Genomic DNA, 72089 nt, shown 5'->3' with positions numbered 1-72089 from the left:
TACTTCAAAAACAAGCAGAAGTATTCTTAGTGAACAGTGAAGAAATATTGCTAAGGTATTCGCTTGTAGGTTTTCACTTGTATTGCACATTAGTTTCTTAGCCAATTTCTTCTATCTTCAGCCTTTAAATACTCCAAGGTTTAGAGTTTGTATCCGTTGAAAGAATCCATCCGTTGGAGGAAAATTCTGGATTTTCCAGAACCTGTTGTGGTTGAACGTCGTAGGTAAGGCAGTCAGAATAGTACACTTGCTTTTGTACGAATGACAATGATATTGCCTTAGCCTAGTTGACTCTTGATCTTTGGCGACGCTTCATATTGGAACTTGTGAAGCTATGTGATCAGAGTCAGAAGGAAGCTTGGATCCTCTGACCTTCAGAACTTCTGCTTTTGGACCGTTCACCTGAACTTCTGGTCTTCAGAACATGAAGTACTTTTGGTCTTGTGAGTCAGCTTACTCTTGGGCTTCAGAGTCTTCAAGTCTTCAGCTTCTGGACCGTTCCTCAGAACATCTGGTCTTCAGAGCTTCAGCGCTTGAGTCTTTCAGAGTCCACATCATAGCTTTAATCTTCAGAACATCTTAAGCGTTTGCTACCGTTCAGAAGAACGTAGTGATTGCAGAAGTGTTACGTTGGTTACTCTTGGGTCTTCAACTTCTGATATATATATATATATATATATATATATATATATATATATATATATATGGTCTTTGAATCAGAGTCAGAGCTTGTTTGTCACAACTTAAAAGACAAACGTTAGAGTACCATAATTGTTCATACTGTTGGTACATGTTGCCTAGCATTTTGTCAAAATAACCGATTGTCGAAGCAGATGTCGTGGCATCTAATTCTATGAAGCTAGGGCATCAGTCCTTAGTTTGAGTTTCTATTGTGGGCCCTCTAAAGATTATCTGAAGATATGTTTTCGAATTACTTGAGGTGCAAGTTGCTATTCCACAAGGGTTTTAATTATGGGATGTTATTTGTTGAAACAATTTTTGTTAAAAGATTGGATTCTATCTTTACTTGTGCTATAAGCAAACCAAATCTATCAAGATTGCGTTTTGAATTGCTGTTGCTGCAATCTGTTACTTCAGCCCATGCTAACCCTAGAGCTCATGCTACCGCTGCTGAAGTCTATAAAAGGATGAAGACCTAAAACATGAAGACCGCCGAAGCTAAGAGAGAGAGAGATAAAGTGTTTTAGGGTTTGTGATTGTGCTTTGTCCTTTGTTAGTTGTGAATCCTCTTTGCTACTGATTCTATAAAGCAAAGAAGGGTTCTGTGTGTTTGATTGCTTTCAAACTCTGATTGTTTATTGTGTTCACCAATCACTGTGGCAGTGATTGAGAGAAAGTGAGAGGGGCTCTCATACTTAGGTTGAGATTCTAAGTAGAAATAGACTTGGTAGATTAGGAAGTGAACTATGAACTGTTGTGCTCATGAGTGTCTGTAATTCCTGAATCTTGAGATAGTGGATTTCCTTTCTTTGGGTTCAAACCCTCCAGACGTAGGTGAAAGTCTTTCACTGAGTTGGGTTAACAATTCTTGTGTTTTGTTGTTTCTGGTTTAAGTTCTGTTTTACTGTTAAGCGATTGTCGAACCTATTGTCCTAGCATCGTGCAAGACATTCATACTACAGGGAACCTGAATTACGATTGGCATCAGAGCAGACACCCTGTTCTGGTTGGGTGAGCTCCAGGGAGTTTGATTCAAGTTCTCATGGATAACAATGAGGGAGGATCAGTCATTAGGCCACCCATTTTGGATGGTACTAACTATGACTACTGGAAGGTTCGCATGACAGCCTTTCTCAAGTCAATTGACAACAAGACTTGGAACGCTATTGTCAAGGGTTGGAAGCACCCCACTAAGCATGAGGTTGAAGGCACCTCTACTACTGTTGTGGAGAAACCTGAAGAGGAATGGACCAGTGTTGAAGATGAAGCTGCTCTTGGAAACTCAAAGGCTCTAAATGCTATCTTCAATGGAGTTGACAAGAATATGTTTAGGCTGATCAATATGTGTACTGTGGCAGAGGATGCTTGGGAAATTCTGAAAACTACACATGAAGGAACTACTCGAATAAGGATGTCAAGGCTTCAGATGCTTACTACTCAATTTGAAAATCTGATGATGACTGAAGAAGAGACTATCTCTGAATTCCACATGCGTGTTCGTGACTTGTCTAATGCTTCATTTGCTTTGGGAGAACCTATGTCAGATGAGAAGCTTGTAAGGAAGATCTTGAGATCTCTTCCTCAGAAATTTGCTATGAAAGTCACTGCGATTGAGGAGGCTCAAGACATTGAGAACATGAAGGTTGATGAACTTATTGGCTCTTTGCGGACATTTGAGTTGAAATTGAGTGGAAAGTCTGAAAAGAAGAACAAGAGTATTGCTTTTGTGTCTAACACTGATGAAGGTGATGATGAAGACTGTGAGGGTGAAAACCTTTCTGAGGCTCTGGCTATGCTAGCAAAAAAATTCAACAGAGCATTGAGAAAGATTGACAAAAGAACCAGGCCTAATGTCCAGGACATGAAGTTCAACAACAAACCCAAGTTTTCTAATTCACAGAGGAAGACTAAGGGAGAAGAAAGATCTGGTCAGAATAAAGGAGTGCACTGTCATGAATGTGAAGGATATGGTCATATCAGGTCTGAATGTGCCACTTATCTAAAGAAGCAGAAGAAAGGTATGATGGTAACTTGGTCAGATGAAGACACTGAAGATGAGGAGGAGATATCTGCAAACAAAGTCAATGCTTTCTCTGAAACCATCTATGAGTCTGATACAAGTGATGAGGACATTTCAGATGAGGAACTGGATGAGACTTACAAGCTTCTACATATCAAGTGGGAAGAAGCATGTAAACTTGTGAGAGAAAAGAAAAGTGAGATAGAACAACTTGTCTCTCAGAATGAAAGGCTGAAAGAGCTCAGCACAAAGCTTAAGGAAGATCTGGAGGAATGTCAAAGTATGTTTAATAATGTTGATGTTATGGAAAAGACTAATCCAATGTTGATTAATGCAGGACTTCAAGAGGAAGTGGCAACTCTGACAAGAAAGCTTGAAGCTACTCACAAATCGGTTAGAATGTTGAACAGTGACTCTGATATGCTTGATGAAATTCTGAAAGAAACCAGCAAGTAAGGAGGGAGTTTGAAGGGAATTGGCTTTGACTACAGTACAACTATCAAAGAAGATCAGAAAGGATCAAAGAAATTTGTTTCTGCTACAAAACAAACTGAATTCAAGAAGCCCAGAAATTATCAGTTTTCAGACCCATTGCCACGACATGTGCCTCAGCATGTGAACCCTCAACTTAAGTTTGGCAAAACCGTGCCTTGGAAATGTCACTACTGTGGTAGGAATGGTCACATAAAGCCCTACTGCTTCAAGTTATATGGCTATCCTCAGATGCACAGTAATATCAAGTCTACAAAGTCTATTCAAATGAGGAAGCAATGGAAGCCCAAGGGTGAAATCAAATGTCAGGTAGCCTACACATATTTCAGAGCAGCATCAAAGGAAGACTGGTATTTTGATAGTGGCTGCTCAAAGCACATGATAGTGAACAAGAGCTTTTTACAAGACATCAGAAGTCACTCAACCAACTATGTTACTTTTGGAGATGGAGCTAAAGGAAAAATCAAGGGAGTAGGAAAGCTTGTTAGCACAGAATCTCCTAACTTGAATAATGTGTTACTTGTCAATGGTTTAACTGCCAACCGGATCAGCATAAGCCAACTGTGTGATCAAGGGTATGATGTGAAGTTCAATAAGTTAGAATGTGTTGTGACCACTGATGATGACAAAGTTGTGATGAGAGGGGTCAGATCAAAAGACAACTGTTATATGTGGACATCAGAAGAAAAAGCTCATGTTTCTAGATGTTTGTTAACCAAAGAAGATGAGGTAAATGTATGGCATCAAAGACTAGGACATCTCAACTACAGGAGCATGCAAAAGGTTATTTCTGATGAAGCATTAAGAGGCCTGCCCAATTTAAGCTTGGGAGAAGGAAAGCTTTGTGGAGAATGTCAGATTAGTAAACAAACCAAAGTGTCACACAAGATGCTCCAGCATCAGACCACGACAAAGGTTCTGGAATTGCTTCACATGGATCTCATGGGTCCCATGCAAGTTGAAAGCTTGGGAGGAAAAAGGTATGTGTTTGTCTGTGTAGATGACTTTTCAAGGTATACATGGGTTGATTTCATGAGAGAAAAATCAGAGATGTTTGAAATATTCAAAAACCTATGTTTGAGACTTCAGAATGAGAAGGACTGTGTGATTGTGAGAATCAGAAGTGATCATGGAAGGGAGTTTGAGAATTCTAAGTTCTTGGAGTTATGTGGAACAGAAGGTATTAGTCACGAGTTTTCTGCCCCCATCACTCCACAACATAATGAAATTGTTGAAAGAAAAAATAGAACTCTCCAGGAATCAGCTAGAGTAATGTTACATGCTAAGAAGATTCCACACCAGTTCTGGGCTGAAGCTATGAGTACTGCCTGTTATATTCACAATAGAGTCACCATCAGGGCAGGGACATCCTCTACTCAGTATGAGCTATGGAAAGGAAGAAAGCCTTCTGTAAAATACTTTCACATATTTGGAAGTAAATGCTATATTCTTGCAGATCGTGATCCCAGGAGGAAGCTTGATCCAAGAAGTGATGAAGGGATTTTCATGGGGTATTCTATGAACAGCAAAGCTTATAGAGTTTTTAATTCTCGCACAAAGACCATGATGGAATCTGTGAATGTGACTGTGGATGATGAACCAAGCAAGAAGGAAGAAGCAAATTTGAATGAAGATGGTGATGGTGCAGATGTTCCAGCCGATGCTCCAACAACCATCCTCGACAATGATTCAGAGACAAGTGCTGATGAAAAAGAGGACAAAGATATCCCATCAAATAAAGTTCCATCAATTAGGGTTTAGAAGAATCACCCTCAAGAAAACATCATTGGTAATCTTCAAGAAGGGGTGACTACTAGATCCAGAAGTCTTATTGCTCTTGGTTGTTTCATCTCTAAGATAGAACCCAAGAATGTCAATGAAGCTCTCACTGATGAATACTGGATAAATGCCATGCAAGAGGAGCTAGAGCAGTTCAGGAGAAGTGAAGTGTGGGAATTAGTGCCTAGACCAGAAGAAGTAAACATCATTGGCACTAAGTGGATCTTCAAGAACAAATCAGGTGAAACTGGAACAGTCACAAGGAATAAAGCAAGGCTAGTTGCTCAAGGATATACTCAGATAGAAGGGGTTGATTTTGATGAGACCTTTGCTCCAGTAGCTAGGCTGGAATCTATAAGACTCTTGTTAGGTGTTGCTTGTCTTTTGAAGTTCAGACTCTATCAGATGGATGTGAAGAGTGCTTTTCTGAATGGCTATTTGAGTGAAAAGGTTTATGTTGAGCAACCTAAAGGATTTATAGATCCACATCATCCAGATCATGTGTACAAACTGAGGAAAGCCTTGTATGGTTTGAAGCAAGCACCTAGGGCTTGATATGAAAGGTTAACTGAGTTTCTTGTTAGCAATGGTTACTGTAAGGGAGGAATTGATAAAACTCTGTTTGTGAAGAATGACAAAGGAAAGCTCATGATAGCACAGATTTATGTGGATGACATTGTTTTTGGAGGAATGTCGAACTCGATGGTGGAGCCATTCGTCCGACAAATGAAATCTGAATTTGAGATGAGCTTAGTAGGTGAATTGAATTATTTCCTAGGGCTACAAGTCAAACAAATGGAGGATTCTATGTTCATATCACAAAGTAAGTATGTTAAAGGATTAGTCAAGAAGTTTAGTCTTGAAAATGCTAGTCACAAGAGAACTCCTATTGCTACACATATCAAACTGTCCAAGGATGAGCAAGGAGAAGATATTGATCAAAGTCTCTATAGAAGCATGATTGGAAGCTTGTTGTATCTTACTACTAGCAGACCAGACATCACCTTTGCTGTTGGTGTATGTGCTAGATATCAAGCAGCTCCTAAGTTGGATTCTGTGATGCAGATTGGGCAGGTAGTGCAGATGATAGAAAGAGCACATCTGGTGGATGTTTCTTCCTAGGGAATAATTTGATTTCATGGTTTAGCAAGAAGCAAAATTGTGTCTCATTGTCTACAGCTGAAGCAGAGTATATTGCAGCAGGAAGTAGTTGTACTCAACTCATGTGGATGAAGCAAATGCTGAAGGAGTATGATGTTGAACAGGATGTCATGACATTATACTGCAACAATCTTGGTGCAATCAACATTTCCAAGAATCCCATACAGCATAGCAGGACCAAGCATATTGATATTAGACATCATTTTATTAGAGACTTGGTGGAGGATAAAATTGTCAATTTGGAGCATGTTACAACTGACAAGCAGTTAGCTGATATTTTCACAAAACCCCTTTGTAAGACCCAAAATTTTAGAATTAAATAAATAAATGATTTCCAGCTCACGCATAAGATTCTGGGTAAGCCTGGAGAGGAACTTGACTTGTGTTTAATGTTTGGATTAATATTAAGAAGAGGAAAGTTCAGGAAATGACTAAGAATAGTAACATAGTCGTTATAGGCTACGGCACGAGTTTCATTCATTTCTGCCTTAGGGCAAAACCGTTAGTAAACGACTAATTTGCACTTAAAGACACGATGGGAAACTAATTCCAAAAATCTTCAGAGAAATGTTAGAACTTCTCTTAATCCTTCCATAATAAGCGTTTCGATACGAAACCCTGGAATTTACGAACACTCATTTCCGATACCGGGAGGTTTGCCGAAACTGAATCCCTGGTTTTTCTAGAGCTATTAAATTAACCTACGATGAAGACTTTTTCTATTCGGAGCTTCAAACAAAGATTCCACACGCGTAAACCCACTCTAATCGACGTTCCAAATCTTTCTTCAGAAGGAAGTTTCTGCATCCGAGGTCAAAATCAAAAAGTGCATAAAGTGCATTTTAAGCCGGTAAACATTAAAAAAGAAGCCTCGAAAACCAAAAATCATACTGATATTTCTTTGAAGAATTAGAAGATTCAGCGGGAAGAATATCGTGTCTAAAATACGTTGGAATCAGTAGGAAAAATCGGAATCGCGAAATAATCATTTTCTCACGTTTTCAATTTCCTATAAATAGGACTTCAAAAAATGAAAAAAATCAAAAAAAAAAAATCACACAACACACACACACGGCCGTGAGCTTTTGGAGGAAAGGAAGAGATTTGATTTTTTTCCGGTTCTTGCCTGATCGTCGTTCTGTTCGTTGCTACGCGTAGGCCTCAAGGTACTGATGTTATTTCTTTCTTCTGATCTTAAATTTTGTCGCTTTTCTCTATGTCTTTCTGTGCTCAAAGTTTTGAGCTTTTTGTAAAACTGTCCAAATAACTTGATTTTAGTGTCTAAACTTATTCCCTGCGTGCCCCTGAGCATGTTTAGCGGATTACATTTTGCCGAATGTCGCCGAAAGGCCGCCGAGTTTCAATTCTGCTTGAAAAACCCATTTATGGCTAAAGTTTCGTCCTTTGGACTTAAAACTCGCGACTGAGCTTAGCCTCAGTAGGATTAGTTGTTCTAAATAATTTTAGGAACGTACCCATCTAATTTATTTTCAGAAATTCCAATTTTGAGTTTCCGAGTTAAAAATATTGACCAAAATACCCCTGCGACAGTTTTCGATCCGATAATTTTTCTGAGAGTTTCCCTGGCCTAGATATCGCCTAAGAATACCTAGGAATTGATTTAAATCGAAGAAAAAGTTCGGAAACCCTATTTTCCATAGTGGCCGAAACCTATTTGTTAGGGTACCATGTCCAAAAATAATTTTTGAGTCTCTATGACTTATGCCATTGCGTAGCTCTTCCAATTGTCGAAATTTTGGCGCCGGTTTCGTGTCATTCCGAGTTCTGTAGCTCGAGTTATGCTCGTTTTAGCGAACGAAGTTCCGTTGTCAATTCGTGCCTTAAGAGGAACTCTGAAGCTTTAAAAGCTTTCTTTCCGGTTTCGATTAGCGTTATTAGATAGTGTTACTTCTAGTAGGGCTTGTGTTGATGATTGTGTTTCCTTGTTCTAGGTTCACAACTTCCATGCCCAACTTCTACTCACGAAGGTAAGGGTAACTCGGGTTTAGAGTGTCTTTGAGTCTTGCATGCTTTTATTGCACTACCTGCGTTTGAGATGAAGATTTTTATATTGATTGGCAGATGATTATGATTAGTATGCTTGCTTATGTTGACGGTTCTGAGGCTTGTGCCAAATGTTTTCTGAAGGCTTCGGCCGAGTAAACTTATTGAGACGTGTGTCTCCGTTTTCTGAGAGGCTTCGGCCGTTTACTGGTTTCTGTCATTAAACTGAGTTGGTATGCAATTGAATTGAGTTATGTTCGTTGATAATAGGAATAACATGTGGTTACTCCGAATTAATCATTGGATTGGGGATTGTTGTTGACTGACTTGGCATATAGGCTTTGGTCCTTAAGTGGCGATGAGGTGGGTGTGGTCCCACGTGATTGTCCCGTCTTTCGAGACGTTATAAAGTGGCAATGAGGTGGGTGTGGTCCCGCGGGATTGTCCCATCTTTCGAGATGTTCTAAAGTGGCGATGAGGTGGGTGTGGTCCCACGCGATTGTCCCGTCCGGAGTGGCGTTAAGTGGCAATGAGGTGGGTGTGGTCCCGCGTGATTGTCCCGTCTTGAGAGACGTTGCTGATCGATCCATTTTGGTAGAAGCATATAGTTGCATTATAGGGAACTAACACCTGATCCTATGTTGTTGGATTTTATTTATTGGTTTATTAATATCTGATTTGATGTCGTATATGTTAGGTTGTCGATATTTGAATTGATGTTATATGTTAGGTTGTTGATATCCGAATTGATGTTATATGATTAGGTTGTTGATATATGAGTTTAGTTATGTTGCTGGTTTATTTACCATGATAGGTAGTTAAATTTGAATAACATGATTTTCTCTTTCATACATGGTAATTGTATGGAGTTAACCCTTTTCTATTTGCAACTTGTTGTTTGGGCGCTTAACGCTATTAGGCGATGGAGAGCCTTCCGCTGAAGCTTAACTGTTCGAGTTGGAGATCGTGACCGTGGGCGGTCGAGTAGAGGTGGATGAAGCAGTTGCTTCTCCCTTTTTGGTGGACTATGTTTGAGTTTCTTTTTCCTTATGAAAACTCTGTTGTTTAAACCTTATTTCGCCACTGTTAAAGTGTGCGTACTTATTTTGGAAACTTGTTCATGATGACGTAAGACACTATTATTATTATGTCGGGAACGGGTTGTTGAATAAAGTCTATGTTATATATTCAATTATGTTCAGCTGTTTCGAAAAGGAAAAAAATATATTGTGTTTTCTTAGGATTACGAAATAGTCCTTAGATTTTGTTAGGTAACTAATGTGACTCCTCAGTTGAGAAACCGGGGTGTTACACCCTTGATGCAATTACCTTTGAAAAATTAAGAGGAAATCTAGGGATTTGTTTTTTTTTTATGCATAGCAATTAGCGTGCCCTAATGTGTCAACGGCTAGTTTATTTTTGGTCATCATTAACTGTCGTTGTGGCATCAGCAGAGAGAAGGTTGCTTTATGGCTCACTTGCCCTATAACTACCTCCAACGGGCAAATTATGTTCTCTCAACCGCTTGTTCATCTATTTTCTTCAAGACTCATTATCTCTCATTTTCTATTCTTCTTCATCGTTCTGTGCTCTGTTTGTGTTTGCTCCCATTTCATCATGTCTCAAAGTTCAGGAAATAATGACTCTGTCAAGGCAAAGATTGAAAGAACTGCTAAAGGAGTTAAATGCATGGGTTTGAAGAGTGGTTCTTCCCAACCATCTTCTGTGACAAAGAAAGCTCATGGGAAGACGAAGACAAGATACCCAGCAAGAAAGACCTACATGTCCAAGGTTCAGAACAAAGAACCCACCAATGTCCCTCTATGTGAGGATGTTACTGATGAAGAGGAAATCAATGCTGAAGACTATCCTGTGAAATCGCCTCCTGACGTTGTGCCCGACGTTGAGACATATGTGTCTCAGGAAATTTCTGATCGAGAAAATTCTGGAAAGGAGTCCACTTCTCTTGAAGATTCAGGCAAGGCTACCAAGCCTGATGTCTCTGTATCGTCTTCTTCGAAGGATGCTGATCCAAAGAATGACAATTCTAAGGATACCAATTCTGCAGAGCCAACCCAGGCTCCAGCCCCTGTTCAGGACATCTCTGATGATGTGCCCCTGGTTGAGTCCATTCCTGATAGCGTTGCTGCCAGGATGAAAAGAAAAAGAAGGGTCTCTACACCAGAAGTCACTCCTCTCCACCAAAGAGATCCAAGTCATCTTCTATAACCTACAAATCTAGACAAGGAAGTGTGAAGGATAAGGGAAAGCAAAAGGCTGTCAAGACTCTAAGTGAGAAGAAGAAAAGGAAGATTCCAGTTGATGTTGAAGACTGAGTCAGATGCTGAAGCCGATGTCCAGGACATTCGACCCTCTGAGAAAAAAAAGTTTTCTGGTAAGCGTGTTCCTTAAAATGTTCCTGTTGTTCCTATTGATAGAGTGTCTTTTCACTTGGAAGAGAATGTTCAGAAGTGGAAGTTTGTTTGTAAGAGAAGAATGGCCAAGGAAAGGGAAGTTGGTCCTGATGTTCTTGAGTGTAAGGATGTTATTGCTCTTATTGAGAAGGCCGGTCTAATGAAGACAATTCAGAATGTTGGAAGGTGCTATGAGAAGCTTGTGAGAGAATTCTTGGTGAATCTCTCTGTTAATGTTGGACTTCCTGATAGTGATGAATTCAGGAAAGTGTTTGTGAGGGCTGAATGTGTGGTGTTCTCACCTGCTGATCAATCAAGCACTTGGAAGAAGTGCTATTGAATTTGCTGATGAAGAAGTGTCCATGGATGATGTTGCCAAGGAACTTACTGCTGGTCATGTGAAGAAGTGTGAAGAAGTGGCCCAGCAAGAAATTGTTGTCCATTGAAAATCTCAGTGTGAAGTATGCAATCCTTAACAGGATTGGTGCTGTGAATTGGGTTCCTACTCAGCATACCTCTGGTGTTTCTGCAACCCTTGCCAAGTTGATCTATATGATTGGCAAGTCTATTGCATTTGATTTTGGTGCTTTTGTCTTTGAGCAGACATTGAAGCATGCTGATACTTGTGCTGTGAAGCTGCGTGTTTCTTTTCCCTCACTTCTTACTGAGATCATTATCAAGCAACATCCTCAGATTCTCAGGGCTGATGAAGTGGCTATGTCTCGTGGAGTTCCAATCACCTTGGATCAACGTTTGTTTATGGAGCCACATGTCCTTGACATTGCCATGCCAACCAGTAGGACATCTGCCCCTCCTGTGACTGAATCTGGCACTCAGGCCATCATTGCTGAATTACAGGAAGTCTCCAAGGCTTTGCAGGAGACAATTAGGGTGAGCACTGCCATGAAGCTTAAGGTTGATGCATTGCTTCTCAAGCTGCAAGATGAAGAACGCCAAGAAGGTGAGCAAAGTGCTGGTGCTACTGCTGCTCAGGATGGGAGCAATGAAGAGGAGGAAGGGTCTGATGAGAGTGCAGAGGAAAGTGCATAAGAGTCTGGAGAGGACTCTAGTTCTGAAGACTAGAGTGTTATGTTCTTTTGCTATTTTCTTTTGTTTTTGGATGTATTTGTGCCTCTTTGCCAAATTTGTGCTAAAAGGGGGAGTAGTTTGCAGTTTGAAGACTTATGTTGCTACTGAGAAGACCTATGTTGCTACTGAGAAGACTATGTGTTTTGCTAGTGTTAGCTTTGGTCTGTTTCATTTGAAGACAAGTTCAAGACGATAGCTATGTTTTGTTTCAAGTTGCATCTTCTGGTTTTATGTGGATAGTTTGTGGTCATGTAGCTTCAGATAGTATTTCTGATATGTTGATGTTCAAGCTGATCTATTGTGAAGTCATCATATGCTAAGGCCTGATTGTGCTATTGTGAAGTTATCATATGCTAAGGCCTGATTGTACTTCTGTTTGTGTGTTTTTGCTGCTAAGTGTTTTGTTCCAACTATGCCTTTTGGAGTATGATAGTTGTTAGTGTGGATGCATCATTTGAGGGAGCTCTGACTAAGGGGGAGAATTGATTCTCTAATTATCTATTTTTATCCTCTCTGGTTTATGTGTTGTTTTAGACAAAATTTGACAAAGGGGGAGGTTGTTGCTACATGTTGCCTTGCATTTTGTCAAAACAACCGATTGTCGAAGCAGATGTCGTGGCATCTGATTCTGTGAAGCTTGGACATCATTCCTTCGTTTGAGTTTCTGTTGTGGGCCCTCTAAAGATTATCTGAAGATATGTTTTCGAGTTACTTGAGGTGCAAGTAGCTATTCCAGAAGGGTTTTAATTATGGGATGTTATTTGTTGAAACAATCTTTGATAAAAGATTGGATTCTATCTTTACTTGTGCTATAAGTAAACCAAATCTATCAAGATTGCGTTTTGAATTGATGTTGCTGCAATCTGTTACTTCACCCCATGCTAACCCTAGAGCTCATGCTACCACTGCTGAAGTCTATAAAAAGATGAAGACCTAAAACATGAAGACCACCGAAGCTAAGAGAGAGAGATCAAGTGTTTTAGGGTTTGTGATTGTGCTTTGTCCTTTGTTAGTTGTGAATCCTCTTTGCTCACTGATTCTATAAAGCAAAGAAGGGTTCTGTGTGTTTGATTGCTTTCAAACTCTGATTGTTTATTGTGTTCACCAATCACTGTGGCAGTGATTGAGAGAAAGTGAGAGGGGCTCTCATACTTAGGTTGAGATTCTAAGTAGAAATACACTGGGTAGATTAGGAAGTGAACTATGAACTGTTGTGTTCATGAGTGTTTGTAATTCCTGAATTTTGAGATAGTGGATTTCCTTTTTTGGGTGCAAACCCTCCAGACGTAGGTGAAAGTCTTTCACTGAACTGAGTTAACAATTCTTGTGTTTTGTTGTTTCTGGTTTAAGTTCTGTTTTACTGTTAAGCAATTGTCGAACCTATTGTCCTAGCATCGTGCAGGACATTCGTACTACAGGGAACCTGAATTACACATACATAATAATAAACTTGTAATTATCAAAACATAGAGTTGTACCACCTGACCAAATCTTGGTCTTACAATCTCCCCATTTTTTATGATGACAAAACCAAGTATTTTGATGAACAATTCTTAAACAATAAACTGAATATACTCAGAATTTAAGGTATCAGAGTTAAACTTTTCTTGATGTATATAGTTTATATAGCTCCTTCTGAATCCAAGTAATGAGCTTGATTTTGAGCTAAGCTCCCCCTGAATCCATGACTTAATAAAAATGTTAGAATAGTCTAGATTCTGAGCTAAAATAGGTAAAATGATCAGAGTAATGTATCAATCAGAGTCAGGCATATTAATGATTTAACATAACATATAAGCGTTAGTGTATCAGAGCAATTAAAGGAATCAGAACATATGGTCACTTTAGAGGAAGTAAAATGTTTCCTTGCTAGTGCCTCATGAAAGATCTATAGTCATAACGATTGATCACTTGAAATTCTCCAAAAGGAAAAAAAATAACACATCAAAAACTGGGCGTACTCCCCCTTTTTGTCATAAGCAAAAAGGACACAGAGTGTGAAAAACTTAGCTTTGAAGTACAAGGTACTCCCCTTGAGAAAAGGACTAAGTTCACAAAACCAAAAGAGAAGATAGTTACTAATAAAACACAAATTTTCAGTAGCAAACAAATATATGAATGCAGAAGAAATGAATTAAAAGAAGTTTGAGGAACACCGACCAAGTGAATTTAGACATAAGTACTGGCGTTTACCACCGGCCAAGTGAATTGAAGACTTTGAACAGTAACATCTTGGGAAAGGTTTCATGCAATAACTCCTGGAAGCCGTTCCTCGAGTATAAATAGCAGTTGTTCCTTTTCATGCTTGACACTCACATCTTCTCTAAAGAAATCAACAACTCACAGATATTCCTAAATGGCTTCTGTAGAGATTTATCTTCAAGAGTTGAGGTCTAGTGCGTTTGGTCAGAACCTCTATGCAGCGCTCCTGGCCAAAGTCACAACTGTCAGCAGTATGCGGCAGTTGATTAGTCAGCTACAGGATATGAGGCTGAACCCCATTCTTAATTCTACTTTGCGACTCTTTCTAGAGTTCGTGGAAGAGATGGGTGATCTCTTTCATCAACATGTTGATCTTTGCTTGTGAAACAGAGCTGGAGTTTCGAGCAGAGGAGACGGAGGAGCAGAAAGAAGAATTCAGGCGGGAGCTGGCACAGCTTGAGACACATATGCAACTTCTTGATAGGCAGTTGGCAGTAGTACTCCGACGATATAATGTAATGATGGAAAATCCTCCATTTTGAATGTAACATGAATGATTAATAAATAAAATGATGTTATGATTTTAAAACGGTTTGTATGTGTGTGATGTGATCTTAAAATAATGTAGAAACAATCAGAAGATAAATAACTAATAACAAGCAAATACGTGAACATGATCAGAAAAAGAATAACTGAAAAACTGTAAAATTATAAAAGAAAATAAAACGAAACAAATAAGGCATAAAAGAAGAAACTAATCAAAATGTCAGAAAGAAAAAGAAACAGAAGGAAATCCTAGGAGACTAGGGTTGGGGATCTGGAAGTTTTGACAGAATGAGGTCCATCATCTTTTTCATACTCAGATTGAAAGCAGTCTGTTCTTCAATATGTCTCTGAAAATTATTGATTGTCATGGCAGTGCTTACAACCATGGCAGAAGTTGAAATCAGAGCAGAGGCGGAATCAGAAGCAGAAGTTTTTCTGATATCTTCATCTTTTACACTTTGTGTTCTTGAAACCGAGAAGATTTGTTAAAATCTTAGAGTGAAAGTTTTTATACTTAAAACCCTATTCAACCCCCCCCCCCCCTTCTAGTGTTTTTCATACCTTCACTTAGTGGCTGCTCTAGTCATGACTCCTCCTCCTCTTGATGCCTGCAACTCGAATCCTCATCTTTCCTCGAACCTCGGATCATCGACCCTTCCCATTTTCGAATTCATTTCATATCCTAAATTTTCCTCAAAATGGGTTATCTTTATCATTCAAAGTGTTTTATATTGAGTTAATTAATTATGGAATTTGTTCGCAAAAATCGAATTCTTATGTATTCATTTATTTCAAAGTCTAACATATCAAAGATTTCCGTTATCCCCAAGTCTTCTTTCCTGAGAAAGCCTCGATCCTCCATGTCAACAGTAGCTCAGACCTTCCGTCGGATCCTACTTGCTAACTCTTATAGAGCTCCGCATTCACAATCGATATAATCATAAGATTTTGGCATAGTTCCAAGTCTATGCACATACACAATTCAAAGGAATAGAACATGTATATCCACTAGAAAGTAATAAGATATTAATCACAGTTAACGATCGAACCCTCAGAAAGCAGTGGCATAGGCCTCACATATCAAATCATTTAACAATGGTCGATTCTTCAACACCTAAGCATAGTAGTAATAACTAGGAGAGTTACCCTTACCTCTAGTGTCGTCTCCTCCCGGAGTGATAGCAGCTTGCTCTGGTTCCTCCCAAGATTGCACTTGTTCCAAACCTTAAGCAAAAACCATTGCTAAGTTACTCAAGAAGTAAAGCGATACAATAAACCTAACCAAAGTCGTAAAAAGTTATAAAGATCGAGAGTTTAACACATAAGCACGAATGAAAGAGTTTTCGCAAGAGAAATCCTCCCTCACTCACAAAGGTAGCCCACAGCCACTCAGGGGAAAAAAGGGTTCCCGAACTTTTTCATTGATTTAATTTAACTCCTACGTATTCTTAGGTGATATCTAGGGTAGAAAAACTCCCGGAAAAATTACGGGACTTAAAACACAAATAGGGGTATTTTTGTCAAACTTTTAGGCTCCAAAACTCAAAGTTGAAATTTTCCAAAAACGAATCGGTAGAGTTATAAAAATGCATTTACTAACAACAAATCCTACTGTCACTAAGAAAGATCAAGACTTTTTGAATCAAAAAGCAACGTTGGAGTGAAAATGGGTTTTGAGCCCAGATTTCATATCTACGGCGCCACGACGAGAATCTAAGTGCATGCATCATGATTATGAAGTGTATAGAAGGTATATAAGGTATTTGAAAGAAGAAATCAAATTAAAAGGACTTTTCTACATAAAGCTCAAAACTTTAAGCACAGAAAGACATGGAAAAAGACATGAGAAAGTAGAAAAGGTCGCAAGGATAATGATCCTTACCTCTGTATCTATCACAGCAACTGAAATCACGAGGATCGGGCAAGGAACAAACGAACGAACGACGCAAATCCTCCCTTTTCCTCTCCAAGCTCGTGGCTCCTCTTTGGAAAAATGAGAGAAATCTCTTTTTTTTTTCTCCTTTTATAGGGGAGAGAAAATGAGGAAAAATAAATATTTCACGGGTTCGGTTGTTCCGGTAAATTCATCTGCTGATTTAAATTGAGTATTCGGTGGCAAAATGCCAAAAATTATTTCAAGGCTCATTTAATTGAAGAAAATGATTTAAACGCAGTCTGCATCAAAATATGCCGCAAAACCACTTTTTGCAATCGACGTCGGATGAGAAAACTTCCTTCACGAGAAAGATTTCTAGCAGTGAAGGAATTGAGACAACGCGGATGGAAACTTTGTTCAGGGTCTTATCTAATGTCCCTGCGAAGATAAAGTCTAACTTTATCAGACTTCCGGAAAGTGGAACCTATCGTGTTTACAGTCGAAAGTTCCGTAATGAAACACAGATCGAGGGAAAAATACCGTGAAGGTATTATTTTCTTTCTGCTGCAAATTTTATCTTAAATGGTGCTCTAGTAGCGGAAATAGCCTGTTTCGGACACTCTCGACCGTAGTGGGGTGTGAATATGGCTCGCTCTATCACTCAAACTGACTCTAGTATTATCCTTAGTCATTTTCATTTCCTGAACCTTCTTCTGAATTAAGTTATCCAATTCATCAAACACTGGTTCAGGTTCCTCTCACGCTTACACGGCAACCTAGGCGTGAGTTGGAAATGAATTAATTATTCTAATTCTGAAAATGTTGGTCTTACATGTGTTTTCGTTTGATTAAGAGGATAGAACCTAATCTTGTTGTTTGTTGTTTGATTAAGGGGATAGACCTTAATCTTGTTGTTTGTTGTTTGATTAAGAGGATAGACCTTAATCCTTCTGTTGTTGGTTGGTCAAAGGGATAGACTTTAATCGTGTTAGTTTGGTTGAACTTTGGTTCGTGCAACCATTTTTGGGGCGTGTGGCGCTGACCTTGTGAGGATATGAAGATACGTTGGATGTGGGCGACAAACTTACAAATTGATGGCATGATGCACAGATACGAGATGGATGTGTGCCGCACTTAACTAGTACTTACATGTCGTTTATAACTATGTTGAATTATGCTAGGACTTATATTACATTACTCTAGGAAGTTGTCTCTTTCTTGCCTTCTTTGTTTGTGCTTGGGCGGTCGGTAAATTGCAAGGCCATAACAGGTGGTGCTTTGAGTAGCTGCTGGTCGCAGAGAGAAGGTGAATGGACTGATTGACGAGAAGACTTCCTCGAAGTGAGTGGGCCAACCGAAGACTCGTAGAAGTAAAGGTTAGATGTAGGGCTAGAGCCTTGGGTAGAGAAGCTTACCGTCATTGGTTGAAGCTTGTAGGGATGATTGTATAACTTACTTTTGGATTTGGGTAGGTTTCGATGCATTTCTCTTTTGCGATTCTCCAATGCGGAAGTCGTAGGAAGTATATTGGACTTGGGGAGTCATCACATTTTGAACTCCATTGTAGAATAAAACCTTACTTTATTTTATTTCGCATGATTTGAACATCCGTCGTCTCTTACGGGTGCCTGCCTTGTCAAGACCGGATGTATGGGTTTGGGCAAGAGTATGCATGTCAAGTTTTGGAAATGTTTTGAAAAGAAAAGAAAAATATATATATACCCGTATTTGTAAACCCTTTTGGAAATCATTGCATATTTTCTTTACCAAGTTACTATTTGTGGACCCTGAAAGTCAGGGTGTTACAAAATCCCCGTCGAGAAATGATCATTTTGAAAGTCCTTTGAAAGGATGAGGAAATATTCTTTATAGAAAAATCTAACTAGCAACCTAAGCATATCATATATAGCATGTTCATAACATAGTTTTCTAGCATATTCAACATATTATGATCATATATCATCATCAACGTTCATTCACAATCAACACATGTAGACTGAAGTGGCCTTACCTTGATTGATAATCGAAGTTGATTTGGGTCTTTGGATCTTGCGGGAAATCGTACGCTCATAAATTCCTAATCAAACAGACATAGTAATGTTACTATTTTAGTCATTCTAAACGATGATATACCCTTGACCTATGTGATTTTCGAGATTTCCCACCCAAAACCTTGAAAACTCAAAACCTTTTCTTTTATAAGATCAAAACTTCTTTTTAAAAACATTTGCTCTGAACAACGAAGAACATATCAACAACACTTTGACGAAAAACATCAACTTTACAAACTTTTCTTTGAATACTCAATCAAATGATCATTATATTCTGGATGTGGAAGTTATGTTTTCACTGCAACCACAAAGCATACTACGAATGATCAACATCATCTTGATCAAAGAAAGAAAAATAAATGTGAGAGAGCTTACGACCAAAACTTCACAAATGAGGAGCTCTTGGTGCAAAATGTCTTTGCCCAAGTGCTCTATTTATACTAGAGGATTTGAGACAAGGCATTCAAGTATGGTTTTAATGAAATTTTCCCTCCAAAACCTCTCTTTCAAACCCATGGCCAACTCATCAAGTCCAAGGGCCATTTCACAAATTTTCTTTCTTTTATTTCTTTCCCAAAATCTGATTAATTTCATACTTTAATCCTCAATTAAAACCTTAACTTCTTGAGACTTCAAAATTAGCCCTTCATAAATTAAATGAGAGAGATTTTCTTTTCAAAATGGTCCTTGCAAAATCTTTGCATTCGAAACTAGGCCCCCTTCGTAAAGAAAGTCAAGGAATATGTACTTTATTTACATTAACCTCCAAGTTTTCCACCTTAATGCACATTGACTTGGTGATTTCAAATTCAAAAGCTCCTTCATCCTTTTCCCTCCAAGAAATTCGACCACACATTCTTAAATGCCCAAAAATATTTCTCAATTATTTATTTAATAAAACATCGGTTAAAAATAATTAAATAAATTTAATCATTTTAATAAAACCCATTTTATTTAAATAAAATCCTCCCAAAGGAAAAATAGAATATTCCCCCGAGGAATATTCTTCTTGGTCACCCCCCTCCCCATTATGGTCTAGTCCACAAAATCTTCCACGTAGTCGAGAATTGCTAACTCATCGACACAATCGGGGCATGTTTTGCCCTAAAAGTCACTCTAATATTATGCGATCAATATTATCATCAAAACGCTTGTAATACCGCGTACATCGACGCTCAAATATTACTAAGGTCTAACATCACCTATGTCAAACACTTGCCCTTGCTAAGGCATCACTTAGCATAATTCACAGAAAATAATACTTAATATTATTTAATTAGTATAATAAACCGGGTCTTACAATAGTTAAATTTTAATTGGTATAAAATCGCATGAGATTTTTTTTTTGATTTTTTAAAAATGTATAGCAAAAACATCTAGACCATACTTAATAATAAACTTAAATTTTGTTGACATGAACTATAATTGCTCCTTTAAAAAATACAAATTATATTTTCATATATAAGACTATATATATATGATCTTCAAAGCATTTATTGGTTCTTCATAGTCCAGGAAGAACATTATTACTCACAAGCACATATGTGGTTCACGCACATGGGTGTTCCATAACATGGCACCATGTTGGCGCAATCTTTGTTTGTAAGACAATGAATGGCGACATCTGGGCAATCAGAGCATTTAGGATCAGAGTCTATTTTAACTTCATTCACCACACCTGCCTCTTCTATGGGTACACCTGAGGATGAAAGTCCTACAAACTTTTGCCCATGATTTCAATTTTTAATGAAGATCAATATATAAAAAACATCACGAATAAAATTAAAAAATGAAATAAGTACATACCATTGCAAGATGCTTATATTGCAAGAATAACAAATATGAATGTTGCAAATTTCAATGAAGCCTTCACCATTTTTGCTTGGGTTGTAGTATTGAGATGAGGGAGTAAGATATGTAACTTGATAATTTTCCAAGAGAACTTTGAATACAATTTAGCTTAGTTTTGAATATTTATAGTAGAGGAGAAGAGCATGAGATGAAACATTTTATGTTGACATTGAACCCCAAAATTGTAATAATAATATAATATAATATAATATAAATATTGTATTATAATAATATATTATCTATTAAAATAATATAATATTAATTTGAAGAATTTAAAATATATAAATACTCTGTAATAAAGATATTATTAAAAAGGAATATTAAAATATAATATAGTATATTATAATATAATATATGACTATATTATAATATAATATATTATATTGTATTATAATATATATATATATATATATATATTTTTTCATGAGTAATTTAGTTTTTTCATTTCTTATGAGTCGAATATTCATATTTAAACTTAGCGTGTTTGGAATAAGTTACAATGTAGCTATTTTTGTTTGAAATTCAGTTAAAATATGGTACTCATCAAATATAATATAATATAATATAATATATTAAGGGCTTAGGGAGAGCTGAAAAGAGGAAAGTGGTTTTGATTGCTTTAGATCGAGTGCATCCAGAGGTGATTTTGCTGCAAGAGTCGAAACTCATTTCTGACGGGGAGAAATTTCTGACAGGTTGGCTGCGTACTAGAAGCTTGGCAAAGGCTAGTGTTCCAGCGATTTCAGGCAATCTTGTACGCGCTTCGCTTTTGCAGAGAATTTGGGGTGCAGAAAATTCAAATTGAAAGCGATTCTACATTGGCAGTGGGTTGGGAATTCTCGGAGCATCGTCCTTGGAAGCTTCTCAATGAATTACATGCTATTGATCGTATGTTGATTGAGGTTGTGTGTTTGGAAGTGATTCATGTGTATAAGGAGGCTAACTGTGATGCATGGGTACGCCCTTTTGGGCCGCGTACCCGTACCGGGTACGTACCCGGTACGCATACGCTTCGGGTACGCATACGGTATGTACCCGGTACAAAAAAAAAAGGGGGTTCCGAGCAAAAACGACGTCGTTTTGGCCTTTAAAAAAAAAACAGAACCCTAAATCGCGTGAAAAGGAAAAAAAGAAACAGAACCAAGCAGAAGAGGTTCAAGGTACACGAGAGCCAGAGAAGAAAACCCAGCGCGCCGTCCTCTCCTCCGCCGTGCACTCCGGCGTCGTCCTCTCCACCGCCGGCCACCACCGCAAGTACCGCGCTCCTCCACATCATTTTTATGTTGCTTTTTTTCTTCTCCCAGGTTACTTCTCCTTCTCCTTCTCTCTCTCTGTCTTTACATCCTCCAATTTGCTCCAAATTCAACTGACATACTCTGTTCTGAACTTCACTGCAGTTCCTGAAGGAAGCAGGTTGGGCTTCCGGTGGCCGCCTCATTGCGTGTACTCAACCTCGAAGACTAGCTGTTCAGGTTTGCTCACTCACTCTTTCATCCTTCATTTGGTTTTATGTTGTTTTGTTGAACAATTTAATATTATGTCTTGGATGTTATTTTAATTAGTTATATTTATCTTTTTTTTTTGCATAATTTATTTATATTTAAATATTATGTATAAAAAAATATACATATATCTAACGTACCCGTACCCCTGTTTTTTAAAAAATCGCGTACCGCGTACCCAATACCGTACCCGTACCGGGTACCGTACCCGTACCCGTGCAACACAGGAGGCTAATGTGCGCGCGCATGAATTAATAAAAACTGGTTGTGACAGGGCAATGTCGTTATGGGTGTCTGAGGGTAGAAAAAAGGCCTATGGGTGTGTGGGATACTGGATCGGTGGTGGTTGTGCTGTGAATGTTGGAGATGGATTTTATGTGGTGGATTTCTGCTCTATATTTGTCTTATGATTTTTGCAAGTTTGGATGCAATTGGTACTTGTTGCAAGGAGTCTGTTACTCGTGAGATGCAATTGCTGGTCTTGAGAAGCTTCTCAATGCATGTGTGTTTGGGACAATGCTGAAGGGAGGCAAGGTGGTGCACGGATTGGAACGTGAAATTGGTGCAGAGGGATGCAAGGAGCAACTTGGATAGCTTATACTTTAGATTGACTATTGGTGCTACTGGAATTAGTCTTTTCTTGGATTTAATTTGTGATTTGGACATATGTTTCATAGTTTTGAATCCTGTGGATTGTGGATTGTAATATTTATTTTTAGTATGCTTTGTTTGGTTCCTATTAGTGAGCACTCTTTTTCTTTCCTGAGGTTTTTCCCACTGTGTTTTTCTTAGGGAAGATTTTAATGAGGCTCATTCTTAGGGTCGAAACCACCAAAACTTGGATGGTTAGGAACATTTGCCTGACCAGTTTGATCTCATATCATGAGAGGGTTGTTCTCATGGCTTTTTTTATCATTAATAATCATTGTTAAAAAACCGGACCGGCCGGTTCAACCAGTCCGACCGGGAACCAGACATGGTACCGGTCCGGAACTCTTTAAAAACCGCTGGAAAGTAAACCAGAATTAAACCGTTCAAACCGGCCTTAAACCGGTAAAAACCGGTAAAACCGGTTGTCCAACGGTTAAACCAATGCATTATAAAATATTTTTGTTTCCTCTCTTTCCTTAACTTTTCTCTCTCACAATCTCGATTTCCGGTGCATTCTTTAACTGACAAGGCAACTTTTCAAAACTTTCTTCTACCAAAGTCAATCTTTCCTCTCATCATTATTCTAATCTTGAAAAGATGGAAAAGATTAAATATTTTTAAAAATCTTTGCCCTTCCAATGTATATAAACTTACTTTGCCAGTTCATTTACCAATAAAAATGTCACTTGCCATTTTTTTGTTTTCTTGCACAAACTTACCAATGAACCATCTGGTTTCGTTGTTGTTTTTTTTTTTAATTTAATAGTATATACTAAAACACACACACACACACATATATATATATATATATATATATAACATTTCTTACTCTTCCTCCTCTAACCAAAAAAAATATAATATTTGTTAACTTTATGAAATTTTTATATTATTTTGTCTGCTTGATATCTATTACTATTACATGTAATTAAGCCACGCGGATCGGAAGCTTTGATGCTTAGAGGATTGGAAGCTCAAATCCGTGAAAATCATCCTCACCTCAAGTGACATGTCGTGCGTGGGCTAGGAGGATCAATGTTGCTGCGAAAATTGAAGGGTGTTGTCGCTGCTGTTGCTGTTTAATACAAGTGAGGTTGCTGCGAAAAGTGATGTTGGTTCTGATGCTGGAAGGGATGTTTGGGACTAGAACATTTTGGAGAGCTGATTTTTAGATGTAATTTTGCTAGGTCTTAAAGTGGATGGGAAGAGGATTTCATGCAGCATTCAATGAAAAAGGCTTATGGACTTGTTCTTGCTTATTTGTGGACCTGCATAATGGGTTGTGGACTTGTTGTGTTTCGTTTTTTAGGGGTTCTGAGGAAGGTTCTTGGGTGGATTGATGTTTATTTGTCCATACTCACATATGTTGGTGCAATTTGATTAAATGCATCTTTGAGTTATTGAAAGTGTGTTTATGACAGCAAATTTTTATTCATCTGGACTATTGGTAGCATGGCTGAAATTACAAGAGAGTGGTATGTGATGCTGCTGCTTCTGGTGTGTAATTTCCTTTGCTGTTGCTGTTTTGGGCTGCTGTTTCTGTTATGAAATTAACTTTGCTGTTGCTGTTTGGGCTGTTGTGGGAGGCGATTTAAACCATTTTTGTTGGGGAAATTGGCTGTTGTTTTGTGATTTGCTGAGGTTCTGTGGACTGGTTTGGTTGCTGCGAATTTAGTTATATTGTTGCTGTCCTCATGCGCAATTAAATTTGCTGGCGTTGTGCTGTTTTGGCTGCTGTTACATGTTATTTTATTCATGTATTTGGGGGTATATTGGCATGCTGGATTAGGCATTTATAGGTGTGCAAAATTGGCTTTCTTAAGAGTGTTGTACTCTTTTTCCTTGCTTGATTTTTATCCCATTGGGTTTTTTCAAGCAAGGTTTTAATGAGGCGCTCTCTTAGGCATATGTAGGAGCCATTTTGTGTAGTTTCTTGCCGTCTGGGTGGTTGCTCTGTTTTGTACTCTGCAATGAAATACCTTTTCTCATGATTGTTTCATTATTAATAATATTTTCACTTTCAAAAAAAAAACTTAAATTTGGGTATAAATTTAGGAGTAATAAGATAAGTATTAGTATTAAATATTATTTTTATTAGTAATGGTTCGACCCCGGTTCGATTACGGTTGAACCTTTGAACCTTAAACCAGTACCTTCATCGGTTCAATGACCGGTCTGGTTTTCAGAACATTGTTAATAATACATACTGGTAAAAAAAATATAATATTTAAATACATAGTCGAATATTCATATTTAAATGTCATGCTCTATATTTTAGTTTTTTTATTTTTTATGAGTCTTATTACATGACTTATTTTTATATTTTTATTCCCTATGGAACATGTTATAAATTTTAAGTTTTTTTTTTTAAATATATTTACTCATGAAATAATTTTAAAAAATTTTGTGGCCGTCCATGGGATCGAGGATGAATTGAGCAAGAATTGGCCAGCTTACCTTTAGGGGCGTTTTCTTTTTCGGGGTTTATCGTTGGTATGATGTTTTTTTTTTATCAAATTTTAGTTTTCTCCCCCTCTTTTTGCTTTCTTTTAGTAGGTTGGAATTTTTTGTTTCCCGCGACTTTTGGGGTTCTATTTTTTGAACTCATTTCTTACGTGAGGGGCTTGTTCACACCTTTTTATTGATAAAAAATCTCTTTATTTCTCACAAAAAATTCATAAAATTAAAAAATTTCTTCTAAGAATTTAAATGTTACAGTACTTTCATGTCAATGTTTATTCTCGTATTTTTCTTTGATATGTAATTATAAACTAATCAAATAAAAAATATTCATGTATTTTTCAATACCCTTAGCAAAATACAAATCAAGAACCATAAACCAATCAAGCCAAACAATATTAGCAATAGAAAATCACTATGTTTATTCTTCTCTATTTGTTTGTGCCGCAATACGCGTTGAATATTTTCTTAGGATACATTAAGTAATTAAGTAGCTAACTGGACTTAATTAATTGAGGATAATTGACAATAAGACTCTAAATTATAAGGTTAAGTGAAGGAAGACAATAAAGTGACAAGTGAATTGAAGTGATCTAATTGATTATTGACTAATTAAGTTAGATAAAGTTAAACTAATTAGTTGTAAAATTATTAACTTAGATTAATTGAAATGATGGTTAAGCTTACGTGAGGATGACTAAATGGGATATTAGAATGAAGAAAAAATTAGGTAAGTAATTAGTAAGATACTTATTAAATAAAGTAAAAGAGGAAAATTTAGCTGAGAACTAGTGGGAGTGTTAAGTGAATAGAAATAAATTAATATATAAGGGGTATAAGAATTTAAAAGGCAGTAATTGAAAAGGAGAATAACTAAGTGTTGTGTGACGTACGGTGTCTGAACAAGGATGTTGAGATATTGAGTGTCGTTACCGTACTAACCCCAGCTCGTGATTATGGACAAAGAAGCAAATGCTAGATGCCCAGAGAAGACGAGACTTTGATTGAGGAACTCAGAACTCCTTGAAGGCTTGCAAATGGGATCCAGGTTAGGGAGGAGAGGTTACCTCTTGGTTGATAGTTAGGATTATGTTATGATTTTTTCCTGGGTGCTTGCTGGTCGGATATCAGTGATTGCTTGTGATGTGTATTTGATGAGCATGCCTTGATGGTTGTGGTTATTATGAATATATATGTTCATGCTTTGATGACTGTTGATATGGTTGATGAATATATATATATATATATTTATATATATTAATATATGTATATATATATATATGCATGCGTTGTGATTGTCAAATAAGATGCCATGATATCGATTATCCTAAGTTGGATATATGTTTGTTATGATATATTGATGTTGCATTGAGTAATGCAATGGAGATTCGCCCACCTAGGGATATGGTGGAGCTTGCAGAAAATGGCCTCTAGGAGGCGAGGAATGATATATGTGGCACAATGGTTGACCGGGGCCGAGGGAACAGGTAATGGGCGCCCTAGGGTAGAGGTCTATGCAATTGAAGCTGGATTTTCATAGTATGCTAGATTTCTTTATGATCCCTCGGTTTTATGAAAATGTATCCTTCTTTTGGCATGTGTGTTGGGAGCAATTCTTTGTGCTTGAGGGCAAGCTAATAGTAGTTACGCTCGAGGCCAACTGCACTTGCATGATCCCTCGGTTTTATGAAAATGTATCTTTCTTTTGGCATGTGTGTTGGGAGCAATTCTTTGTGCTTGACGGCAAGCTAATAGTAGTTACGCTCGAAGGCGAGTTGTCGTTGCGTATAGTGGCGTGATGACTCGGGATTATATGATGTTTTTGGGGTTTTGTCTTTGCTTCTTTTTAGTTTTTTTCCCTGTCTCATGTAGTGTTTCATCATTTTTCATGCATTTTCCCCTTTTGTTTTGCATTTGCATGTGTTAGGTAATTTAGTGGTTCTTTAGGGACATTTTTCACATTTTAGTGTAGTTTTGGGTCTTTTAGCTTTTGTCATTGGTCTAGGGTCTCTTTTGTAATTAAATGGTTGGTATTCTTGATATTTTCTTCTAGTAATTTGATGAAGGTCTGCAGGTTATAACTGAAGAAGGAGGAAGATCAAGAGGCTTGGAGCCTTGAATAGTACATTGAAGAGGGCTGAAGTTAGGAATTTGGGCGAGCAATTGGCGCTCGAGTGCTCATCACTAGCGCTCGAGCGCTCAACACCGCTGAAGCCATGAAGCTGAAAAATCAAGGCTGGCGCTCGAGCGCCCAGCACTAGCGGAATTGCTATCAAACTCAAATTGAAGAAAAGCAAACCTGGACTAGGGTTGTCTCCCAAGAAGCTCAGTTTTTAAGTCTTTGATAGACTACCCAGGACTCAAAGTTCTAGCCGGGGTTTATAGCAAATTTCATTAGATCCTTTAGATCATGCAAATTTTGACACAATTGTATCATCATATTACCTGCATTTCCATATATCATGGCAACATAAATCAAATTAAGAGTAGAGGGTTTAAGAAATTCTCACTGATTTTCTTCCATGGTGTGTGGAGAAGATTTCATCCTCTTGTTTGTTCATTGTCATGCTTTCTATTGATCCACATGTCCTTGAGATTGATGCTAAGACTTGGAGTTTCCTCCTCATCTTTCTCCATTTGGTCTCCAAAGACAAAATCATCTATGGATACATCATGAACATCATCACATTCAATCACATTTTTCATTTGTTCACCCATTGTATTATCACTTTCTGTCTCAAGAACATTAGTGAAGTATCCTTTTGGGGATTCTTCTTCACTCCGTTGCTCCTCACTTTTCTCCACAATGTCACTTTCATGGATAGTAAGTGATTGCCCTCCCTCCTCCAAAGCTTGAGGGCAGAAATATTCTAGGACCCCTTCAGCTATGGTTTTGGCTAAATGACCCAATTGAATCTCCAAATTCTTGATGGAAGCTTCTTGATTCCTCAAGCTGATCCTGGCTTCATTCATGAAACTCTTGGTTTCGTCCATGAAAATCTGATTGATAAGAGCCAAATCAGCCACAATCTCTTCCAAAATCTTCTTTCCGCTCCCGTGATATTGATGGGGTCAAATTGTTGATGTTCAAACTCTGCATAATATTGATGACTTGATAGATCCCATGGATTGAAATTGTCATCACCTTCCCAAAAGATATCGGGTTGCCCTTCCCATCCTTGGTGTATTATCGGGTAATATCCATGGAATCCATTCAAATAAAAAGCATCCATTGAACCCTGTAAAAATTACATACAAACAAATTAGTAGCACCGATTCAATGAAGCAATTGTATTAAAATTTCCAAACAATAAAACTCAAGAATCAATCAACAAGACAAAACTATCCCCGGTAACGGCGCCAAAAACTTGATAGCAATTCCGCAAGTGTACGGATTGATCGAAGTAATACAAAAGAGTGTCGAACCACAGGGATATTTGTTTATCAATTTATTCTGAGAGGTTAGTGTTCAGAATGTGAAAAAGAAAGCAATATAAGTTTGAGGTTTTAACACACTTTTGATGAAAAGCAAGAATTGTAATTCAGATAAAGAAGTACCCTGGGTAAAGTTTCACTTAGTCCAGTTATGTTTCTTTCAACCGAATCCCTATATGAACTTTAGAACCCCTTCTATGGTGATGTAGCCTATACCTTCACTGTTTAATACCTTCATCAAGCAAATTATTCAATCTCAGGTTGCTAGGCCTAATACCTTAGTACCTAGTCAATTCAATTGAAGAATTATTGTTTTATGTTCAGGCCAACACAATAAGCTCCCACCCTTATACCTAAGTGGTAGCAAACAAATCAATTTAATTACAAGTCCCTTAATCCTTACTAACTACCGTTGTGCAAGAAGAAAGCCAAACACTTCCACGCATTCAAGAGAGTATTGAAACAGAGAAAAAATACATAGAAAGGAAACTTTATTCATATAAGAAACTCAGAAGTTCAAAACATAATCAAAGTTAAGGTTCACTTCACCCAAAGTACAAAGATGAACTAGCCAAGCATGGCTAGGGAATTCATAATGCAAAATAAAAGAACAAAAACCTGAAACAAGAGTACTAGGAAGCCTCCCACAAGCTCCAAGAACCTAAACTTCTAAGTTTTGTTCAAAAAGTTATAAGATACTTAAAGAAATAACAAAAGCCCTATTTATAGAGTTTCTAGTTGTCATCCACGCATGTGCGTGACCTTCTCCACGCACATGTGTGGGCAAAAACACTAAAATCGCCCAAATCGCAGCATCAGGTCAGGCCATGGCGCATGTGCGTGGATAGGGCGGCGCACATGCGTCGCCATCAGGTTTGTGTATATACATATTTGTCCCTAGTTGACCTTTTTGAGCCTTATGGAGATTCTTTTGGTACCTAAGTTCTTGGGCTGGTTGTTTGGTGGATTAAATGAGGAGATGTGGTCCCTAATTCTTGATGGAGATAGATAAATAAAATTGCAATTGTCTCTTCATCCCCAAATGTATAGTGAAAAAGAAAAAAGATTGAAAAAGAAAAATGAAAAATGAAAAATGAAAAATGAAAAATGAAAAATGAACTCCTTGTCAAAGTTGGAGTTCCAAAAAAAAGAAAAATTTTGGAATAAAAAGGGGGTTGAGAGACTCGATTTGATAAGTGTTAATTGCTTTAAGCTCTGGTATTCATGAAGGACCACACTCAATTTTGTGCAACAACCTTAGTCTTCTTTAGGGACCACCTACATTGTACTTAACCTAGCCAACATTACAACCCTTTTGAAGTCTCATTGAAAAATGTATAGTCAACTTCAGTTGCTCTTGAGTGAATGATTGTCAGACCCTATGAACTGCTTCTGTGCTCAATGCACTAAATGATTGTCTCGAGCTAGGATGTTAGTTCTAAATGCTTCTCATAGTGGACTCTAATTCTTCTTTGCCTGAGAGTTGCATGAAGTTGATTGTTGAATCTTTCTCTTAGAACCAACTGCACTTGCATGATCCCTCAGTTTTATGAAAATGTATCCTTCTTTTGACATGTGTGTTGGGAGCAATTCTTTGTGCTTGAGGGCAAGCTAATAGTAGTTACGCTCGAGGGCGAGCTGTCGTTGAGTATAGTGGTGTGATGACTCGGGTTTATATGATGTTTTTGGGGTTTTGTCTTTGCTTCTTTTTAGCATTTTTCCTTGTCTCGTGTAGTGTTTCATCCTTTTTCATGCATTTTCCCCTTTTGTTTTGCATTTGCATGTGTTAGGTAATTTAGTGGTTCTTTAGGGACCTTTTTCATATTTTAGTGTAGTTTTGGGTCTTTTAGCATTTGTCATTGGTCTAGGTCTCTTTTATAATTAAATGGTTGGTATTCTTGATATTTTCTCCTAGTGCTTTTATGAAGGTCTGCAGGTTATAACTGAAGAAGGAGGAAGATCAAGAGGCTTGGTGCCTTGAATGGTGCATTGAAGAGGGCTGAAGTTAGGAATTTGGGCGAGCAATTGGCGCTCAAGCGCTGAAGCCAGGAAGCTGGAAAATCAAGGTTGGCGCTCGAGCGCTCAGCACACAAAAACTTTTTCAAGCAAATGGCACTTGAGCGCCAATTCCTAGCGCTCGAGCGCCCAGACACGTTAGAATCTCTCTAGAAGTGGTGAGAAGATCTTCGTCCTGCCACTAAGATTAGGTATAAACCTATTGAGGAAGTTTATCTCTCGCAATAAAGATTGCAAATGTTTCTTATTCGTGGGAGGACTTGTATTGAAGATTGTGTTTGCCTTATTTTTGTTGATCTTCGCTATGCCGAGGCTGGGGGACAGGAAAAGAAACGGCTCTGAAGAAAGAAATGGAGGTTCCCAATGCTTCTCCACGCCCAACGAGATGCGCCAACCTCGGGATGCTTTGATCGTAAAATATCGATTGCTTGTTGAACCCTGTGAATTGCCTGAAAGTAGGATACTCCAAATTCGTGAGTCCACGAGTTTTATAAAACTCTCTTGATGGAAAAAAATGTGAATGAAAGATCCCGTTGAATTGAATTGGGTCCATGAATATAAGAAATAGCGAGAATTCTTGATCTCTTTCAATATCTCACCCTTCAATTCGAATTAGCAAAAGCAATGTCTCCTTGCATAATATGGATTCCAAACATTCATGATCTGGACGTAAATGAGTCGAATTCCTTATCTATCGTATCTTAAACCACACACCCAAGAAAATCGCCTGCAATCACACCAAAGGATAACAGATGAAAAATACATCGACAAATAGAGATTAAATCATAATGTCACACCAATCATTGAGCCACAACTATATAAATACTTTCATCGTAAAACGCTAGACCCAAGCTTGGAATTCTAGCCCAAACCAAAGTTATATCTATCTAAGTAGTGGAGGCAACAAAATTTGGAGATCATATACTACAAGATGATAATCAAAGATCATCCAAGGGCCTCGGTTAATTATAGTCTCCTTCTTAGAAGCAAAATCAAACTTCACGATAAAAGAGCTATACCCAACATCCATAAGATGAATACGTGAAGAGTGCTTCCATGTAGCCTTCAACCGTTCCGTCATCACATTAAACCTAATTTTCCCTCTAGAATCTTAACAACAAGTGTGTATCCCATAGCTCCAGGATACTTACCACCATAGTCAAGCATATCGCCATCCATTCAGCACCACCAGATTTCCACCCAAACCAATCAAGTATTATTATGAAAGCAAACAATACTTACATTAAATAATAAAAACGTTATAAAACACATAAACAGCTAGTAGTTGTATATCTATATCCTTCATGCTCATAAATGATAAATCCACACCCAAACAAAATCAACAGAATCTTAATGGATACTGGATCTAACTCAAGGAGGGTATTTATCCCATTACATATATTTTTTTGACAATGGATACTTCTCAAACGTATTGAAATGAGCCCCCAAGTCACGTGACAAAATTTGAAAATCTGAAATAGAGCACGTGCGATCCTCACTTTTTGAACCAAAACCCCAATTTTTTTTAATTTTTTTTTATATATAAATGCAATCTAGACAAGAAGCACCAAAATCAAATCAAAAACCTGAAAAAAACCCCACTCTTGTTTTCAGTTCACTTGAGTTCTTTTACTTCTTGTGTTTGAAAAACGGAAGACTAACGTTACGAGAGAGCGCCATGGAAGCGATTCTCGTTGATTGCATTCAAAGAAGCCTTCGCGTTTTCATGCACTCCAACGCCATCTTCCTCTGTCACCGTCTCTGCGCTCAGTTCCCCTCTGAGGTTCACTTTCTTCTTCCCCTTTTCTTTGCTTCTTCACAAAATTGAAAAAATTAATTTCTCAACACTACGAGCTAGTTGAACTTCCATGGAAGTTTTTGTATTTTTCATTTTCGTTCTTTTCTAGTTCTTTACGGTTCATATGCTTTAATTGTTACCAAGCTCTTACGCTTTGATTCCTGTGCATCGAGATCGGTTGTTTATGGATTTTTAAGAAGCTGTTTGATTCAATTGCTCCATGGAAGTTTCTAGATGGAGTGTTGGTGTGTGTTGGCAAGATTTTTTTCTTTTTCTTTCTGGTTGCTTTAATAATGTGCTTACATTGTGGCTTTGAAGCTTTGTTAGGGTTTCTTTGCTGCTTGTTGTTGTAGCCAGCTCTAGAAAATTTGGTGTGATTTTCAATGGTTGTTTGGCTATGCACAAAGCTTTTACCTTTTCAGGTTCTGTTTAGGTTTAGGAATGGATGGTGTTTTTGTGGTGCTCTTATGAAGAGACTCTTGTTGCCTAAGACATAATGTCGCGCGAATTTGAATGTATCTTGAATTTACGAGCCGCAAATGTGGGCCTGGTACATGAATTAGGGACATGAGTTATAAAATTTCCATGTCATTTTGCGCTTCACTCGTGATATGTATGATATTGTTTCTATACATGTTGACCTAGTTCTTTTGAATTGATATGTCTCCTTATTTGTTGTGCATGGCATTCGTGTATTTGGATGTGCTGCCTACCCAAGAATTTTGTTTCCTTGTGACACTATTAATCATTACTTCGAGTTCATGATATTTGTTTGGGCCCTTTATTTCGCTTATTTATTAAATTTGTGTCACTTGCTGAAGGACATTTATTATTTGATTCTAAGTCAGTTTTGGGAATTATTTTTGTTTTATACAGACAAATTTGCAATTGTTAGCTGGCTGTTACTTGCAGAGTAATGAAGCTCATTCTGCATACCATATCTTAAAGGGTACGTTTCTCGAAGTGTTTATGTCTTGACCGTTTTTGGAGTTATGTTCCAATCAATGTTATTGCTGGCAGATGGTAAACAGCGTAGTACAATTAAATAAAAACAAAGAGAAAAAGTGGATGAGAACCACTAAGCAAAGGGGAAAGAAATAGGACAATGGTAATATCCTATATTCCTATTCACAATGTTGAGGTCCCACATCAAGTAGAGAATAGAGATATGATCAAAGTAAAGTTTATAAAGGCTTTAGTAGTGCTCACCTTATGGGCTAGCTTTTTGGTTAGAGTTAGATAGCCCGAATTCTAAGGTAGTATCATATGGCCTATTCTAGATTCAATATTGGGCACTCACCTCTCTCCAAAATCAACCTAGGCCCTCGAATTTCCTAGTGCTATGTACCTGGCTTCACGGATTTCCCGATTCAATTAAGAAAAAGTAGTCGTATAATCTCCACGCTCCAGGTTTCCAATCCTAGGTGTGAGGGGAGTTTGTTGAGATCCCTTACTCTTTTGATTAGAGATATGACCAAACTAATATTTTTTAAAGGCTTTGGAAATCCTCATCTTACGAACCAACTTTTTCCGTCGAGTTAGATATAGCTCTAGCCCGAATTCTAAGACCCGACCCGATTTCAAGATGGTATCAGTACCTGTCGTAGACCTGATATTATGCCACACACCAGTATCCAACCATCAACCTGACCTGTAGATTTCCCAGTGCAATCAACCAGCACTGAGATTTTCCAGCACAATTAAAAAAATATCGGTTCTATAACCTTCGTGTTCCAGATACCTCCACGCTCTAGATGTCTGTTTATGAGCATGAGGGGTGTGTGTTGAGATCCCTCATCGATTAGAAATATGGCCAAAGTGGAGCTTATAAAGATTTTGACAATCATGATCTCACTACCTAGCTTTTGGAGTAGAGATTAAGCCTAGCCCGAATTCTAAGTCACATAATAGAGACTTAGAAAGTCAGAGAGTTTACAAAACAGAGGATGTATTTAAAGAAATATAGAGAGATGGACAGAGGAGTCGAAAGACATATGCAGCACTAAATAGGAGGAAAAGAGGGGAATTAAGACTTAGAAAATAGGGAAGTAGTTAAGAGAAGAGATGCAGTTTACTGCTGAAAGGAGATACCAGAGATGTGAGTGAAAGGTGGAAGAGATGCCCATAGTGAGTTGGATGTGAAATCGGGTTCTAGGGTTTAAAGCACGCCAGGTTAGTTCAACCTCCCTCTCTCTCTGTCTGTTTTCTTTTTCAAACTTTGTTTCAGCTCTATTTACGGCATGGCCGCCGTGGGTGCATGTGCGCAATGGAAATAGTTTCTACTTTATAAAAGCTACCACATGATGGCCTCAAAATGGCGTTTTGCCACAAAACCGCCTTGCCATACTGCCATGGCTGCCATTTTTTTGACAACATTGTTTCCTATTATTTTTAATATCACCATTCCATTTCTGCTTCTTTAATTAGCTTTTAATTGAATGTTTTCTTTCCTTTGTTTGCTATTTTCTTGCAGCGGTACTACTTATTATGTCTCTAATAATTTTTCTTCTTTATTGCTTGAAGGAACAAAAATGCCTCAATCCCGGTACTTGTTTGCACTATCATGCTTTCGTATGAATCTTCTTAGAGAAGCTGAAGCAGCATTATGTCCTGCTAATGAGCCAGCTGTAGAGGTATAAACTATAAAGCACAGTTTAGAGTATATTTTAAATTAAACATTATCTCCAGATTATTGAGTTTCTTAAAAATATATGATAGTGGCAGTGTTTTATTTCCCAAACAATTTTTGAGTTTTTTTATGTTTTTTTTTCGCTTTGTTTTTCCTAATCTACTTTACCATTATTCATTCACTTATCACATAAGTTCTAATACACCATCTGTTTTATGTTGCTTTTTGTTTTAATTTGTTGGTGCATTTTGTGGGAGAAGGTGACTGACTGACTATAGTTTTGTTGCTTTTCTTACTATGTAGGTCCCAAATGGAGCAGCTGGTCATTATTTATTAGGCATCATTTACAGGTAGCTGATCAATCTTTCCATCGATAATCAATTGGTTCCCCCCAGCCCCAAATCGGAATCTCCTTTAAATACTTTAAATTTTTTGATGTAAAAATCATAGAAAAATCTGCATTCTGATGCTGCACTGCATTGATTGCAAAGCAATGAGTGCAATGACCGCAGCAGGCTGCATCAGATGGCAATAGGCCCCAATGTCCTCATACAAATTGTTCTCCACTTTTGCTCTTTATTTAGTAGATTGAAAAGGAATTTCAGGGGGTTAGAGGAATCGTGGGATGTGTTTGTAAGTTGGTGATGAAGGGGAGGAATGATTTTGGAAGGTAGGAACAAGTGATGTGCGATTTTGGGGGGTGAGTCATGAAAGTCATGTTTGGTGCAAGTGTAAAAGAAATTCCGACCTCAATGTTTGCACTGCCTGCAATTGCAGTTACCACAACCGCAATGTATAAATATGAAAAAAAGTTTAGGACATTGACTTCTAGTTAGACATGGTTGGAAGTGTTTTTGTTCTTACCACAAGAAGTTAAGGTCTGTTGTAGTTATGTGACCATCCCAAAAGTATTAAAAAGTGGTTTTGAAGTTTTCTGGTTTGGTTAGATTATCTTCTTCACTTTGAATGGACTACTACAAAATGTATAGATAGAAAATTGTGCAATGCACATTGCTTAGACACTTTAAGTAGATGATCAGGTGTGATTTCAACAGTTGAACCGGATCTATACAATCTGTTTTTGCTAGGTAGTCTGAGTGCGAAAGTCCTTTGGATTGATATTACTGCTCAAAACTTTTGTATAAGAGTCTATAACATTGGATTATGGATAATTTCACTTTTCTCTGTTAGCATGTTCTTTTTCAAATCTCTTGCATATTCGTGTGCATCATAAGTTTGGTTGTCATTTGGTGGTTATTACCTTAGTATTTGGTGTTGTGCTTCATTAAAATTTGTGTTCTTTGGGACTGATTTCCATCAAATTATCCTTAAACATCTGTCTTTGCTTTAACTTGTAATTGACTCCTTGCTATTTTCACATCTATGTTCATCCTTTTATATTCCCTTTAATTTATATTTCTGTCTTTTCAGGTATACTGACAGAAGGACAAATGCCATACATCATTTTAAGCAGGCACTATCAATGGATCCCCTAATGTGGGCTGCATATGAGGAGTTGTGCAAATTAGGTCTGTGAGATGAATTCACTTGGTTCCTGCTGAATATCTCTTATTAAGATTGACTGATTGAGATTGTTATTAGCCTTATCTCATAGAAATAGAGATAAGGTTTAGATATATTTTCTCTATTTTAGATTAGTATCTATTAAGATAGAGATAGATTTAGTTTTTATCTCTTTGTCATATCTACAAATTGTACAAGTCTATTGATGAAAGAATATTTTTTCATCAGATTCAAGTGTTCCCAAAGCTCATATGCCATACTTGATGAATAAATTGGGGAGACATTCTAGTTTAAGGGGCTGTTTAGAGTTATTTTTCCCATTTGGTAGAGTTTACTTTGAGCTATCGTCAGTTTAGAAAGCTGCTTAAAGAAATTAAATAACTAAATCTTGTATGATATAATAGCATAATGCATATTTGGTGTAAGTATTTTGTTCCATGTAAGTATTTTGTTTCGGTGACTAAGACTTATGGGATTACCAAATATTAAAGCTTTCAGATTAGGCAGTAGGGAGAAGAAGTATGCCAGGAAACCAATTTAAAACTAGACTTGATTAAATGTCTGTTTAGTTTATTTAAAATTGCATATGTTGTCACTATTATCAATTAACATTGTATTGTTCGATAAAAATTTAGGTGCTGCTGAAGAAGCAGCCGCAGTTTTTGGTGAAGCAGCTGCTTTTTGCATACAAAAGCAGTATGTGAACTGCTCACCCTATCCAAATCCACATCTTTCAAGTGAAGAGTGCAATGTAGTTACGGCCAGACCAAGTGTTTCTGAAGATGCGAGTCCAAGGCAACTAAAACACATGCAAGGGCTTAAGGATATTGCTGCAAGTCATCACGGAACATCTATGATTGGAGGAACTGCTGCTCAGCCTATTCATAACGGTCCATCTAACATGTCATTTTACAATACCCCATCTCCAATGACCACACAGGTAATTTTGTTTTTTGTGTATGCCTATTAATATTTAGCCAATATAAAAAAAATCTAAGTAGGATTCAGAAATAAATGGAAAGGCATCCCATTTTTCTGAAGATGATAATGCAGGTTCCTCGGTCAACTAGATGTGTGTTTGATGACATGTTCATTTTCCCCCCTCAACTGAATAACATGTTATGTTCTCTTGTGCAGCTGTCTAGTGTTGCTCCACCCCCTTTATGTAGGAATGTGCTTCCTAATGGCCCAAATCTGAATACACTTAATGCTGATAGCTCTTATAAGTCAACAGTGAACCCTCCTATTCAAGCCCCTCGAAGAAAGTTTGTGGGCGAAGGAAAGTTACGAAAGGTTGGTTTCCTTGTTACGTTCCATTTACATCACTAGATAAACACATCGTGATATCTGGCATTTTCTCTAAATATATATATGGACATTTGTTTAACTATGTGGGTCTAGGGCTGTGCATGGATCATATTTTAAGGGTATTTTGCATGATTGTGATAATATGTACTCTGGGTTGAATGCCAGACTTTTACGGACTATATGATATTATTATGTTCTCTCATTTTTCACTGTCCTTTTTAAAAAAATATATATGTTATTCCAGATTTCAGGTAGATTATTTTCTGATTCTGGTCCGCGGCGTAGTTCAAGACTCTCAGTTGAAGCAAGTGTAAATGCAAATGCTAATACAACAGTTGTATCTGGAAATGGGACTAGTAACTCTAATAAGGGAGGATCAAAGCTTAGCCCTATGGCATTTCGAAGCATGGCAGTTCGTAAGGGACAATTATGGGCCAATGAAAACATTGATGAAGGTGATGATTCTAGATATATCTCGCTACTTTATTGTATCAACTTGTTCTGGTATATGGAAATGCGTGCCTTGAAAAGTTTTGATACAGTGTTAATTTAACTGTTCATTCAATTGCGCAATTTGCTTCTCCAGTTCATGATTTTATATATCTTTTTTCAAGTGTCTTGTATAATCTACAGTACCTCTCTAAAGATATTGTCCAAAGGATAATTCAAATCATTGATAGTCTGGTGCCTTTGATGTCTGTTTATTTTAATTGATGATGCCAGATAGAAATATGAATCTAATCTATTGTCAGCTGTCAACCTAATATGTTGAACTCTAATATGCTGAAGGGTTTGTGACTTTGCGTATCTACTAGTAATTATGGTTTACGGATTTTCTTTCTTTAGGTGATTGCTGTCTTCAATTTCCCTTGTTATAGATACTTAATGATTTTTCTTTATTTTTAGGGATTCGTAATGATGTTCCCGTTGATACTCGTTTAAATATTACATCAACAACAACTTGTTCATCTCCTTCCATGGAAGCTAAATCTTATGAGCAAGATGCTACAACTTTTAAAGTTGGTGGGCAAGTAACAACTGGGTCTAAAGTAATGACTGGTGCTTCAGAAATACTGATCCTTCTAAGAGTTCTTGGTGAAGGCTATAGACTTGCCTGCTTGTATAGGTGCAAGGTACTAATATATCTGGAGAAAGTCCCGATGTCATTTATATTAACTATTTATTATTGTAATTAGGAAAACAGAAAAGGAAAATAAAATGAGGAAAATTCCTTGTCTGCAACTGTATCTTGTTTTTAAATATCTGTTTATGGTGGGGCAGGATGCACTGGATACATATCTGAAACTTCCACAGCTGCACTACAATACTGGATGGGTTCTTTCTCAGGTAATATAGTTCCTCAGCTTGGATTCTCTGATCTTGGGTTCATGCCCAAAAATTTCAAATTTGACATGTCACTGTTTGAGCTTCTTAGAGGTTGTTTGGGAGGAGGGTTTTGGAGGGAAGGGGATTATTACTTTAAGGTGGGGGGGGGGGTGTTTGGGGTTGTGGGGGTGTTAAAATAAACTACCTTAACCATTCATGTGTCTTCATCCAATATCTTTAAGCTTTCGGGATAGTTGATTCATGACAAAGATGATTCATTGTTTCCACCTACTGGGATAAGATTTGATTGTAGTCAAAACTAGTTCCTATTTTTCATCTTACTTGACTACGTTTTGATGCAGGTTGGAAAAGCATACTTTGAATTAGTTGATTTTGTAGAAGCTGATCAAGCTTTCAGACTTGCTCGTCAGATTACACCTTATAGTTTTGAAGGAATGGATATATACTCAACAGTTCTTTATGTGAGTTAACATGTATTTTCTCTGTAAAAGCAGACCTCTCTTTCTTTATTGTCCTTGGGACTCACATTTTGGTCGAATCAACTGGTGAAGCCTCGATAGAAAATATTAACTCAGTTAGCTATGTTTATTTGTTCCCACTTACTTATCATTGATGTGTCATTAACATTTTACTCGTTATTTCCTTGTATTTCTTTAGCTTCCTGCTCCCACTTAAAGTTTAAACTTTTACGTCCATAAGTGCATGTTTACTGCTTGACCAAAAGACTAATTTATCTCTGGATCAGCATTTAAAGGAAGATATGAAGTTAAGTTACCTGGCACAAGAACTGATTTCAACTGATCGCTTAGCTCCTCAATCTTGGTAGGCATACTGCATACAGTGAACTTCCTTTCAATTATTTATTGCACTAATTTTTCCCTATTATTGTCTTCCTTCCGCTAGAAGGCTCATAACTGTATCTCTTCATGTGTGTGTGTGCCCATGTTTCATGTGTTTGCATGTGTGCCCCATGAGCCAAGGTATTTCTTGTGTTAGGAAAATTTCACATTTGCTTTCAACTGTGATAGCATTTTGCAAAGATATATGATATATTGGTGTCTGTAAAATCAGGAAAAACCCAGAGAAAATGTTAGAGAGAGAGAGAGAGAGAGAGAGAGCTCTAACTGATATCTGTTATTTCATTATACTCAAGGTGATGCCAACCGTGGGCTGAGTGTTATATTTATACTCTACTACACTCTAATAACAACCATAAGTAAAAGATTTCCTATTTATTTACAAGATATCTAATACTCCCCCTCAAGCTGGAGCATATTTGTCGAAAAGAAAACATATCATTTTAAGATGAGGTTCAACTGAAGCCACAACTTAATAGTATTGCTGCAACCCCTTTCTCCTAATGAATACTTTCTCCTAATAAATAAACAACTAACGAAGACATACAGAACTAATCGACACACCGAACATGTTAAAATACAATGGTGAGTAACAGGAAAGGCATAATAAACTTTAATACACATGACACCAACGGTGTTCTCATGTGTATTCCACGTCAAAGAGGTGGTTTCCGGAACAAGTAAAAGTGTCAATTCACCATATTACCAAAAGGAGTTATTATCATGTACATAGCTTGTAACAAATATAATTAACCCGAGGAATGGCTGGAGGAGAGAGAAACGCCAAAACACCAAAACAAGCTTTGATCTGGGACATACGGCTAAGCACCAACATCGTTAAATGGGATGTGGGAGAGCCGGAAAGACAAACACCCAAAAACAGATCTGGAATGGTAGATCTGACACCCACCAAACCTGGGACCAGTAAAATATGTCCAGATCTGGTAGGAATGGGGGAAGGCAAGCAAGGCAACGTCAACAGCGGCCTGACCGGAGAAGCCATGCGCCAATGGAGGTAAGGTGCGTGAATCTGACGCATCGGTGAAGGGCCTTGCGTGTAGCCCCGTGTGGTGGCGAGTGGCTGCTGAACCAACTGGGTTTTGCCGATCTGAGGACGGCCAAGTGGTGGTTGGCTGGAGTGTTGGTTACCTGAAAAAGGAACAGCACTTGCCGGAAAGGGAATACAGCAGTGGCCAGTGGGTGAGGCTGGAAAAACTGTTAGCATGAAACATGACAGGGTGCAAGGCTGGAACTTTGTCGGAATGAAACAAGCAGGGGGAAGGAGCGGAAAAATTGTCAGAATGAAACACAACAGGGGAAGAAACGGAAAAACTTTCGGAATGAAACACGAAAGGGGGAAGAAGAGAAACTGAAATGAGACACGATTTCTCACACTGGTGGACAATGGGTCCTTCGCGAATGACGAAAGATTAGGATTGCCTCTCGTTAGGCTTTGATACCTTGTAAAATCAGGAAAATTCGAGAGACAACATTAGACTTAAGTCGTGTGTCTCTAAAATCTAAACTACACATGGGTCATTATATATAATTGGCACCATAAAGGCACAATATACACAATATCATAGAAATTTCATATTTCCCCATTTTCATGATTACTACCCTATTTACATGATTAGGTTTTCTAATAACCATAAATAAAAGATATCCTACTTATTTACAAGATATCTAACTGTGGCTATATTCTTCCCTCCTATTTATGAACTGCAAGATATGTTAGTAATAATGTAAATAGGTGTATGTATTGTAATTATGATAACTGTAGATAATGTGTAACTTTGACTCCCAGATTCATTTTGTCTCTCTTATCGCTCATTCTCAACATGGTATCCAGAGTGTTGGAAAATATATCAGTATTTATTGTTTTCCAGTCAATTCTAGAGATTCTATTATTGACTTTTTTATATGTAATAATTTTCTCCTTAATTCAAGGAGTAGTAATTCTCTCCTTAATTCAAGGAGTAATAATTGTATCCTCTCTATAAATACCAGCCTTTGGCTGAGGAATAAAACAGAACAGCATTTACCTATTATTTTCCAATATGGTATCAAGAGCCCTAGGTTGGGACTTCTACTGTAGAGCTTTCCACAGCTAGTCTGATCAACCTATTTCCTTCCCCGACCCGTTTCACATACCCATTTAGCCTCCTATGGCAGGTCGCAATAGGTGGCCCTCCATAGCAGAGGCCTACACCGGATCCACAGCCAACCACGGCGAACAATCACTTGACTCGGGCGTCAACAGCGGTGATGGCGGTGGCAAAGGAGACGGCGGTGGCCGCGGTAATGGTGGTGGTCGTGGAGATGGCACACCAAAGTTCGTCACAAACAGTGGCGGTAATGGCGGCAACAATGAAAACAGGAACAACAGTGTTTATGGTGACAGTAATGTCAATATAGGTTGCAATGACCAAGAGGGTTCCTCATACTCCCTCAAGGTCAATATTCCTAAGATGAATGGGAAGAACTATAATGAATGGGCCCAAACCGTTCGCTTGGTATTGGATAGCAAAGGGAAGCTTGGTTTTTTAACAGGAGCAGTAGCTGAACCAACAAGCGGAGACCCTCGTTACAAACAATGGAAATCTGAAAACTCCTTGATTATTGCTTGGTTGGTAAGCTCTATGGAAACTGGAATAGGTAAGCCTTACATGTTTTTGCCTTCTGCAAAGGATGTGTGGGAAGCTGTTAAGGAAACATACTCTGATATTCAAAACTCTTCCCAAATTTTTGGTTTAAAATCAAAGTTATGGCAGGCTAAACAAGGTGACAGGAGTGTAACTGCTTATTACAATGAGCTGTTGACCCTGTGGCAAGAATTAGATCTCTGTTATGATGACAATTGGAGGTGTACAGAAGATAGTGTTCTGTTTCTCAAGAGGCAAGAAAATGATCGTGTCTTCATGTTTCTTGCTGGGCTAAATACAGACCTTGATGAGGTAAGGGGTCGAGTTTTAGGAAAAATACCATTGCCAACTCTTCGTGAAACTTTTGCAGAAATCAGAAGGGAGGAGGCACGACAAGGAATTATGATGGGCAAGACACCACGAAGTTCTGAATCTGAAGGCTCTGCTCTGGCTACTAGGAACCTCGGCGAGGGAAAAAGGTCAGACAAAGTTCCTTGGTGCGATCACTGCAAGCGCGAATGGCACACGCGTGAAAATTGTTGGAAGCTCATAGGAAAACCTCCTAACTGGAAGAAGAAAGGTGGTCGTGCATTTCAAGCAAGTAATTCTGATCAAGGGCAGCAATCCTCTACGACTCAGCTTCCGCTCACTACGGAACAACTAGACAAACTGCTCAAACTCCTCGAGTCTTCAACCCCTTCTTGCTCTATAGCAACAAAAGGTAATTCTGCATGTCTTAGTGTCAGTTCCAGTCATACTTCGATATTAGATTCAGGTGCCTCGGATCACATGACAGGTGAATCCACCTTGTTTTCTTCATATAGTCCATGTGCAGGTAATCAAAAAATAAAAATTGCAGATGGCTCTTTTTCAGCCATTGCAGGTAAAGGGTCAGTTGTGTTGTCTCCAGTGTTAACTCTTAACGATGTCCTTCATGTTCCAAACTTATCCTGTAATTTAATGTCTGTTAGTAAATTAACCCGAGATATAAATTGTCAAACCAATTTTTTCCGTTCTCACTGTGTCTTTCAGGATTTGAACTCGGGGAAGATGATTGGCAGTGCTAAGGAGAGTGGAGGACTCTACTACCTTGACATTGGATCTGCATCACAACTACCTCCAAAAACAATAAGTTCCTGCTTTGAATCTTTTTTTGTTTTGAATAATAATGATGACAACGTTATGTTATGGCATTTACGATTAGGTCATCCTAGTTTTCATTACTTAAAACACTTGTTTCCTAAGTTATTTTATAATAAGAACCTTTCTTTGCTTAAATGTGAAGCATGTGAGTTTGCAAAGCATCATCGTTCCCAATTTCCAATACAGCCTTATAAACCATCAAAACCTTTTTCTATTGTTCACAGTGATGTTTGGGGCCCTAACCGTACAAGTACACTTTCTCTTAAAAAATGGTTCATCACATTTATAGATGACCATTCAAGAGTATGTTGGGTGTACTTGTTAAAGGGGAAATCAGATGTTTGTCAGGCTGTATAGGATTTTTGTACAATGGTGCAGAACCAATATCAAACAAATATTCAAGTCTTTAGAAGTGATAATGGCAAAGAATATTTTAACACTAGTTTGGATGATTTTTTCCTAAAAAATGGGATTGTACATCAAAGTTCATGTCCTAATACCCCTCAACAAAATGGAGTTGCTGAAAGAAAAAATAGACATTTATTGGAGGTTGCTAGAGCATTACTTTTCTCAAGTAAAGTACCAAACTATTTGTGGGGCGAAGCTGTTTTAACAGCGGCATATTTAATTAATAGAATGCCCTCCAAAGTTCTCAATTTCCAAACTCCAATTAATACTTTCAAAGAATGTTTTCCTAGTACTCGTGTTTCAACTGATTTGACATTAAAAATCTTTGGTTGCATAGCCTTTGTTCATGAACATAAAAATGTTGGAAAACTTGAACCACGTGCTATAAAATGTGTTTTTGTTGGATACTCCCCAACCCAAAAGGGGTATAAATGTTTTGATCCAAAAAACAAGAAAATGTTTGTCACTATGGACGTTACGTTTTTTGAAAATAAACCTTTTTTTAATGACACTCATCTTCAAGGGGGGGATATAAAGGAAGACTCGTTTCAAATTGAGGACATGAGTTTTTTAAATAAATTATCTTTGCCTGTACCACAAAGCTCTAAGACTTATAGTTCTGCACCAACAGAAAATGGCCAAGATACTCTATCTGATCCTACTCCTGTTATGAGTAAGGAACTTGGGGAATCAGAGCCTACATTTTCTCATGAAGAAACCAATGAGAATCTTGACAATAGGGATGATGATGATCTAATTAAAATGCCACAAAATAATGAGTCACTTAAAGAGAACAGATTTGAAGTAGGAAACAGGACTTGGAAAGGGAAGGTTTATGTGAAAAAGCACCACAAAGAAAGGAATGAGTCCACATCTCAACACTGTCAGGAATCTGAACCGGGGAATGATCAACCTCCTAAGAAAATGAAAGGTAAGTCTATCTCTGTTTCTGAGAGTCGTATTATGTATCCTGATATAGATGATCCTGTTGCCATTAGAAAACCTGTTAGATCTTGCACTAAACACCCTATTTCCAATTTTATATCATATTCAAATTTGTCTTCATCTCTGTCTGCCTTCACCTCAAAATTGTCTAGTGTAGAAATTCCAAAAAATGTCCAGGTTGCTCTAGAAATTCCAAAGTGGAGGGAAGCTGTACTTGAGGAGATGAAAGCTCTTGAAAAGAACAAAACTTGGAGTGTTATGACACTACCAGATGGCAAGAAGACAGTTGGATGCAAATGGGTGTTTACTGTGAAGTATAATTCAGATGGGTCAATTGAAAGGTACAAGGCTCGCTTGGTGGCGAAGGGCTTTACTCAGACCTATGGTATAGACTACTCAGAGACATTTGCTCCTGTTGCAAAATTGAACACTGTCCGAATTCTCTTATCTCTTGCTGCCAACCTGGATTGGCCCCTACATCAATTGGATGTTAAGAATGCGTTTCTTAATGGTGATCTAGAAGAAGAAGTATATATGGAGATTCCTCCTGGCTTTGAAAGCAAATTTGGACCAAATGTATGCAAACTAAATAGGTCTTTGTATGGATTAAAGCAGTCCCCTAGAGCTTGGTTTGAAAAATTCACTCAGTCCATGAAGAAACAAGGGTACATTCAAGGACAGGCTGACCACACCTTATTCACAAAATTCTCCCACGATGGGAAAGTTGCTGCCCTGATTGTTTATGTTGATGATATTGTCCTTACTGGAGATGATACAGTTGAAATGGCAAGAGTAAAAGAGAAATTAGCAGTAGACTTTGAAATCAAGGACTTAGGACCCATGAGATATTTTCTTGGAATGGAGGTTGCTCGATCAAAGAATGGTATTGTGGTTTCACAGCAGAAATACATTCTAGACTTATTGAAAGAAACAGGAATGAGTGGATGTCGTCCAGCAGATACCCCTATGGATCCTAATGCTAAACTTTGGGAAGAAGGAAGTGTTCCCGTTGATACTGGAAGATACCAAAGATTGGTTGGGAAACTGATTTATTTGTCACACACTCGACCTGATATTGCTTTCTCAGTTAGTGTAGTGAGTCAGTTCATGCATTCTCCTCTTGAGGAACATCTTGAGGCAGTCTATAGGATACTGAGATATTTGAAGGGAAATCCCGGAAAAGGCTTATTTTTTAAGAAGACTAGTGAAAGAAATGTGTCTATCTTCACCGATGCTGATTGGGCAGGCTCAGTCACAGATAGAAGATCAACCTTTGGATATTGTACCTATGTTTGGGGTAATCTTGTGACATGGAGGAGCAAGAAACAAGGAGTTGTGGCAAGAAGTAGTGCAGAAGCTGAGTTTAGAGCTATGGCTCAAGGTATTTGTGAAGGATTATGGATTCATAGAGTCCTAGAAGAACTTAAGATGAAAATTGAGCTTCCATTGAAATTATACTCCGACAGTAAAGCTGCTATTAGCATAGCTCATAACCCAGTTCAACATGACAGAACCAAGCATATTGAGATTGATCGACATTTCATAAAGGAGAAGTTAGATGCTGGAATCATATGTCTACCTTTTCTGACTTCGAGTCAGCAAACTGCGGATATCCTGACCAAGAGCTTGGCAAGACCTACCTTTGAGCATTTGATAGGCAAGTTGGGCATGATAGATATCTATGCACCAACTTCAGGGGGGGTGTTGGAAAATATATCAGTATTTATTGTTTTCCAGTCAATTCTAGAGATTCTATTATTGACTTTTTTATATGTAATAATTTTCTCCTTAATTCAAGGAGTAGTAATTCTCTCCTTAATTCAAGGAGTAATAATTGTATCCTCTCTATAAATACCAGCCTTTGGCTGAGGAATAAAACAGAACAGCATTTACCTATTATTTTCCAATACAGAGCCTAACCAGAGAAAACCCTAATCAATGATTACTGGTAGACCCACTGCCACAAGTGTAAAAAATTTCATGGAAACTCTGTCCCATCTTTGTTATCCAGATTTTGTCACTGCATGTCTTCATTTCGGCAGGTCAGACTCTTTTTTTGGCCACTATTACCACTTTACCGTGTATACTTCTTAGGATCCATGTAAAAAGACATTCTTCAAATCAAATTGGTGCAATTCCACCCGCAGTGAGCTGCCAGGGAGAGAATAATTCTTACAAATTAATCTTTGTCACAAGGGCAAATGTCTCCTTGTTACCAAATACTGTATGTCTGGGTATATCCTTTCGCCACTAATCTTGCTTTATACCGGTCAAGTGAGCCATCAGATAGGTAATTAACATTATATATCCACCTGCAACCTACTTTCCTTTTATGCTATGGTTTCATGACAATCTTGCAAGTCTTGTTTTTCTCCAGTGCTTTCTCCTCATCATTAATTACTTGAATCTAATTCTTAACATGTAATGCCTCTTGTACTTTGGCAACATTGGCTGGGAATCTAATTGAGTCAATAGTTGAATAAGGCTCTAGTGCAGAACAAAGCTTTTTAGTAGTCACTAACTGAGCTATTGGGTACTTGACAAAAGACCTTTTTCCTTTTCTTAAGGCAATATGTAGGTTATCAAGATTAGTTTCCTGAGAGTTATGTCTGGGTTCAGAGTTATGAGTACTTGCCTCAGGTTCATGTTCATGTTCAGGCGATTGAGATTTTTGTTGGACCAAGTTGGAGTTTTTCTTCCTTTGATAATGTCTCTGAAATATCCCCAAGTGTCTTTGATAGAGACTCGAATGCTAAATGGGGAATGGGCCTAGGTAAGCCCAAGATATGGAAAGTTTGAGAGGAAGAGAGGGAAGGGTGCTGAGGTGTCCAAGCCACATGAGGAAAGGAGGAATTAGTTAGTAAGTTCGTATATAGTATGATGAGGTGTGGTGTGAGAACGCACTCATGATTACATTTCTGTTATAGAGAGAGAAAGAGGTATCTTTCTCAGGGAGGTAGCCATTAGAGCTCCTTTGGGTTGTTAGAGTTTCTCTAGCAATACACTTATCTTTGCTTCTGTAATTCTCCTTCTACAATCAATATATAATTCTATTCCAGTCTATTCTACTCTATAATTCATATTTCTGTTCCCAAACACCCATCAATTGGTCCGACCTGCCGGATCTTCATTACGCCGGAGAATCAGTTTCCGTAGATGCCACCCAAGATGACTGATCGCATGGAAGCGTTGGAGACTCAAATGGGAACGGTGACCGCGACGCTGCAAGAGCTCGCACATCAGTTGCAGCAGCAGAACTTGGTTATGACTGAACTGAGCAAGCAAATGGGGAAGAAGGTAGTACACGATCTCGATGGGGAAACTTCAACCGGAGATTCCAGCCTTGGGGAATCGCGACTCGCCGGGAAGAAGGTGAAGTTTCCAGTGTTTGAAGGCGACGATCCAGTGGCTTGGATTACCAGAGCGGAGATCTACTTTGATGTGCAAGGCACTCCCGATGCACTCCGGGTGAAACTCGCTCGACTGAGTATGGAAGGATCGACGATTCACTGGTTCAACTTGCTGATGGAAACAGAGGATGAGCTTTCTTGGGAAAAGCTCAAGCGAGCGTTGATCGCACGCTATGGAGGGCGACGTTTGGAGAACCCCTTTGAGGAGTTGTCGACGTTGAGGCAACGAGGCAGCGTGGAGGGGTTTGTCGAGGCTTTCGAGCTTTTGTCTTCTCAGGTGGGAAGGTTACCAGAGGAGCAATACTTGGGGTCTTTCATGAGTGGGCTGAAACCTGCGATCCGACAACGGGTGCGAACCTTGAATCCCAGTTCGAGGATGGAGATGATGAGGATCGCGAAGGATGTGGAAGATGAACTAAAGGAGGAAGACGATGAAGAAGGGAAGCGGGTGATAAGGAAAAACGGGTTCGAGCGCGCGGGTCGAAACGATTGGGCCGGGTCGGCTTCAAATAAGAGTGGGCCTTTCAGTAAAGATTTAACCCGTTACAAACCAAGCGGGTTCAACCAAACCCGATCCTTAAGCACACCTGGATCCCAAGTGAATTCGTCGTCCTCGATGAACTCGACGACGAGAAAAAGCGACGGCGACCACCGTGCAGGCTCGTCGGAGCGGTGGAACGGGGTCAGAAGCCTCCGAATGAACGAAATTGAGGACAGAAGGATCAAGGGGCTGTGTTTCAAGTGTGGAGGAAAATACCATCCCACATTGCATAAATGTCCCGAGCGTGCTATGCGAGTGTTGATCCTGGGAGATGGGGAAAGCATGGATGATGATGGATAGATAGTAAGGCTGGAAGAAGAGGCTGAGGAGATCGAGGAAGAGGAAGTTGTAGAATGTAAAGTAATGGGAGTTTTGGGTTGTATGGGGGAGTACCAAACGTTGAAGCTGGTTGGGTTGGTGGACAGTGTGGAGCTTCTTGTCCTCATTGATAGTGGGGCTAGCCATAACTTTATCTCTCCCAAGATAACTTCAGTTATGGGCTTGACCATCACTCCAATTACCACTAGGAGCATTAAATTGGGAGATGGGCATAAGGTGCCAACCAGAGGCATCTGTCAGGGCATCAAAGCAAAATTGGGGAACATTGAGATCACCATTGATGCGTTGGTCCTGGATTTGGGAGGTTTGGATTTGGTGCTTGGTGTATCCTGGCTTCGCACACTTGGGGAAGTGATCATTGATTGGAAACTCTTAACAATGCAATTTGTCCATGAAGAGAAAGTGGTCAAGTTACAGGGAATCAAGGGCAGAGACAGTTCAAGCAATCTTCATTCCTTCTTGAGTGACATTCAAGGAAGAGAACAACTGGAATGGTGGAGACCCCAACTACAATTGGTTGAAGCAACGAAAGAAAGCCATGAGGTTCCTCTGGAATTGAAGGGTGTATTGGCAGAATTTCAGGCAGTTTTCCAGAACAAGATTCAGCTGCCCCCTGTCAGGTCTAAGGTTCATCAAATCACCTTGAATCCTGAGCATGGGCCAGTCAATGTTAGGCCTTATAGGTACCCTCATCACCAAAAGGAAGAAATTGAGAAGCAAGTTACTGAACTCCTTGAGGCAGGTATCATCAGACCTATCATGAGTGCTTTCTCAAGCCCTGTCATACTAGTCAAAAAGAAGGATAAAAGCTGGAGAATGTGTGTGGACTATAGAGCATTGAATAAGGCCACAATTCCAGATAAGTACCCTATCCCTATTGTTGATGAGTTGTTAGATGAACTGAATGGAGCAATCATGTTCTCCAAGATTGATTTAAAATTTGGATATCATCAGATTAGGGTTCATGAGGCTGATTTAGCCAAGACTGCATTCATGACTCATAATGGTCACTATGAGTACCTTGTCATGCCTTTTGGCTTGATGAATGCCCCAGCCACTTTTCAAGCCATTATGAATGACATTTTTAGGCCCTACTTGAGGAAGTTTGTCTTAGTTTTCTTTGATGATATATTAATTTATAGTAGGAGCTTGCTGGAACACCAAAAGCATTTGAAACTTGTCCTAACAAGGCTGCTATCTAACTGTTTTGTAGCTAATCAATCAAAGTGCAAGTTTGGCTGTGCACAAATAGATTATTTGGGGCATATTATATCTGGTGATGGAGTGTCAGTAGACCCTGAGAAGGTCCAGTGCATTGTGGACTTGCCAGAACCTAAGAATGTGAAGGGAGTAAGGGGATTTCTGGGTTTAACTGGCTATTATAGGAAATTTGTCAAGAATTATGGGAAGTTGGCAAAACCTCTAACAGAATTGACCAAGAAAGATAATTTCAATTGGGGTGAAGAGGCAAGGCAAGCTTTCCACAACTTGAAATCTGTCATGACAAGCTCTCCAGTTCTAGCACTTCCAGATTTTAACAAGCCTTTTGAAGTTGAATGTGATGCAGCTGGCAGAGGCATTGGGGCAGTTCTAATGCAACAGAGACAACCTATAGCTTATTTCAGCAAGGCATTGTCTCAGGGCAATTTGGCCAAATCAGTCTATGAAAAAGAACTAATGGCCTTAGTTCTTAGTATTCAGCACTGGAGACATTACTTGCTTGGCAAGTCTTTCATAGAGCCTTAAGCATTTCTTGCAGCAGAAGATATCTTCCCCTGACCAACAGTGCTGGCTGGCAAAGCTCTTGGGTTACCAGTTTGAGGTAAAATATAAGCCTGGCCAGGAAAACAAGGCTGCTGATGCCCTTTCTAGATGCTATGATGAGGGTGAGTTTACTAGCTTGGTTTCTTTTCCTTTGTGGGAAGACAGGAAGAAACTCCTAGAGGAAATTGCGTCTGATGACTACATCAAGAAACTGTTACAAGAAGTCCAGCATGATCCCCAAGCCAAGCCTGGTTTTACTGTCAAACAAGGGGTGCTCTTATATCAAGGCAGGCTAGTCTTATCACCTACATCCCCATCAATTCCATGGTTGCTGGAAGAACACCATAGCTCACCTACTGGGGGTTATTCAGGGTTCTTAAGAACTTATAGGAGGCTGGCTGAAACCCTATATTGGGTAGGGATGCAGAAGACAGTAAGAGACTTTGTAAGGGCTTGTGATATTTGCCAGAGGCAAAAGTACAGTGCCATGTCTCCAGGAGGGTTACTTCAACCCCTACCAATTCCCAATGCTGTGTGGGAAGACCTCTCCTTAGACTTCATCACTGGTTTACCCAAGTCTAAGGGTTATGAAGCTATCTTGGTGGTGGTTGATAGGCTTTCTAAATACAGTCATTTCATCTTGCTCAAACATCCCTACACTGCAAAGTCAATTGCTGAAGTTTTTGCCAGGGAAATAGTGAGGCTTCATGGAATTCCTAACACTATCATCAGTGATAGGGACCTGTCAAACAACCACTTATCCCAAAAGCTTAAGCTGTTGGGTAAGGGCTACTTTAATGGTTTTATATTATACTCTAACACGCCCCCTCACGCAAGAGCCCTTTGGGCTTGAAGCATGGATAAATGCACAGGCCCACCTACCATGTGCTTAATTAAATTCCACTTTTTACTTAGAAAGTGAGGGGAGCAAGGATCGAACTCTAGACCTCTTGGCCATAGAGGCTCTGATACCATGTCAAACAACCACTTATCCCAAAAGCTTAAGCTGTTGGGTAAGGGCTACTTTAATGGTTTTATATTATACTCTAACAGGACCCAATCTTTGTGAGTCATTTCTGGACTGAATTGTTCAAGCTGCAGGGGACCAAGTTGAAAATGAGCTCCTCTTATCACCCTGAAACTGATGGCCAGACAGAGGTTATAAATAGGTGCCTAGAGAGCTATTTGAGATGCTTTGCTTCTGAGCATCCTAGGACTTGGTCTTTGTGGGTTCCTTGGGCTGAATTTTGGTACAACTCTACCTTCCATTGCTCCATTGGTCAAACTCCTTTTGAGGTGGTCTATGGTAGAAAAGCACCACTCATTATCAGGTTCTTGGCTAATGAAACAAAGGTAGCAGCTGTTGCTTTAGAGTTAAGTGAGAGAGATGAGGCTTTAAAGCAACTCAGGGCACATCTACAAAGGGCTCAGGAGCAGATGGTTAGCTATGCTAACAAGAAAAGAAGGGACTTGAGCTTCGACAAGGGAGAGTGGGTGTTCCTGAAACTCAGGCCCCATAGGCAGCAATCTGTGGTCAAGAGAATCAATCAGAAGCTGGCAGCTAGATTCTATGGTCCATTCCAAATTGAAGAAAAGATTGGAGCTGTTGCCTATAAGCTGAAGCTTCCCCCAGAGTCCAAGATCCACCCAGTCTTCCATGTGTCTCTTTTAAAAAAGGCCATAGGAAGTTCTCAAGTTCAGGGAGAGTTACCTACAGAATTGGAGGTAGGAGAAGCTACTGACATTTATCCTGAGGTAATCTTAGGCACCAGAAGCATCAGACAAGGAGATAGAGAGGTTCCACAGAGTTTGGTCAAGTGGCAAAACAGTTCTGTGGATGATGGTACATGGGAAGACAATGAAATCTTAGCAGGCCAATTCCCAAACTTCTGCCTTGAGGACAAGGCTGTTTCTAAGGGGGAGGGAGTTGATAGAGACTCGAATACTAAATGGGGAATGGGCCTAGGTAAGCCCAAGATATGGAAAGTTTATGAGAGGAAGAGAGGGAAGGGTGCTGAGGTGTCCAAGCCACATGAGGAAAGGAGGAATTAGTTAGTAAGTTAGTATATAGTATGATGAGGTGTGGTGTGAGAACGCACTCATGATTACATTTCTGTTATAGAGAGAGAAAGGGGTATCTTTCTCAGGGAGGTAGCCATTAGAGCTCCTTTGGGTTGTTAGAGTTTCTCTAGCAATACACTTATCTTTGCTTCTGTAATTCTCCTTCTACAATCAATATATAATTCTATTCCAGTCTAGTCTACTCTATAATTCATATTTCTGTTCCCAAACACCCATCAGTCTTTTCTTATTATTATCATTTAGCACTGGTACTGTGACCAGCTCATGATGCTTGTCATTGTTATCATTCTTGTACTCAAGCCTCCAAAATTTGTGAATCCAATTCCTCCATTCCTTACAGCAACTGAATTTTTTTCTTTCAATTAACCTTGCCTTCTTATCATTGTAGATAGGGTAGTAGGTTCATACAACCTTAATTTAGATTCTATATCTTCGTTCAATCCATTCTGAAAAATACTCATTAAATATGCCTCATCCGACCCTTCAATTCCACATATTCCGTCACTAATTGATTTTGTTCCAACCTTAATAAAGCTTAAAGAGGATCTTGTATAGAAGTAGGTTGAAACCTTCCTACAATTGCTTCCTTAAACATATCCCAAGTTGGATTGGGATTGCAAGTTTCCCCCATCATAGGAACCAACTTAGAGCAGACCCATCCAAAACCACCATAACTGGTTTCTTCATCTCCACCTCCATGGCTCCCCTAATTAGAAAAAAATCTGCACGCGACCATATGCAAACCTCCACCATCGAAAATAGGAATTTCAAGCTTTCTCCACTTATCCTCTGAATGTGCAGTCACCGCTTCACCATCTGGTTCATCTCCTTGGAGAACTTCCAGCTGAATTCCACTCCTTCTTGATACCATCTTTCTGAATCGCCAGTTTTTTTTTTTTGTATGTCTTGAGCTAAGCCCATCACTATATCTTCAAGTTTCTTCTTTTGGTTTTCATGACATTCTTTTTCAGAGAACTTCCTAACTACTCAATCTATTATAGGTAATCTGACAAACTATCAGTTATAACTGTCTAACAGTTTAACTCACAGCTAATACAGGACCTTTAGTTCAGGTCCACCCATTAATTCTCAGCCCACTGCCTAGGAGGTCCAGCTCCACAATTGTTTAAGCCCTTATTTTTCCAATGATACACCTTTTACCTTTATTATTGGTGGTATTGGTCTACTTTGGCTCATTTGGTCTATCTGCTTTTGAAGCCTTTTCATATGCTGATAGAACATTATTTGGCTACCGGAATGTGATTTGGGCAAATTTGAGCTTGAATGCTTGATGAATTTTTTTTTCTTCCATTTTTCCTGTCTTTGCCTGTTCCTTTCTAATTATTATCCTTTATCATGTTTTATTGACCCTGCTAAATGTTGTGGCAGGTGTGCGATGGGAAATTGCTACAGCCTGCAGAAAGATCATGAAACTGCACTGAAGATTTTTCAACGAGCCATTCAACTGAATCCCAAATTTGCCTATGCACACACCCTTTGTGGACATGAGTAAGAACATTGACCGTTTGTTAATTTATATACACTCTACTTTTGTGAGTCTTTAATTCATTGCCACTTGTAGGTATGTTGCGCTAGAAGATTTTGAAAATGGGATTAAAAGCTACCAGAGTGCTCTCAGTGTTGATGCGAGGCACTATAATGCCTGGTATGGACTCGGAATGATATATCTTCGCCAAGAGAAGTTTGAGTTCTCTGCACATCATTTTGGTATGGCTTTTCAAATCAACTCACGATCTTCTGTGATATTGTCATACCTTGGAACGGCTTTTCATTTTTTAAAGGTTAGTAATTTCTTGCTGCATTGATTGTGGTAGTACAACCTAGATTTGTAGTTGTCTTTTGCTCGTGCTTTTGCAATCAAGATTCTGAGATTGCTTCAATGATTTGTCAGAAAAGTGAAGAAGCGTTAGCCATAATGGAGAGGGCTATTTTAGCAGATAAGAAAAACCCACTCCCCATGTACCAAAAGGCCAACATACTCATGAGCCTGGGAAGATTTGACGAGGCTTTGGAAGTCCTAGAGGAGCTTAAAGAGTACGCTCCACGCGAAAGTAGTGTCTTTGCTTTGATGGGAAATATTTATAGGAGGCGTAACATGCATGACAAAGCAATGCTTCATTATGGTATTGCTTTGGATTTGAAACCATCTGCAACAGATGTTGCTAACATTAAGGTGATTGGCTTACAAATAGTTAACTAACCATTTTTCTCTCTGATTGTTTTGGTGAATAATGTTCATTTACATAATATAGATCGTTGATAGGTCAGTTTCAACACATTGGAACTTCTGGTTGTGATTGTTCTTTATGTTCCTATGTGAATTAAAGCTTCTTGTTCTGTTCGAACAGGCTGCCATCGAGAAATTGAATCTACCTGATGAGTTTGAAGACGACTTGTAAAGTGCAAGATATGAGAGTTTGCTTTTGGCTAATTGTGTATAAAAGCAACATAAATGCTTGAGGAGTATTCATCCATGCAGCCATCGACCTCATCTCATTTTCGGATCTCCTCAACTGACTTCAGTTTTGCAGGACATTCACATAGGGTTAGATCAGATGTAACATAGTCGTGGCAGGGAAAATGCGTGTATCATTAGTTTATTCATAAGCCATTTCATAAAACAAGCTTTTAGTCTGTAAGCTTTAGTTAAAATTATTAGGTTTTAAATGCCTCATTTCTTGTTTATTTTCTGATATCAACTTTGGCTCTCCCGAGGGATGCTGAAACTTCATGTCTCCAAATTCTTTTTCTTTTCTTTTCTTCTCTCCTTTTAACTTTACAAAATAGTAAAAACTTGGGGCATACCCAGCACCATGCAACCAAACCAAATGAGATATTTTTTCCTTGGGAAGTTGGCATTTACGGTAAATGTATGCTTGGATTAATTTGTTTTAAGGTGAAATGTTTTTTTTTTCTTTCGACATGATAGATTTTCTTTAAAAAACTTGCGAAAAAAGATTCACTGAATAAAACCTTAAGATATTCTCTTTGCTATTGATCTTTTTGTGAATCTGAGTACAATGCCTTGGAAAATAAGACAAACATAAGCAGTAGATTACACAAGCTAACAAAAAAAATTACTTCAACGAAGCATCTTCCTCACTTCTCTGATGAATTTGGTCCACGCTTTTTACCGAATCCCTCTACTACAATCACACAAACAAAAAATAAAAGTAAATTACTAAATTGAAAATCCACGTCACAAACCCTAAAATCTAGAATCAGTTCATGTGAACTCTATGTTGGTATTTCTCTTCATAAATAATAAAAAGGTGTCTTACATTTAATAGAATGAAGAGATATTGACATAAAATTTAATATAATAATAGGCTTAAATACTCTGGAAGTCCTTGAAATTGTCTCCCGTATGAAAATAAGTCCCTGAAATTTGTTTTTCCGATTCTGAGTCCCTGAAATTATTTTTTTAATCAGAATAGGTCCCTACTCGTGTTTCCAGCCTATGTGGCTTAATTTTTGCTGAGTCAATTATTCCACGTGGCTTTTATATATTTTTTTAAAAATACACATGGATTAAAAAAATAACATTAAACATTTAAAAAAATAAAATTTTAATGTAATTAACCCTAAATCCCTAAATCTAATTAAACTTAAATGTTTAATTTTATTTTTTTAAATGTTTAATTTTATTTTTTTTAATCCATGTGTATTTAAAAAAAAATATAAAAGGCACGTGGAATAATTGACTCAGCAAAAATTAAGCCACATAGGCTGGAAACACGAGTAGGGACCTATTCTGATTAAAAAAAAATTGCAGGGATTGGGAATCAAATTTTTTTTTCAGGGACTTATTTTCATACGGGAGACAATTTCAGGGACCTCTAGAGTATTTAATAACAAGAGTTGTTCATGCTCCCATCATATATATCTATCTATCTATATCTATATCTATATAATATACTAAAGGAAGGTTTTTTTCTAGAAAGTTTTGCTATGTGTAACCCCCATATCATCCCAATAAAAAATATACAAATGTCATTTTTCAATATTAAATCTGCATGTTTTTCAATATTAAATCTGCATTAAAAAACAAATATTTTACTTTGAATACATAACAAATATTAAATCTGAACATAATATTTGTACTATATATATATATATATACCAGAATCGGAAGCATATCAAATTTGACATAAGATAGTTATATGTGTATTTTGAAATGAGTAGGCAGGAAAATAGAATGACAAGAATAAAATACTTACAATAATAGAGCTTTTATTGAGAACTTCAAAACATGGATTACAATGCGAAAGAGATATTACACAAATTGAGAGAGAGAAGGAGATGGGTTTTTTTCGGATGCCTTCCCCGAATGGGTAAGCTTCCTTTCATACATCCTTTGAACCACTACTGTATCTTGGATTATGTTAACTCGGGTTACCTTTTGAAATAACTCGAGTTTTCTTTTTTGAAAATTATTGATGACTATTTTGGCTGCTTCTTCTTTTGGGTTGATGGCTGATAGAACTTGATCCAAATGTCTTGTCTTTTGCAATTATGTCTTCCACTTAATAGAAAGAGTGGAAGCCCATATTGAAACAATCATCTCCATTTTCTTGAAGATAATTATTGTCTTGAATATTGGAGGAAGCTTCGTCTTCTAGTGAATCAGATTTTTGACTTCCCGAAACTAGCTCCAATCTAGATCTGAATTCTTCTTGAGAGGTGGCTGAGGCTAGTTCAGCCATGATCTTTGACTTTTCTTGTAAGAATAAGGCCTCTTGGTTGATTAGAGGCGTAGATGGTGTGCCAGTTAACTAGGCTTGGCTCTTCTGGGTAAGAAGATAATTTTTTGCCCATTCATCAATTTTAGCCTTCTAAATTAACTTGATGTCGAACTTAGCCCACCATTTAATTCGGATAGCCTTTTGAAGTTGATAGAGATCAGTTTCATTATAAAGTTGAACTGAACACCAATCCCAGGTTAGTATCCAGGAGATGGCTTGTGAAATATAAAAGCCTTTCTTCTGGACGAAAATGAGTCTTTTGAACAAAGTGTTTGAATAAAGGTTGGACTTCTTCAGGGAAGATGCTAAAATCTAGTCCTACCTGATGAAACCATAATTTGAACCATTGTGGGAATCTCAAAGAAATTCCCTTTTTGAACCATACAAACCATGAATGTTGGAATGGTCGGAGATATAGAAAGTAGTACCATGCATCCATGTAATCAAAATAATTGTACCCTGATGGAGTAAATACTCTTGAGAACTGTTTTGATTGGAACAGAGGTTGGTTCCAGTCTTGCATGTTGAGAACTTTGAGGATCTTTACCTTTCAGTAAATGATTTCTCCATTTTTGTCTTTATTATGGGTAACTTCTATTGAGTCAGTGTCCACCAAGATAAACTCGTAAAAGAGTCTTCCTTTTGAAGGGTGCCCGGGCATGTAATGAAAGTTTGGAGGAAATACTTGTTTAGCAATTTCTCTTGGGTGACAGTCAAACCAAGCCTTTTCGATCATGATTGACGGAAGGCGTTCTGGTTTTTCTTGATACTCATACTGTTCTGTCTTGCCTGGAGTTTTTGAGGAAATTGTGTTATGATAGTCTAGTATGGAATACTTGTTGGATACTGGGACTAACAGGCTTTTTGATTTTGAGGGAGTTTGTACTATCTGAGAAGCAGTGGGCCTCTGAGAAGATTTTATTGGTGTTGATGGGTTAGGAATCATTTTAAGTGGTGTTACTGCCACTGGGTTTGATAATCCTGCTATTGAATTTGGTAGTTTTCTAGTTGATCCCAGTGGGGGACCATAATGGTCTTTCGAAGTCAGTTTTTCACTCATGGTTTCCCTGTAAGAATTCTCTTGTTAGAAAATCTGGAAGGGAATTATGATCTCCTTTAATATGAATAATATCAAATTCAAAACATGAAAGTAATGATTACCATCTGGCGAAAATATGTTTCGAAACCAAATTTTTAACATCCTTTTGTAAAACAGACGGGGCCGCTTTGCAATCGGTCTTGATTAAAAACTTCTTGTTAAAAAGATCATCTTGAAATTTTGTAACACAAAACAATTGCTAAAATCTCTTTTTTGACAGTTGAATATTTCTGTTGGGCAGGATGCCAAATTCCTGAATAAAATCGCACAATTTGTTCTTTTGAAGAATTAGGACATATTTGTTTAAGGATCCCACCATAACCTAAATTCGAGGCATATGTTTCTACTATTAAAGAGGCTTCAGGGTCTGGTATTCCTAGGCATGGAAGATATTTGACTGACTGTTTTATCTTTTGAACAGCTAGGGTCATTTCTTCTGTCCATTGTGGTGGATCTTTCCTAAGCCTTTTAAACAAATGAGCACATATGACTCTAATGTTTGGAATAAAATCAGCTATATAATTTACACAACCTAAGAATCTTTGTAATTGATTTTTATCTTTGATTTCATCTGGAAATTTATCGGCAAATTCCAATGACCTTTGAATATGGGTTATTGTACCTTGATGAATCTCATAACCAAGAAATCTTGTTTTAGTTTGAAATATTTTCATTTTCTTGGCCGAAACTACTAAACCGTTCTCTTTAATAATTTCAATGAATTTGTTTAAGTGTTGAATGTGTTGACTAATGTTTTTTGAAAATATTAAAACATCATCTAGATAAACTATTGAAAACTCCATATAAGGATTAAAGATTTCATTCATGATATTCTGAAATTCACTAGGAGCATTTTTAAGACCTTGGGGCATCACATTCCATTCATAATGCCCAAAGGGAACTACAAACGCAGTTTTGTACCTGTCTTCCTCCACCACCGAAATTTGATAATATTCTGATTTCATATCATATTTAGAGAATACGGTAGAATTATGCAATCTTTTGATCAAATCTATTTTATTCGGTATTGGGTACCTAATCCATCTTAGTATCTTATTAAGAGGTTTATAGTTAATGACTAATCTTGGAGCCCCACGCTCTAATTCAGAGGCATTTAGTACATAAAACCCTGAACAACTCCATGGTGATTTTGAGGGTCTAACCAGGCCTTTGTCTAAATATTCTTGAATTTCTTTTTTACAATACTCTAAATATTGTTGATTCATTTGAATGGGTCGTGCTTTTGTGGGTATATCATTTTCATTAAATCCATGTGATGACCCGGGTGTTCAAGATATTTTTCTAGTTTATTTCCATGCATTTTGATATATTATTTAGGATATTTTAGTTATTTTAGGTCACTCCATGATTATTTCATGCATTTTACAATTTTTATGTGGTTTTTAGTATTTTTATATATTTTTATGATTTTTATTTAGATTTATTAGGATTTAAGTTATTTTATTTTTAATTGATATGTTTTATTTTGAGTTATTATCTTTTTAATATTTTATTCTAATTTATTTTATCTTTTTAGGATTTTTCGGAATAAAAAGAAAAGGGAAAATCAGGAAAAAGGAAGCTGATTCGGTACAGCTGGTCCACGGAGTTACCATGCACCCGCAGGAGATTGGACGGATGCAGCTTTGTTCCATGCCATGTGGCGCGACCATATTAGAGGTGCACCATAAGACAATGACTTGCGGAGCACTGGATTACCCTCTTATAAGTTTGGTCCAATTGTAACATGACACGTGGCAGTAGCTGGTTTTTGTATTTTTGAAAGGTATCACGTGATTGGTACGGAAACAGACGGAAATAGAGCAACAGAAGCAATATATATATTGGAAAAAACGTAGAGAGGAGAACGTAACTTTTGAGCCTTCTTATTGCAGTGAACCCTAGCATCACTTTAGCTTTTTGAAGAACCTTTTTTATTTTAATAAATTATTTGATCATGGAAGCCATGTTTGGCTAAACCTCCGTAGGTACTTGGGGTGTCTGGTTTGACTCTTTTAATCTTATGTTTTGTTATACTTTTTAGACTCATGAATCCTATTTTTATTTATGAATTTCTCATCTTTTATCTATGAATCTTTATGCATGAAGATTAACTTTGCTATTTTGTATGCGATTGAGAAATCGGTAGAAAATAGGGATCCGGTGAAGAATTGATAAGGAACACCTACGCCTTAGAGATAAGGGTAACTTCTAATTGTGTTGGCTAGTAACTAAGTGTTTTAATTCTCCAATTGAATTCGTCTAGGAACTAAGAGATTAGTGTTAGCAGTTTAATTGGAAGTTCTGCGTAGTTAAGAGATTATCACGTAGAAACTTAGGCAAGCACCATAAATAAGTTAGATAATTCATGAGTTAATTAGTCTATTAAGAACATAAGTGAAATTGATGAAATCCTACCTCAGGTACTTCCCCTTTTGATTGCTTTTAATACTGCGTACTTGCTTTTCACTGAATTCTTCAACTTTCAATTAAGTTCGTTTTCAACAACAATTATTTACCCCCAAACCCTTTTACTTAGTCTTTTTAGTGATTTATAGGTTAAATTAATTTAGGCAATCGCAATCCTTGAGTTCGATATATTTTATTACTACATAACGAATAAGTACACTTGCTTAGGAGTTATCAAGTTTTTGGCGCCGTTGCCGGGGATTGCGCTTTAGTCTAAAATAATAGAACTTATTTCTTACTTTTAAGACTTTACTTTATTTTATTTTTTTTGTTTACTTAAATTGTGCTGGTGTTACTAACATTTGTTTGCTAGTGTATGCGAGGTACCGTTGATCGTAATTCCCTTCTTTTTGATCCTGAGATCGAGAAGACTGCTCGGAAGAATCGAGCTCAACAGAGAAAGCAAAAACAAGCAAAAACAATGGCTGAGACACCGGAACAGATTGAGGCGAGGATTCGAGCTGAATTTGAAGGGCGATATGATGCAGATTATGAAGCCCGGAGAATTCAGCGAGACAGAGAGTTAGAAGAACAAAATGCCAGGAGATCCATTAGGGAGATAACTACCCCTGACATAAGCTTTGAATTTGAGGGAAGTATTGTTCCACCTACTGATGTTCCAGAAAATTTCCAGGTGCCAACTCACTTCATGCACCTAGTGAGCCAACACCAATTTGGAGGGAGTATACTCGAAGATCCCTATGCTCATATGGCTACATTCACAGAGCAATGCACCCCATTGAAGAAACAGGGAATCACTCTAGACACAGTAAGGTTGATGTTGTTTCCCTTTTCCTTAAGGGATTCTGCTGCCACTTGGTTGAGGTCTCAACCTCCACACAGTATTGTATCATGGGATGACCTAGCCAAGAAATTTACGTCAAAGTTTTTTCCAGCAACCCACACGAGGAAGTTAAAGCAAGAGATCAACTCCTTTCTCCAGATGGATCAAGAGAACTTATATGAGGCATGGGAACGGTTCAATGAGCTTCTAAGGAAATGCCCAAGCCATAATATTTCTCTTACTGATCAGGTATTAATTTTTTATACCGCATTGAATGACTATACCAGAGACAAATTAGATACTGCAGCTCCAGGTGGAGCTTTTGATGTTTTGCCCACTAGTGAAGCTTTAGAGATAATTAATAATCTAGCAACCAGAGCTATGCATTCCAACAACGACAGGCAGAACAGAAAAAGTGTTCAAGAAGTAGAGACATATGATGCAGTTCTAGCCTCAAATAAGAAGTTGTCTCAGAAAATGGATGCCATAGTGAAGCGTTTGGATGACTGCCATGTGGGCAATGATGATGCAAAATTCGATGAGGAGGTAAAAATACTTACTAACCCCCAAAATAATCCATATTCCAATACTTATAATGCAGGTTGGAGGAATCACCCCAACTTCTATTGGGGAGGGCAAAATAAGTCAACTCAATCAGGAGATCCAAGACAATATTCCAACCAGCGGGGTCATTATCAGGAGCAAAGGCAGCCACCTCAACAAGATGAAGGAGCTGGAAAGAAGAACTTGGAAGACATTATGGGGGAATTAGCCCAAACCACCAAGAGTTTCATCAATGAATCTCGCAATAATTTCAAGAACCAAGAGGCTTCAATAAAAAATCTGGAGAACCAGGTTGGTCAAATCTCAAAACAACTCGCTGAAAGACCTCCAGGTATGTTTCCTAGTAACACTGTGCCTAACCCCAAGGAAAATATATCTGTTGTTACTCTAAGAAGTGGGAAAGTGATGCATGAAATTGAAAAGAAAAAAGATAGTGAAAAGAATAAGAATGAGGTTGGAAATAAAAGTGAATCTGAAATGATAAGTAAGGAAAAAGAACAGAGTGAAGATAGGTTAGTGAATGAGAATAAAGAAAAGAAAACAATTCCTACTGGTTGTGGAAAAATCCCTTTCCCCAATGCTTTAGTAAAAAAGAATTTGGAAAAACAATTTTCAAAATTTTTAGAAGTTTTCAAGAAGCTTCAAATTAACATTCCTTTTTCTGAAGCATTGGAGCAAATGCCCACTTATGCTAAATTCATGAAAGACATTTTGTCAAGGAGAAGAAAACTAAGTGAGGAGAGTGAAACTATAATGTTAACTGAGGAATGCAGTGCTATTCTACAAAAGAAGCTCCCTCCTAAACTGAAAGATCCTGGTAGCTTCACAATATCTGTTGACATAGAAGGTCTAGCCGTAGGAACACTACAACATTTTCGGCTTTAGGCCACGCTATTCTCTTTAACGAACAGAAAACCGTGGCATAAGTACCGTATATGCCACGGTTCAGTAAATGTGCCCGAATGATGGCCACAAGTGAATGAAACTGTGGCATCTACGTTTGGATCCGCGGTTTAGTAATTGTGGATGAGTAATGGCCACAGCTTTCAAACCGTGGAAACCTTATCCCACTAAAACCGTGGCATAAAAATTTACATCTTAAAGCCCGCCCAACACAAAAAAATCCTTCCGCAAAAATTTTTGTGTATCCACGTTTTGAGTTTTTGCACTCAAAGGTTAATTTTTCTTTAAAAAAAACTGAAAGGTAATATGAAAAGAAAAACCCTTAAATAACATCAAAATTCAAATCCCTAATACTTCTCATCAGAACTTCAGAAAACAAATTGAACCCTAAAGGGAATGGCCAAGTCAAATTTGTTAACTTTCTTCATGATCTCTGCCATCGCTACCATTCTCGTGGCGGCGAGTTTGTTGCCGACGGTGGTCACCAGAGGGGACAGCCTCATGGCGACCGGGTGGGTACCGAGACGGCCACACTGAGGGCTCCATCGCGGAGTCCTGGAAGGTGAAGAGGGTGAGGAGTTCGAGCTGGATTCCGAGATCAACCGGCGCATTTAGCTGATACCAGATACATCAGCTACGGCGCTTTGAAGACCACCGTCCCTTGCTCTCGACGCGGCGCTTCCTACTACAATTGCCGACCAGGGGCTCTGGCTAACCCTTACAATCGTGGTTGCAGCGCCATTGCAAGGTGCAAGGGTGGTTAAATTTCTCTTCAATTTCAATTTCAATGTTTTTTTCTTAAATTGGTTTTACGCTTTGTACTCTCCTATGTAAGTGCGACGTAAAGCTCCCTCTGTGCGACTCTTCTCTCCACGCTGAAAAACTATCGTAATGTCGTCTTCTCTGCTGAGGTATGTATTTATGTCTTGTTTCTGCCTTTTTCTCTTTCTGGGTTTTCATAAAAATGATTACTTTACTCTTTTCTTTTCCATGAATGCAGGGATCATGACGAGTGCTACCTCTGGTTGTAATAATACAACAATACAGAGTTCTCTTTCCTGAGAGCTATCAATTTTCGCCCTTCATTTCTGATTGTGTTTTCAAGATGCAAGCCGAAGCACAAAGCAAAGTAAGTAGCACTTACAGATTGACATTGGAAGCTGAAGTCCATTTCATCCTTATGATGCAAATTAGGGATACAGCTTACTTAGTTGAGGAAAAATTGGGAATGCTATTGCCTAGTTATATTTTGGTTTTAATGTTTGTTAAGTGAGCCTTGTAGTCATGCAGATGCAATGTTATGCTTATTCATTAATTCCTTGATATATCTTGCTTATAGTCTTGGTTTTACTGCACAATTGATATCTTGGAATGCAATTCTGCTGTAGCTTAATCACTTCTCTTGTGGGTCATTAAAATCATTGAATAGTTGCTTGCTGTCCTTGGAATCATACTGTTCTAGTTTTCATGTTGGGGTGGGCTATAGGCTTGGAGCTGTTTGTTTCCTTGGATCTTTAGCAGCTGCAAGATTCTTAACGTTTTATCCTATGCTTTCCTTAACTGTTAGCCTGTTACGGGTTGATGAGGACTTGTTAATAGTATTAATTTCTTCTATCCTCTCTTTCTTTCAATAAAGGACGTAAGGGAACAAGAGGTAAAGATCGTAGAAAGTTTCTTGTGAATATTTTCTTGTAAAAATCTAGCTAGCAATTCAGAACAATAGACATTTGCTTGTGAATTTTTATTTGTGGCATAAAATGTGATACCAACTTCACCATCTATAGTTTTCTCTACTCCAATGATTTTTTTCTTTACTAGAAGTTCATCAAGTCCTCCTATTTTGTGTTTTCAGGTTGTCATCAAATGTGAAGAAGGAACCCAAATGAATCTGTTAAGATTTAGGTAATTCTCAACTAAGCCGAACTGGTTTGGTCACTTCTGATTGAAGGTTATAGCCTGATAATTGAAAATGAGCTTGACATGTATATAGTTTAGCTATGGCACTGGATAACTTGTGCAGACAAGTACTCTATTTTGAACTTTTAGTACTAATTGTTAATATTCTCTTGATAACTTTAGATCATGTTGAAATTTTTTTTGTCCATTTTTTACATGGCAGACTATACTGGTTTGTTGCAATTGAAGCTGGAATGGCTATAAACATTTTCTATTGTCTCAAGATTTTGAAGTCTCCGCATATCCACTTTTCCTGGCTTCGGATTTGGACATAAAGAAAGGGCACATACTTATCCATTTGTTTTTGCAATTTTAACCCGTGGTGAGAATTTTATCCTCTTTTCTATGCTATTTTATAGAGTAACCCCAGATGCTTGCTGCTATGGCTTGTCATAGGCTGAGATGTGATGTAAGTAGGCTAAATAAAAACTAGACTCTCTTCACTTTACCTTCTTCCTGAACATTTGAAGTCTTTCATAACATCCTTTATTTGAGTTCGTGGGTTTCTTTTGATTGTTGTTTGGTACCTCTGTTTCTGTTTTCTTTTCATTCAATGTTTTGGGTTGCCAATAATACTTTTAGAGGACAATTGGATCTACATGCTAGGTAATATGCAGTTAAGTCAATTTATAGAAATTTCTTATCATGTTAGCACATCTATATCATTGCATTAGGCTTAAAATTTCCATGTTAGATTACAACCGTAGGTGAAAAAAAAGTAGCTTAAAAGGTCCTAAAAAGCATTTGTGGTCTAATTTTTTTTGAAGAAACCACTTAATGGCAACGGTTAAAAAACTATGGCGTAAAAGGAATTAATAAACCGTGGCATAAATGGCAAAAAGTAACCGTGGCCAAACTTCTCAATAAACTGTAGTTGAAATTTCTATAGCCACGGTTTCCCAAATGCGGTATTACATAAACCGTGGCATTAAGCTTTTGAGCGAACCGTGGCTTTAAAAACACAAAACCGTGGCACTTGAGCTTGGCCACGGCCACATACACTGCGACACAAAAACCGTGGCCAAACCGCGGCGTAAGCTTTCAACCACAGTTTTTTAACATGATGCCGCGGTTTTCTGTCTGCGGCAGAAAGCCAAAGATGTTGTAGTGGAAGAGCCTTGTGTGATTTAGGTGCTAGCATTAATTTGATGCCTTTGACCATGTTTGAACGATTAGATATAGGAGAAGTCACCCCTACTATGATCTCTCTCCAGTTAGCTGATAGGTCACTTAAGACACCCTATGGAATAGTAGAGGATGTGCTAGTACGAGTTGATAAATTTGTTTTTCCTGTGGACTTTGTGGTGTTAGATATGGAAGAAGACACTAGGGTCCCTCTCATTTTGGGTAGACCATTCCTAGCTACTGGAAGGGCGTTAATAGATGTAGAATTGGGAACCATGGACCTTAGGGTAGCTGATGAGAGAGTGACATTTTCTGTGTGGAAAAATATGAAACACCCAAACAAAGAAGATGATGTGTTTAGAGTTGAGGTAGTAGATGAGTTTGTGTGTAAGGAATTTATGAGAATATCTATGAAGGATCCTTATGAAGCAGTGATAATGGAAGGTCTAGAGTTAGATAACTTAGATTTGAATGATGAAGTAGTGAGTGTTGCTGTTAACCAATTAGAGTCTTTTCCTTACCAAAGGAGAATTTGGAAAGAAGAGTTAACAAGGGATGATGAAACTCCTGCTAAGAAAGAGAAAACTGAGTTGAAACCATTACCTTCTACCCTCAAATATGCTTATCTTGAAGAGGGTGAAACAAAACCAGTTATTATAAACAAGTCTTTATCTCTTCTTGAGGAAGAGAAACTCCTAAGAGTTTTGAGAGAACATAAATCGGCTTTAGGTTGGACCATTGAAGACATTAAGGGCATAAGCCCCACAATTTGCATGCATAAAATTTTAATGGAAAATGAATATAAGCATGTGGTTCAACCTCAAAGGAGACTTAATCCAACTATGAAAGAAGTTGTGAGAAAGGAAGTAATTAAATTACTTGATGCGGGTATCATCTACCCGATTTCTGATAGTGAATGGGTTAGCCCTGTTCAAGTGGTTCCCAAGAAAGGGGGAATCACTGTTGTTCCGAATGAGAACAACGAATTGATCCCAACTAGACAAGTTACGGGATGGAAAGTTTGTATAGATTACCGGCGGCTTAACTCTGCTACCCGGAAAGATCACTTCCCCCTTCCCTTTATTGATCAAATGCTTGAAAAGTTAGCTGGACATAGATATTATTGTTTTCTAGATGGTTATTCTGGATATAATCAAATTGTTGTTGCACCTGAAGATCAAGAGAAAACTGCTTTTACTTGTCCCTACGGGGTGTTTGCTTATAGGAGAATGCCCTTTGGGCTTTGCAATGCTCCTGCAACTTTTCAACGATGTATGTTTGCTATTTTCTCTGATCTTATTGAACACTGTATTGAAATATTTATGGATGATTTTTCCGTGTTTGGTCCTACTTTTGATGAATGCTTGCATAATCTTACTCTTGTATTGGAACGATGCCAAGAAACAAACTTAGTTTTAAACTGGGAAAAATGTCATTTTATGGTTAGAGATGGGATTGTTCTTGGTCATCGTGTCTCTGAAAAAGGGATAGAAGTAGATAGAGCAAAAGTTGAAGTGATTGATAAACTCCCTCCCCCTTCTAATGTGAAAAGTGTTAGAAGTTTTTTAGGTCATGCGGGTTTCTATAGACGATTCATTAAAGATTTTTCACAAATTGCTAAACCCATGACAAATTTGCTTGAGAAAGATGCTCCATTCCTGTTTGATGAACATTGTGTTAGTGCTTTTAATTTGATTAAACAAAGACTTGTGACTGCTCCTGTGATAGTTGCACCTGATTGGTCTTTACCTTTTGAGATAATGTGTGATGCTAGTGATATAGCTGTAGGAGCTGTGTTGTGTCAAAAGAGAGAAAAAACATTGCATGCGGTTTATTATGCTAGTAAGGTTTTAAATGAAGCACAAAGAAATTATTCAACTACTGAGAAAGAATTACTAGCTGTAGTTTTTGCCTGTGAGAAGTTTAGATCATATGTGGTAGGATCCAAGGTTATTGTGCATACTGATCATTCTGCTTTGAAGCATTTATTTTCTAAACAGGATTCCAAGCCCAGGTTGATCAGATGGATCTTGCTTCTTCAAGAGTTTGATCTGGAGATCAAAGACAAGAAGGGGAAGGACAACGGAGTTGCTGACCATCTATCCAGAATTGAAGGCGAAGAATCTTCCAAAACTCCTATTTCTGAGGAGTTCCCAGATGAGAAACTCTTTTCCCTTTCTTCTACTTTGCCATGGTATTCAAATTTTGCTAATTATAAGGTTGGTGGTGTGTTACCCCAAGAGATGAATTGGCAACAAAAGAAGAAATTTTTGCATGATGTGAAATTTTATTTGTGGGATGAACCTTTTTTATATAAACTTTGTTCAGATGGTATGATTAGGAAGTGTGTGCCTGAAGAAGAAGTAGAAAACATATTGTGGCACTGTCATGGTTCTGATTATGAAGGTCATTTTAGTGGTGAAAGGACAGCTGCGAAAGTCCTACAAAGTGGTTTTTACTGGCCCTCACTATTTAAGGATAGTCGCTCATTTGTTGAGAGATGTGATCGCTGTCAACGAACTGGTAACATATCTAGGAAGAATGAGATGCCCCTAAATAATATTTTAGAAGTTGAAATTTTTGACGTATGGGGCATTGATTTCATGGGACCTTTCCCACCTTCATATGGATGTCAGTATATTTTAGTAGCTGTTGATTATGTTTCAAAATGGGTTGAAGCATCAGCCCTCTCAACAAATGATGCTAAAGTAGTGATTTCTTTCTTAAAGAAGAATATTTTTACAAGGTTCGGAGTTCCTAGGGCGATTATTAGTGATGGTGGTACGCATTTTTGCAATAGAGCTTTTGATTCTCTTGTAGAGAAATATGGAGTTAATCATAAGGTAGCTACCCCCTATCATCCCCAAACTAGTGGACAGGTAGAGATATCTAATAGGGAGTTGAAGCATATTTTAGAAAAAGTGGTAGGTACGTCTAGGAAGGACTGGTCCAAGAAATTAGATGATACTTTATGGGCTTACCGTACTGCATTTAAAACTCCTATTGGCATGTCCCCTTACCAACTTGTTTATGGAAAATCTTGTCATTTGCCTGTAGAGTTAGAGCATAAAGCTTATTGGGCTACGAAATTTCTAAACTTTGATACTAAGGATGCTAGTGAGAAAAGACTTTTACAATTGAATGAATTAGATGAGTTTAGAATTCAGGCTTACCAAAGTGCTAGTATTTACAAAGAGCGAACAAAGAAATGGCATGATAGAAAAATTGTCCAAAGAGAGTTTGTCCCAGGGCAGCAAGTTCTGCTCTATAATTCTAGGTTGAGATTATTCCCTGGGAAGCTCAGGTCCAAATGGTCAGGACCTTTTACTATTAAGAAAGTATTTCCTCATGGTGCTATTGAGATCGAGGAACCAAAGTCTAAGGAGTCTTTCACTGTTAATGGACAAAGGTTGAAGCTATACCATGGTGGAGAAATTACTCGAGGGAAAACTTCCCTGAATTTGGCCCCTTCACAATAATCACGGAGGGAAGTCTAGCAAAGACTATAAAATTGCGCTTCTTGGGAGACAACCCAAGTGTTCGTTTTAATTTATTTCCTTAGTTTCAATTTCCATTACATTTTGGTTTAGGTTCAAATTTATTATCTAAAAAAATAAAAAATACAAAAAAATAAAAAAATAAAAAAAAACTTCTGGAATTTCCAGCATGCAATTTGGTGCAAATTAAGTACAATTTTCATGCAACCGCACAAGAGGAGGAGGGGCTGGAAAATGTAGCATGGATTTGGTGCCATTCATGTTGAAAATTGGTGCGACGGCATCAAATGAAAAATATGAAAGATTTGGTTGTTATTAAAACATAATTCTACAGTATTGACATATTAGTTTTTCAATCAATTTGAGAAATTAAACATGATCCCTCCTCATCAGTTTCTTTTTCTTCACGCTCCAACTCTCTTTAATTTCCCTTCTCTTCAATTTTTTGAAAAAAAAAATATAAAAATTTCAGGAAAAATTAGAAATTTTTTTTAAAAAAATTATAAATTAAAAAAAAAAAAAAAACAAAAGATTTTTCTTTTTAGTTTGAGTTTCTATTTTTTATTTATTTATTGAGTCTTAGTGTTCTCATGAATTATTTGAGTTATTTTGTGGTGTTTTAATTTGTGTGCTCATTTTTGCAAGGATTAAGTGATTTTACAGGAATTAATCTGAGTTAGAGGACCCAACTGACCATGTCATGTTGCTTTCAAGTTTGCACCCAATCTGAGTACAGGGAGTTTTACTGAACCACTCATCTCTCATTTAATTTTATGATCATGCATTTAGCATTTAGTTAATTAGATTGCACACACTAGGATGCACATGCCTTGGATTCTCGGTATTCACACTTTTGTGCTTGAATGATGCTTGTCGTTGTTTTAAATATTTGTTCTGGGTTTGATGCTAGTTGTTATAATAAAAAAATGTTTGATGCATGGCTGTGAGTGAAACTTGTGGAATATGTGGAGAGTTAGGTGATAGAGACTTGAGTGAGTTTTGGAAAAGTGCTGTCAGGTTATTAAGATTCCAGGTTAGTGGGGATAATGCATGAAATATGTAGTTTTCCTTTTAATCTTTATATTGAGTCTAAACTCTTTTTGGCTGTGAAGTTAAAAAAAGGGGCACACATATGAAAGTAAAGCTAAAGAAAAAAAAAGAAAAAAATGGGGTAAGGATGTGAGTAAGGGAATGGGAAGTATTTGCACCACTGAGCATACCCCCAATCATATTCTGACCTTGTTAAATAAAAGAAAAGAATTTCGCCCTGAGTTGGTAATAACTGTGAAGGGTTGGGAAAAAGCTAAATTGAAAAGGAAATAACATGTGTGTGCTCATAATAAAATAAGACTGTTGGCCATCATTAGTGGATTCTCAATATGAGGTTGGGGAATTAGGAATAAAATGTGAAACCCCACATCTTGGTATTTTATATAATTCTTGTTTGCACTTACTAAAGGTTACTCAGTTTTTAAAAGCTTAATTCTCTGCATGAACTATTGTGAGTAACTCATCCCATGTATCTTTGTGAAAATATGTATACTAGCATCTTACTTTGAACTATTTTCTTGAGCTTGAGGACAAGCAACCTTAAGTTTTCGCTTGAGGACAAGCTGTCGTTGAGTATAGGGGTGTGATGACCCGGGTGTTCAAGCTATTTTTCTAGTTTATTTCCATGCATTTTGATATATTATTTAGGATATTTTAGTTATTTTAGGTCACTCCATGATTATTTCATGCATTTTACAATTTTTATGTGGTTTTTAGTATTTTTATATATTTTTATGATTTTTATTTAGATTTATTAGGATTTAAGTTATTTTATTTTTAATTGATATGTTTTATTTTGAGTTATTATCTTTTTAATATTTTATTCTAATTTATTTTATCTTTTTAGGATTTTTCGGAATAAAAAGAAAAGGGAAAATCAGGAAAAAGGAAGCTGATTCGGTACAGCTG

General features: G+C 37.9%; 2 protein-coding genes and 1 non-coding gene across 3 annotated transcripts; 2 read left to right on the top strand and 1 right to left on the bottom strand.

The window, feature by feature from the left end:
* Window positions 1-31814: 31814 nt before the first annotated feature.
* Window positions 31815-55839, top strand: LOC130737604 (cell division cycle protein 27 homolog B-like). Its single transcript, XM_057589416.1, has 16 exons — window positions 31815-32010; window positions 32902-32974; window positions 34549-34658; window positions 34958-35004; window positions 36086-36183; window positions 36814-37118; window positions 37316-37471; window positions 37731-37941; window positions 38393-38619; window positions 38768-38833; window positions 39175-39294; window positions 39579-39655; window positions 54357-54476; window positions 54550-54769; window positions 54880-55161; window positions 55337-55839. Exons 1-16 carry the CDS (start codon window positions 31906-31908, stop codon window positions 55385-55387), a joined length of 2268 nt encoding a protein of 755 aa, XP_057445399.1. The 5' UTR covers window positions 31815-31905; the 3' UTR covers window positions 55388-55839.
* A 5778-nt stretch (window positions 55840-61617) lies between these two features.
* LOC130736066 (uncharacterized) lies at window positions 61618-63534 on the top strand. Its single transcript, XM_057587919.1, has one exon. The coding sequence runs from the start codon at window positions 61618-61620 to the stop codon at window positions 63532-63534; it is 1917 nt and encodes a 638-aa protein (XP_057443902.1).
* On the bottom strand, window positions 62212-62318 carry LOC130741598 (small nucleolar RNA R71). The gene has a single exon (XR_009020487.1). It is a non-coding gene; the product is annotated as a small nucleolar RNA R71 (small nucleolar RNA).
* Window positions 63535-72089: the final 8555 nt, after the last annotated feature.

Source organism: Lotus japonicus, chromosome 2 (genome assembly GCF_012489685.1).
Source record: "Lotus japonicus ecotype B-129 chromosome 2, LjGifu_v1.2".
Classification (NCBI taxonomy): Eukaryota; Viridiplantae; Streptophyta; class Magnoliopsida; order Fabales; family Fabaceae; genus Lotus; species Lotus japonicus.
This window is presented reverse-complemented; position numbering and strand designations above follow the sequence as displayed.

What these genes read in the sequence shown, in the direction of transcription:
- LOC130736066 (XM_057587919.1), top strand. Translation starts at nt 61,618, where the DNA reads ATGCGAGGTACCGTTGATCGTAATTCCCTTCTTTTTGATCCTGAGATC.
- LOC130737604 (XM_057589416.1), top strand. Translation starts at nt 31,906, where the DNA reads ATGGAAGCGATTCTCGTTGATTGCATTCAAAGAAGCCTTCGCGTTTTC. An exon ending in TGAGGAGTTGTGCAAATTAG is followed by an intron (nt 36,184 to 36,813) that starts GTCTGTGAGATG and finishes ATAAAAATTTAG; the next exon opens with GTGCTGCTGAAGAAGCAGCC. An exon ending in CCTGCTTGTATAGGTGCAAG is followed by an intron (nt 38,620 to 38,767) that starts GTACTAATATAT and finishes ATGGTGGGGCAG; the next exon opens with GATGCACTGGATACATATCT.